This window comes from Canis aureus, chromosome 9 (assembly GCF_053574225.1).
Source record: "Canis aureus isolate CA01 chromosome 9, VMU_Caureus_v.1.0, whole genome shotgun sequence".
Taxonomy (NCBI): Eukaryota; Metazoa; Chordata; class Mammalia; order Carnivora; family Canidae; genus Canis; species Canis aureus.
In genome coordinates this window covers 16,129,518-16,190,465 of record NC_135619.1, presented here as the reverse complement: position 1 = coordinate 16,190,465, position 60,948 = coordinate 16,129,518, and the positions used below count along the sequence as shown (strand labels likewise).

Below are 60,948 nucleotides of genomic sequence, written 5' to 3'. Positions count from 1 at the left end.
GGGGGATGGTAAGGAGAGAAAAACACCATAATTTTGATATGTTCCAGTCTTAGTGCAGCCTTGCTGATGTGGCCTTCTTAGGGGAAGATTTCTCTGACCAGTAACTTGAGGACGCCCCTCCACTGCATATCACATTCTGCTGTTGTATTTTCCCAGAGCACTTAATCACCAGGTGAAATTATCGTGCTTTACTTATGGGCTTCCTTGTTGACTGTCTGTCTCCTTTTGCATGTAGGCCTCCAAAACCCAGGAATCCTGTCTTTCTTGTTTACCTCTGTAGCCTGCCCCTAGTGCAGTGTGTGGCACAGGGAAAGCATGCAAGAAAATATTTGTTGACTGACTAACTGATTCAATGAATGAATGTCTGGCTGAAGGATGTAAGAGCTAAAAGTATTTGAAGAATGAGATGTGATCCTAAGTGAAATTCTCTGCTTGACCTTCATGTAGCCTTAAAAGAGACTCAGAAGTCAGGCTGGATAACTGAGCTTAAATCAGTTTAGGCAAAACTATATTTGTCAACAGAAGAATTTGGACCAAATCAGATTTGGTTGAATGTTTTGAAACTACATTATGGGAAAGTTGTTTAGCTCCTTATTATCTTCTGTCAGTTTGGTCTACTTTCCAAAATGTTTACTTGTTTTCTTTCTGCTTTTTAGATTTGTATTAACTTTTGGCTTATTCTCTACAGAAAGATAATGTAAACACCCAACAATGAAAAAATTATTGAGAAAATCAGATTTCCTTGAGTTCCACTCATGAATTTAGAAACACACTTAAATATGCAGCACGCTCATTCAGTGGATCGCAAACATCTGATCTGTGTCAGATAGCATGGTGAACATGTCCCTGCCTTCAGACTTCTGGGAGAAATAGAGGTAAAACACACCAAAAAAAAAAAAGAAAAGTCAAGTTTTGATAGGCACTATTAAAGGAAATACACAAGGAACCGAGATGGGCAAAGCCCACATCTGTTAAGGGTGATAAAGAAGGCCTTTTTGAAGAAATAAAATATAGGAAATGATAAGAAGAAGCTACCTTATGTAGGGTAGGGAAGAATGTATCCCAAGGGGAAGATACCACATATGCAGTATCACGAGGTAGGAAAGAGCTTCACTTGTTTCAAGAACTGAAAGAAAAGTGTGACTGGATCACAGTAAGTGGAGAAGACAAGGCACAATGATGACTTAGTCACTGGGGCTTTGTAGGCCATGGTCATGAATTTGGACTTTTAAAGGCAGGGGTTTCACAAAGGGGAATGACGCCATCTTGCTTATGTCTAAGGAAGATTTCTCTAGCTTCTATGTAGAGAATGGATGGTTGTAGGGCAAAGTGTAAAAGAAGGAAGACATGAGAGAAGGCTGTAGAGACATGATGGTGGTCTGGACTGGTTATGGCAATGGAGACAGGGAGCAGAGGAGAGTTGGAGTTACAGATTGGCAGTAAAGGAGTTGTCGGTGAATCTGATGCAGGAACTGAGAGTACACAGTCATATCGATCCATGTCCAATTGGGAAAACAGAAATCTTTCTAGGTATTTCAAACAGAAGGAATTCAACTTGAGCAGTCAGTTACAAATGCTGGATTAGAGGAACAAAAAAGGGAAGGTGTGGTAACCTGGAGGTAAGCATCTGCAGGAAGTCAGGACCAGTCCTAATGCTGGAGGGGAAAAGGGAGGTGGTGATGGTGTGTGACTCTGGGAAGCTGCTGATGCTGTTGGAACTGGCCACTGCCCCAACCACGGATGCTGTTGCTGGAACTGCTGAAGGCTACCGGAGCCCTTAGCTGCTGGTCACTGCCACAGCCACTGCCAGAAGCTTTTAACAAAGGGGAGGGTGTCTCTCCATCATTTCATCCAGTTTCCCACCAATGCTTCCCACTGGCAGCGTCTCACTTGGCCAGCTGGCAAGGGAGTCTGGGAAATGCAATTCACAGGATTCCAGCCACCTCCAACAGAGCACTGCACAGAATGACAGGATTGGTACTTGGCACTGACAAGCCAATGACCAGCACATGGAAGAATTAGAATGTAGGAAAAACAATCCCATATCCTTTATACAGATATATTTCTTTGTTTTTACAAAACCGATATGTGCCCATTAGAGAAAAATTAGAAACTGCAGACAAACAATAGGACATAAAAAAACTTTCATATTCCCACTTATAAATAATTATTAATAACATCTTGGTCTCAGTCTCTCTCTTCTTTTCTCTCTCCAAAAGGGATTCTTACTCTACATTCAGTTTTGTAACCTACGGTACTAAATTTATGCAATAGACATTTGTTGGACATTTACTTTGTTCCAACTAGCTCCCAGTGTTGAATATTTATGTTTTACTAACATTTTCTTATTATAAATATAAAAAAAGGATCATTGCCTGAAAACAAATTTGCAATTTAAGAAAACAGTTCATGAAGCATACAATTGTAACCTCCAATTTGACTATTGTGAGATTATTTGCTTAGGTAGATAGATAAAACTAATTATTTTTACAGAAGGTAAGATGTCAGGTCTTTCCTCATCCTGTTCATTTCCTCTGTCGGGGAGAAGAAAACACAATTTCAGAGCTGGAAACGTGCAGTCTGGAAAGGGAGAGGTGCTTAGCCACAGACTATACCAGAACTGTACTGCTGCCCCATCTGTCTAGTCTTCGTGAGTCAGATTTTTGACAAGAAAGCAGGTCCTTTGGAGTGTACAGAAGGGGTGACACCGAGCCAGGGTGTCTTTAAGAGTAGAAGCTATTTGTTATGGCGACAGGACGACCATTTCTCTGGGGTCACCTGTTAGAATGTTTCTCAGCACTAGTAGCTGAAAACCGTGACTTGAATTGGTTTTTAAAATGAGGAAATGCGTTATCTCACATTCTCACATAACTAGAAGTCCAGAGGTAGGACAGATTCCCAGAACAGTAAGATAAGCCACTCAGTGATGTCACCAAGGTCCCAAGTTCTTTCAAAACTGTGTTCTGCCTTCCTCCGTGTTGGATTCATCCTGACACTGGCTCCCTTCATGGTGACTAGATGGCTGCCAGGGGCCACAGAGCTGCATGTTGCTTTTCTCAACATTCAGCATAAAGAAAAATAGAGAGACCTCTCCCTCCACTAGAAATTCTTTTCAGTTTAAGCAGACCAGGGGTTCTCAATACTGCTACACATTAAAATCATGAGTGCTTTATTAATTATTTATTTATTGCTATTTCATTTTAATTGATTTTTAAATTAATTTATTGCTTATTAATTTGTGATGGTCATGATGATGTATTATTTATTTACTTGCTATTTTGACCTTTAAACTGCTGGATAACTAGGCCTTATCGCTGGAAATACTAATTTATTAGTCTGGGGTGGGCCCTGGCTGGAGGTAGTTTTTAGGAACTCCCAAGTGAGTCTAATATACAGCCAGGAAGGAGAACCACTGGATTTGGCTGGTTAAGGTCACCTGTTCACCCACTGGCCTAATGGTTACCAGGGTAATGTCAGGAACCGATTGGCTTAGAAAAGTGGATCTCAAAGTGTGACCCCGACCTGCAGAAGCAGTTACTGGGAACCTGTCAGAGATACAAATTATTGGACCCCATCCAGAGCTACTGAATCAAAAATTCTGGGGGTGGGCCCGGTAATCTGTGCTTTAGCAAGATTGACAGGTGATTCTGATGGATGCTAAAGTTTGAGACTTAGACCAATTGGTCTCCTTCTCTGGAGCTAGGCAGGAGGTAAATATGTGAACAAAATCGAGGTCTGTTAGAACAGTGAGCCCCAGGTCGCTGGAGTCTTTGGCGCCTCCTCCTTTCATAGTCAGGCTGGAAGAGGGAGGAGGGAGGAGGGATTAGTGACATGAATCCTAGAGACCCCTGGTTGTACAGTGTCTCTCAATGGTGCCACCAAGGCTCAGCCACCACAATGGGTTGTTAGGATGGGAAGAAGACATGTTCTGTAGGTATCCGTTCCTTCTTATCCTGGGGAATTACTGGAAGTTTCTGCAGGAGCCCAAGGGATGAAAAGACTGTCTTGGTCTACACTTTCCTGAAAAGACTGTGAACTCATTTCAACCACCGTACAGAATAAATACTGTCCTCAACAAAATGGGAAAATCACTTAGGAAGATTGGGTTTGATAAAAATACAAGATGTTTGTTTCTTTCCTCCCTGTCATGCATTCGTTATTCATTCTTACCCACCCTTTAAATATCACAGTGTAGTCCACAAGATCCCGGAAAAGAAAAAGGCCATTCAGTAAAAACACAGGAAATCTGAATACAATAAGGACTTTTGTTAAAAATAAAGTATCGATATTGGTTCATAAATTGTGACAATATGCTATATCTGTATTAAATCAGATATAGAGGAAACTGGGCATGGGGCATATTGGAACCCTGTATAAATCTCCACAACTTTCCTGTAAATCTAAAACTACTCTAAAATAAAAAGATCTTTAAAAATATAATACATTAAGATGTGAAATTCTGACGAATGAAAACACTTTTGGAAAAGGATCTATGAAATTAAGCATAAAAATTCTTTAAAATACTCCATATTAATATAAACCTGATCCTGCTGTATTTTTAAGATCAGTATCATGTTTTTAGCAAGAGCAAATACTTTTAAAATATTTTCAGCTTTCGCAGGAGTTGAATTGGAAAATATTAATGAAGATTCCTGATATTTCACACCCCAGAATCTGCACATGGCCTGAATTATCAAAGAGCAAATGAGAGAGGTTTAAGCTTGTCCATATGTTAGAACAATTAAGAACCCATATAGAGCGCCTGGGTGGCTCAGTTGGTTAACGCTCCATCTTGATTTCAGCTCAGGTCATGATCTCAGGGTTGTGAGATTAAGCCTGTGTCTGGCTCTGTGCTGGGTGTGGAGCCTGCTTAAGATTCTCCCTCAGCTTCTATCCCCCTCTATTAAAAAAAAAAGAAAGAAAGAAAGAAAGAAAAAGAAAGAAAGAAAGAAAGAAAGAAAGAAAGAAAGAAAGAAAGAAAGAAAGAAGAAAGAAAGAAAGAAGAAAGAAAAAAAGAGTCCATATAGAAAGTCACTTTCTTTGCCATCCCCCTAGACCTGGAAAGGAGTAGGATGGGATGACTCATAGGGAATGGCACATAATCATATGCATCTTTCTCTAAACCCAATTCGTTGCAGTGAGCTGTAGCATAAATTCCCTTCAGGAACTCTCCTCTTGTTTCACCAGCTCTATTTAAATTAAATGCACTTCCTGTATCCTGAGGGGTAAACCATGCAACCCAGTAGACTGAGGTGTGGTTTATTACGAAGGACTACTTGACTACTGTTAACAGACTGTATATCACTGGATTTATGTGGGATTCCTGGAAACACTGGGCCATAATTGGTGTAATGGAGCAACGAGCAAATCCTAATTTGTAGTTTGGACGTTTGGAAGATTACTCTTATTATACTTGACTAATTTATGCACCAAATATCAGTACGGGAACCAATCATTAAAATTGTCATTGCAGGTGAGAGTGTTATAATTAAGAGTTATAATGAAAAAGAGTATTTAAGGGAAAAATATTGCTATGCCAAGCAAATGGTTCAAAATGATTTTTTCCCCTAATATTACCACATTGGAATCTCTCTGATTTTGTCCAGTGTTGTTATACTCTGTTACTGTGTGACTGGGACAAGTTCCTTAGCTTACATCTCCTTTTCATCATCTTCACAGTGTGGAATAATAATAATAATAGTACCTTGGTGGTGTCATCAGAATTAATGGAAGTAGGGTTTGTTAATACTTTAGCACAGTGCCTGGAATGTGGTAAATGTTACACATAAGATAGCCCTTGGCCACATTAAAATTATTCAATGTAGTGATTGACCTCAATGTGGCATGGCAAAAACACAGGAGATGAGTATTCGGGTAGCAGCTAGGAGAGGGGGAACCTCAGGCACAGCCTAACGCTGAGAAGGCAGAAGAAATGTAGACAGTGTTCATCAGAAATAAAAAAGGAGGGCACCTGGGTGGCTTAGTCAGTTAAGTGTCTGACACTTGATCAGGACATGATCTCAGGGTTGTGAGATCAAGTGTCTAAGATTCTCTCTCTTCCTCTGCCCCTGCCTCTGCTTCTCTCTCCTTCTCTTAAAAAAAGAAAGAAAGAGAGAGAGAAAGAAAGAAAAAGAAAAGAAACAAAAAGAGATATAAAAGGACTCTTCCACTTTCCCCTATTATTGGTGGGAATGTAAAATGTGCAGCTACTGTGGATCATAATTTGGTGGTTCCTCAGAAAGTTAAACACAGGATTACTGTATGACCTAGCAAATCCGCTCCTGGATATATATCCCCAAAGAATAGAAAGCAGGTACTCAAATACTTGCATATGGATACTTGTAACAGCATTACTCAAAATAACCCAAAGCTGGATACAACCCAAACGTCTGCTGGCTTATGAATGGATAAACACAAGTGGTATATCCATACAATGGAGTATTATTCAGCCGGAAAAAGGAAATAATACTGATACATGGTGCAACATGGATGAACGTGGAAAACATGCCAAGTGAAAGAAGTCAGTCACAAAAGATCACATATCTTATGCTTCTACTTATGGGGACTATCCAGATTGAAAGCAGATGGGTGGTTGTCAGGGGCTGGGGGGAGGTGGGAATTGGGAAATAACTGTTTAGTGGGTACAGGGCTTTCGTTTGGAGTGGGAAAAAGGTTTTGGCACCGGAGAAAGGTGGTAGTTGTACTCATATGAAAGTACAAAATGCCAATGAATTGTTCACTCTAAATGAGCTAATTTTATGTTTTGTCAGTTTTACCTCATTTAAAAATGAGCAGGGTGAGAGTGAATGTTCTCTTTGTTCTAGTTGAGAAGACAAAGGCATTCCAGGCTTCCTCTCCCACTTACCAGAGACTCCTTACTTCAGAGCTGATGTCCAACCCCTCTGGGCCTTGGTTTTCTCATCTGTAGGGAAAGGAAGTTGGACAAAGTGGCCACTAGGATCCCTTTCAGTTCACACTCTAAGGCAAAGAAATTCAACATTCTTCTTTCTTCCTGACTCAACCACATGCTTGAAAATGACTGCATCTGTCCTGCAGATGTACACTAGAAGACGATATTATTGTAATTAAATGACATGGAAATTAATTTGTTTTGATTATTAATATGAAGAATATTTTAATATTATTATAATGCCACCAATTAATGGACAAATAACAAAAACAAATGTACTTTAACACTCGGCTTGGGGTTTGCCACTCTGAGGTTCAGCCTCCGAGCTTGCACACTAGGCTCCAGCCTGTCCGTGCCCCTCTGTGTAACCGCACGCTGTGCTTTCTGCCAGCCACAGCGTCTCAGGCTCCTTTGCCAAGTGCATGGTTGGCAGCTCCAAGTGGATCGGGGTGGGGAGTGGGGGGAGTGGGGGGGTGGGGTGGAGGGGGGGCCCTTGACTGATTAATCAGTGCCTTTGCTGAGCAGGAAGGGTGGCAAGGGATTGAGTACCCTCCTAAACTGCCCATGTCTTGCAACCAAATAATCTAGAACGGTTTAAGGCTGTCAGTCACTAGAACTTGTTTACAGACTATTGCTCTAGTTACTAGACCAGTAGCAACTCTCCTCTAAAACTATTGAAACATTACTTGCCTAGTAAGCCTAATTTGCCCAGTCCTGGGATTTAAAGTCCTGGGTCAATATGTTCATTCTGGGAGATGGACACACAATTTTCTGTATTTTGCTGACTGCCACTTTCCCCACCTGCTACTGCAGATTTCCAGCCCTCTATAAATTCCCTCCGAATTATTCCTACGAGTGGCAGGTGTATCTACAGAGAATTTTCAGTTAGAAAAATTTCAGCCAGCTACTGAGGATTATCTGTCATTTCCTCCTTTTTTCATTCGGGGATATCTATTTCTAAGGTTTACAACAGACCCCAAAGCTGCAAATACTGCAAGTCATGGCCTAGCAAGTCTGCTATTCAGGCCATTTCAGACCACATCTCTCCTGGTTACCCCACTATCTGTAATGTCCCCAAGGGGAGATCACTGAATGGGCCAGAGCAGTTCCTGGCTATGTGGGGGGACAAGCAGAAGTGGCATAAGGGCTTTCTCCCCTTTTGGTATGGCATCTCCATTTCCCTCCTTGCCATAAACGAAGTCAGTCCTTCAGCTTTCGCTTTAGGTCTCCTGCTCCCCATGGCTGGATGGGGAGACAAAGTCAAGAGACAAATAACCCTGCAGAATGCCTAACTGCTTCCTTCACTGGCCTCTGCAGTTTTGTTCTGGACCAGGCTGGTCTGCCAGACTCTCTTCCAGCGCTTCTCTTTGGGGAGGTTCCTCAGATCCTCAAGCAAATAGACCCTTCTGGTAGCCTCTCAGAGAAGTCCAGACATGTCCAAAACCATCACGGAGATAACCATAGCTCAGGTTTGCACATCAGCTTCGAAGTAACTATTTATTAGGCACATATTAGGTGCCAGGGGCTGGGGGCGGGGGGGCGGTGTCCCAGGATGATGGGCTCCTGTCATCACAAAGCTGCTGTAGAAATTCGGACAAGAGCTCCTTGAGGCTGGCCAAGTCTTTACTCCAGTTGGTGCAGCTCCTCTTGAAAAGTCATGCTAACAGTGCCAGCTAATCACCATCCTGGCAGAGAACCTCCTCTCAGTAAAACAGAAGTTTCACCACAGGTTTCTTACTGACTGCTCCCTCTTGAACATCCCCCAGGTTCTTTCTCCACCAAGGGTCCCTGAGTGCTTCTTTCCATCATGTAGCAGCAGCGCCTTTCCTATTCTACTCTTTATTCTTGGCTTGGATTTCATTCGTCTCTTCCTTTCATATCTCTCCCTTAGCATGCAGAGCGGAGAGGGCTTTTGGAAGGAGAATAAAAGTGAAAAAGCTGTGGAGGGTTGTGTACAAAATACATGATACCTGTAAAACTTGTTCATTCCTTTGTTCAACTGAAATGAAGAACCTGAACGCAATGTAATGTAAAATTTAAAATATGGAAATGACTTTGCATGCAATTTAGGAATCTTTTCCCCCTGATTCTAATCTCTGGTGTTTGGTAGGAAAGGGAATGAAAAACCCATAAAGCAATCAGCTTACCTTTGAATAACTAAAAAAGTCTTTTAGGTGGTGTCCATCCCTCCTGAGTAAAGTGTAGTTTCTTGGAGAAAAGGTGAGATTGGAGACTAGAATTTAGTGTGTCTTTTGGGGGGTATACTTATATGGCTGTTACATGAGCATGTGATTAATTCTGAAGGCAGAGGTTCAGAACATCCTATTTTAATAAGAAGCTTGAAAGAGAAGTGGATGAAAACATGCAGCGAAGCAAAATACAGCATTTTCAGGGTTCAATCAGATAATATCCAGCATTTCTTCATTGTACACATCTCCTCCTCCTCTCTCCCTTCCCCCCTCCCCCCCCCCCAGGGAGAGGACACAGGGCTTTGGGGGGTGGGGGTGGGGACACGAGGGTTAGGGGAATGTTTAATTTTCGTTTAAACTGGATTTATCCCACTCTCTGAGTGGCTTGAGTCTCCTGACCTGGGTCAAACAGCAGATGAAAGAGGAATAAGGCAAGGCACCAGGTAAAGCTAGACCTGGATCACTGTTCAACACACGTATCTGTTTCTGAGTTTGTTATTCTGTTCAAGAGGTGACCAGCCCAGACCGTGGCAGTAAACTGTGCTAATTTCCTTTACATTTTCAGAGTTGGGATCCTTCAAGTTTGTTATGGGCTTTTATGCAAAACATATGCAAATCGGTAGCATTCTAAAAATTCCGTATGTTTTCCAGTCCTTTAGTCACAAACAACCGAGGCTGGCGCCGGGCAGCGGTAGTCGGGGAGTGGGCGCCGGGCCGGGGGCGGGGCGGGGGCCGGGGGCGGGGCCGGGGGGCGGGGCGGAGCCGCGGCCTGGGGCGGGGCGGGGCCGGGGCGGGGCCGGGGGCGGGGCCGGGGGCGGGGCCCGTGACGCGCCGAGTCGGCCGGCTCGGGGGCTGGACCTCCGCCTCTCCCCGCCTGGGGCCGCCGCGGCACCAGTGGCGGCTCCGCATCTCCAAAAGGGGCCCGCCGACTCCTCGCTGGGCCAGTCCGGCGCTAGGTCGTGGATCCCCGCGCAGCTCCCACCGGTCTCGGAAGGGGAAGGGATCCCGCCTCCCAGAGTTTCGAACAACTTTCCCCTCTCCCTGGCGCGGCGGTGGCTCGGGGACCGTGGCCGCCGCAGGTAGCTGAACCCCGGGCCGCGCTCCCCGCGCCTCGGCTGCGCGCGCGCAGGTCGCTCCGGGTCTCGGTGCACGCTGGGGATCCCCGAGCTTGGCTCTGAGGGCGAGATGCCCCTGGGACACATCATGAGGCTGGATCTGGAGAAAATCGCCCTGGAGTACATCGTGCCCTGTCTGCACGAGGTCGGCTTCTGCTACCTGGACAACTTCCTCGGCGAGGTGGTGGGCGACTGCGTCCTGGAGCGCGTCAAGCAGCTGCACTGCAACGGGGCCCTGCGGGACGGCCAGTTGGCGGGGCCGCGCGCCGGCGTCTCTAAGCGGCACCTGCGGGGCGACCAGATCACGTGGATCGGGGGCAACGAGGAGGGCTGCGAGGCCATCAGCTTCCTCCTGTCGCTCATCGACAGGCTCGTCCTGTACTGCGGGAGCCGGCTGGGCAAATACTACGTCAAGGAAAGGTCCAAGGTAGGACGCGCGGGCTCCCCGCCGCCGCCGCCGCCGCCGCCGTAGCGCCCGGGGACTGGGGACCTTCGGAGCCCGTGTCTGTTGCCTTCGCTGGGCTGCGAGTGAACTTTAGCTTTTAACCGACGAGCAAGAAGTCAGTCCGGGTCCCCCTCCCCCACCCCGCCTCCCAGCGAAAATCCGTGCTGAGGGACTCAGGTGTATGATTACCATGACCTTCTGTTAACTGAAACAGTGGGTCTCGTGGGTGGTACACACCGGGCAAGCTGCGGTTTTCTGGGCTGGTTTTAATCCGTGGAGGTTCCCAAAGGTCCAGATGAGGGACAGGTTATTGGAAACATTGCGTATGATGGGAGACACGTGCGAAGTCATGATATTAGATGTGTCCACTTTAAAAGTCCCCGAATACTGTACCTCATCTGTGTTCAGAGGGTATTCCTCTTAAAGAATTCTGGAGACAGTTGTGATGTTTTTCAGGGTGACATTTGGTGTGTGGAGTTTGGCAGATGTGACAAAGTTTGACCTGAGAGAGAGTAAAGCTGGTCTGCACTTTTGAGTGCTGCCCTTGGCTTGGTGCTGCCCTTGGCTTGTTGCACACTACTAGACGGGCTCCCTGGCTGAGCAAAATCTGTCCTGCTGCTGAGCCCTACGCCACCACCTTCCCTTTCCGAACTATCCATTGGTGGAGAAATCTACCCAAAACAACCAGTTAAGTGATGGGGAGAGTGTAGTCAGGTACCTCTGGAAAGAAACCCTGTTTGTGTTCACCACAGCCAGAAGTGACTCCCTGGGTGGTAATTTATCTTGGAAACGTTTCCAGGTAGATTGGCAGAAATATGGGAGCCGTGGTACCACGATGTTGGTCTGTGCATGTTACTTTGGGATAGTCCAGCTACTCAGCCTTTTCTACAAATGCTAACCCGGCCATTCTCCAGTGGCAGTTCCGAGTGATTTGCACTTTTATTGCAGACTGGTCAAGGTGCACCCAGAGCCGTAGAAAACTTTAGCACAGGAGGAGGCAGGGCATGCTAGCATGAGAAGAAAGGTGCACCAATCTTTAACAATATCTATACCATTTCTCAGTTTAGATCGACCCTTTGATAAAACATACCTTTATTGTCTCATTTGTCTCATAGACCGAGGGGATACTTTTAGTAAAGGGCAAGTGAAAGACTGAAAATGGGTAGAAAGGACCCATTGGAGTGGGGGAACAGAGTAGAGGAGAAACACACGACTATATGCCTTTCAAAGCCAGGAGGACATGAATAGAATGTCTGAAAGCACTTGTTAATCAGACGCAAATAAAGTAAATCTTGGGAGAAAATGCTGCTTTCTAAGTTTTATTTTGATTTGGGGAAAACTCAGCTGCCTGGACTCTGTACAAGATTGACATGGAAGTGTTTTACTCTTTTATCATTTTAGTGATTAGAAAGCCATTTGTCTTGGTTAGTTTTGTTTTTGCACTGAATGACCTTGCCTCCTGGGGCTGGAATGGGGGGCGGGGGGGGGGGAGGGCTAGCCTCAGTGTTACAGAAGTGCTTGTTGCCTCAGTCTGGAAGAGCAGATGGCTTCTTATCAGTTTTGCAAGTTTCATTGCAACTCAGGTGCTAAGAATTTTACCCCCAACGTTCTAGGAATGTAATTTGCTCAGAGGGAGGTCAGGATTAATTGGTAGAAAGTCGTCACTAACAAATTTGAAAGTTAAGTATTTGTATTTAGCTTTGACTAGAAATTGACTCCACAGACTGGAGGAGAAACACTGTATGTCTGGGTAAGGAAAAAGATCTCTAGATAAGATTCTTCAGTTATAGATTATCTTCTGGGTAGAACAAATAGCTTCTCAATTAACCCTTTCAGAAGGTGACTGAATTGAAAGGAGAAAAGTCATCTCTTGTCCATACCTAAATTTCTGGCTTTTCTTGAGCTGTTTTGGCACAAAGCTTTTCATTCCTGTCCTTTAGAAAAATCACCTCTAGGTTGGGCTATTCCGTGGCCAACTGGAACCAGCTGTAAACCAGACTTGAGCCAACAATTATTAAGAGTTGAAGATAAAAAGTTTGATTTGTTTGTATAAAGAATTCTCCCTCGCTTTGTGGCCTTGGGTCTTAATAAAGCATGGTAGAAATGCAGTGCATTTCTGTGTGATTTATATTAGTTTCACGTTAATTTAACTTTCTTCTTCTCTTCCCTCATCTGAGTGCCTTACCCTATCCTCTTCCCAGAGTAGTGATATAAACCCAGTTTCCTGCTGCATTCACTGAGCAGGCTTTCAGTAGAAACTAAATTTTTAAAAGGCACAATTTGTGCATTTATTTCCAAAGTTTATTTGCAACGTCTTAGCATGGAAAATTTCAAACACGTATATAATGTACAGAGGTGAGTGGAATGAATTATGCTCCTATGACCCATTTTCAACAATCACCAATTTACACGTTTGGTTTAGACCAGCTGTTTTTTTAGGTATTTCTTAGGGTTATGGGTGTCAACCCGTTCATCCTAATTAAATACTTTTCCTTCTTGGACTTTTAAAGGTCACTGAATAATGCAAGAATGTCCTTTATCTCAAATGAAGCAAAAGCAAAGGCATTGCCACTTGATGGGATGAGCACTGGGTGTTATACTATATATTGGCACATCGAACTTAAATAAAAACAAGTTTTGTTTTTTGTTTTTTTTTTCTTTTAAAAAGCAAAGGCATTGGGAATAAAATAGAAATCTCTATGTCGGACCTAAAGTTGAAATTGTGGAAGAGTGTGGGAAGAAATATTAAAGGCTTCCCCCTTCCTGCCAAAAAAGTTGTCACCAGTTAGAATTTATCTGCCTGCCATTTGTTGGCTAAAACTCCAAGGGTGCTGGGGACCCTCTGGGGAAGTGGTTTCCTAAAATGTACAGCAGCATGGCGCCCCCTAACTTCCAGCATGGTCATCGCTTTCAGGCTATCAAGAGATTTCTTATCTATTATACTCCCTTTCGGAGAATTTAGACCATATCCAAGATAAATATTGGTCATAATTTGCTCCTTTTGCTTTGGCTGCCTACATCTTGGAAATGGCTCTTTTCCAGAGAACGTGTAATTTATGGAACTAAATGTTCTCTTGCTTGAAGCATCTCACTGTAGGCTCACTATTTAGTAACTTTAAGAATAATAACTTTTTATTGAGCAGTCTGCCCCCTCTGGCACTGTGCTAAGCACTTTATAAACACTAGATAGTTTATAAACACTATCTCTCTGACTTAGTCTTCAGAACTACAATCTTCAGCAAATTGAGTGATGAAATCATTTCCCCAAGGTCAGAGTGAGTGGTATGCAGCAGTTTCCTAGGTGTTAGGGGCTTAGGCTCAGGAACTCTGTGGCCTTAGGTAAGTCCCTTACTTTTCATCAAGTGTAAAACAAGGGGTAATAATACCTTAAAGCTTTTGGGGGGAAGGAGCATTAAATAAGATAACATACATAAAATTCTTAGTGCAATTCTGTGCACCCGAGAATGTTACAAGGCTCTAGGTGGACGATTAGAATTCTAACCCAGATCTGACTCCAGAGTTTGTGTTCTTGACTATTCTACTTTTCGTCCTTTGATTTGCTCAGTGGTGTTCACTCTGTGTGGGGTACTGGGCAGGGGCTGGGGATACAGAGGTAAACAGGCACAACCCCTGCCTCAGAGAGCTTCCATTCCCTTCTGCTTTCAAATTGTAAGATCCTGTAGTTCACACTGATTAATTCTCGAGCTTAAAACAGCAAAAAGACAAAACCCAAACATTGAGGAAGAAAGGGAGCGACTATGTTAATGTTCTCCTACTGTTACTTCCAGGAAAAGTATTTGCCAACAAAACTGGTTGTTAGGATCCCTGACTGGAGAAGTTCCGGACTGTGGGGTCACAGGAGTTGTGTTGTGAACAGAGACATCAGTCCTCCTGAAGCAGTACAGACAAAAGATGACAGGGATAAGTTATGAATAAAAGAAAATGTGTTGCAAGGTGGTGGGCTTGTTCCCCTGCTGCTGAGCAGTAACAGTTGTGGCCCACCCTCCTCATGTGATATCAGGAATATCTTTTACTCAAGGGAGCTGATCATGGTTACAAGCTACTTTAAGCAAAAATGGCATCTTCAAAGATCAGGGTATGTCTCAGGACGCAAGTGCAGGAAATGCGATCAGGGTTCACAGAAGACTGGGGCCATGAACTAGGAACCAGAAAGTCCTAAGGACAGCTGGTGTGGTAATTGTTTTCTCCAGAGTTTTATGGCCCTCATCTTTGCTTCTCTTCTTGTTCTCTTCATTTCTGCTCCACAGTCTACTCACCATCTAGCTTTGGCTGCCTCTCCATGCATATGGCTCAAGAGGGCTGCCCCACGATGGCCACCTCAGCCTCAGTTGAGGTCAACAGAGACTTGACTGACATTCTAGAATCCCTTCATTCCGTCTTCATTCTGTGGAGTAAGTCTGATGGCTTCTTCACCTTGCCCCAGGGGACCTGTCAACCTGGGCTGAGGGTGGGAGTGGGGCATGTAGAATCCTATGAAACAACAGCTGCCAGAGCCCACGGAGGGTCCAGGCCTTAGAGCACGGTGTTGGAGGCCTAGACATCATGCATGGTGGCTCTGTAATTAAGATCTTAAAAGTCTGTGAATAAGGTATTTTAGGCGGAAGATTCGCTGAGTTTGAAGCACCGGAATATCTTGTGAGGATGTGAGGAATTTCTATAAAAGGTTTTGAGTTTAAAAATAACTTAGCTCCTGGAGGAAGGATATTAATTCAAGGAAATAATTTATAGGGTACGGCCTTAGTGACAGGGAAGCAGGTTTCCCCATTGGGTGAAATTTCATAATGTTCTTGGTTGATTTTGTAGAATGACACTTAGGAGCAAAGAAAGAGCAGTAGGGAGAGGTGTGTTTATGTTTACCTTGCAATTTCTTTTGTTCAGTTTTGGGCCCCTTGCCATTCTACCACACTTTATCTGCTTGCTGTAAAGTGGCAAATCAGTGATTATCGGTTTAATTTATTCACAAATCATTAAATGCCTTGCACTGCAGTGGACATGGACAGCAAAAGGAGGTGGAAAGCGATTATGAAACTACCTAAAGAACACTGAAAATAGGGTGGAGTGAGATAGTTGTCACCAACTTTGCTTTCTCTTTTTCTGTTTTTTTTTTTTTTGTTTTAAGATTTTATTTATTTATTCATGAGAGACAGCATGGAGAGGCAGAGACATAGGCGGAGGGAGAAGCGGGCTCCCTGCGAGGAACCCCATGCGGGTCGGGACTCATCCCAGGACCCTGGGATCACGACCTGAGCCAAAGGTAGACGCTCAACCCAGGTGCCCCTCTTTTTTTGGTTAAACGGTCCATTCGTGGACTGATTTGTCATTTTTGTTTCTCTTCTTTGGGCTTTCGACAATTTTTCTGTTTACTTAAAATAAGATGTGACCAAAATATACTTAAAATAAGTGACCAAAAATACACAGATCTTTAATGATACAGGTTTTTAGAGCTAGAGACGTATGAGAAATCACACCTATCCAGTCCATCAGTCACGCAGCAGGTAAGGTGTTTTTATATTTGGAGAGATGAGGTCTTCCGCAAGCCCTGGGGAAGGGATCAGGGTGTGTCTTGGGCCTGAGCAAAGGGGCTCTAGACAGGGGCTCTCCTGGCTCGGCTTGCTTTGTGAGTGAGTGGACTAGAAGGCAGGGTCGTTAGGTTAATTCAGCCACATCAGCATGTGATCTGGGAATTTTAAATACACCTGTGACTTAAAATTGATGAACACCTTCAGGTGGAATTATGTGCCTTTGACCTTTGGGTGTCCTGAATTATTTCGCTTTCTGACCTTACTCAGCTCAAGCAGAATTTGTAAATTCCTTCCTGTATCCTGACTCTGGCTAGACAAATTTCAAATGTGTAAATAACAAGCCGCCTTGCAAGTTACAGCTCCATTCTGAAAACACCCCATGTATGGAAGATTTCTCTGCCGAAGCTTAAAGGTGGGGTGGAGTTTAACTCGTAATGAGCAGAGCACATCGGAGAAGCATCTCTGAGCACCCCAGCATCATCATGCACTTGAGGATAAAACTTGCAGGACCTTGCCTGCTGGCCAGGTTTGCTCACTTTGGCAAGGACTCTGCCTCTGACACACCTTTGTGGCCTTGGGTACATTAAGTGACATTGTGACCCAAGTCTATTGAGCACCAAGGAGCAGCTTGCAGGTTAGCGCTATGGAGAAGGTTATTAGTTCTTTGTTAATTATTACAGGAACAGATTTGGTAATTCCTTGGTAGTATCCCTTTGTAGTTGGTAACTAATATTGCTCTAAGAAACGGGTGTCGTATTTTTCTAGTGTTTGTCAAATGCTGACGTTCTGACAGTAATGATAGTTCAGATGCATTCTGCTGGGCAACTGCCAGGGGTGCCCAGCGGGTAGTGGAATCCAGAGGCCCTGGAATTGTAAATGCGACAGACAAATCATTTTATGATGCCAGACTAAGGAATTCGGTTTGGCGGATTGCCAGGAGCCGTTGATTTGGCTCCGATTCAGAGCCGTGTGTCTCTTTGCCAAGCGAGATTAGTTAGCTTGGTTCATTATACATAGAATTTATACCCTGTTTCCCTCGATTATTTCAATCTTAAACCAATATGGCACTTACTTTAATTTTGTGTCTTCTTTTGACCATGATTTGTGGGTTACATTTCTGTTCCTGTTTCGGTTTGCTGGTCCTGACTGAGGGTTATAAGTTTCACCCCCTCCCCCAACTTGGTCCCAGCCTTACAGACGTGGGTTCATAAGCCTGTAATGCAGGCTTTCGGGTCTTGTACCGGATTCATCCAGCAGTACCTCCTTACTGAGGGTCCCTCATGTTCTGTGCCCTGTTAATACCTCCTTATTAGGCCAAACCAGCTTTTTTTTTACTTTAGGAGATGCAGTGATCAATGTTTCTCACGTTCTGGAATAAATGTGCCTATTGCACACGAAGTATTATTTTTCCTTCCAAAAATGAGGCCAAAATGCTATTACCGTATTTTTAAAAGCCCTAAGATACAAAGGATCAAAGACTGTGATCATAGTCTTGTTTTCTTTTTTTTCACTGGGAAGAAAACAAAATGAAAAACTCCATTCCAGGTGTCCGTGACATCTATTTCTGGTTCTGCTGGGGGAATGTGAAGTCGTTTTGAAGCATTGAGGATAATACTCTTTTGAGCTTTGCTTGCAAGTGGTAAGGACATACTGTTTTAAACAGTCTGAACATCTTTGGGTGCTCGCTCTGTGTTGTCCGGACACAACATGTAGAACCAAGTTTCTGCCTGTTTTTTTTTTTGACGATTTTTTTTACTCATGAGAGACATACAGAGAGGTGGAGACACAGGCAGAGGGAGAAGCAGGCTCCATGCAGGGAGCCCGATGTGGGACTCGATCCTGGGACTCCGGAATCATGCCCTGGGCCAAAAGGCAGGCGCTAAACTGCTGAGCCACCCAGGCGTCCCGAGATTTTGTTTATTAAGGAGTCTCTACACTCAAGGTGGGGCTCAGACCCAAAACCCCAAGATCAAGAGTCCCATGCTCTACCGACTGAGCCAGCCAGACGCCCCTACACAAAACCTTTTTAAAACACAAAATAGCGAATACTCGGGCCAGAGCATGCAGTATTATTGGTCCAAATTTGGCCTATTTTGTACTGTTTTGGATTTTTGTTTTTGTTTTGTTTTACATTCACCATGGAGCCTCAAGTTTTGTCTTTTTTTTTCCTTCTTTCCTTTAACTAAATTTTGTCTTGCTTTCATAGTGGGAATCCCTGAGGAGGGAATTATTTTAAAGAGACTTATTTTAACCATAAATCCCCTGCCTTTGTTTCTTGTTCTCCCTGTCATCCATTTTAATGTGATTCTCCCAGAATGTAAGTAGGCTAAAACCCAACAAGAATCCTGTCGTCTCCATGCTTTCAACAGACCCAACTGTGCTCTAACACCATTGTCTACTGTACGTGCTGCGAACGCACTTCTTACCAGGTCATTTAAGGCCCTCCCCGTCTGACCCCCCTTGACCCCATCTGACCCTTCTACACTCACTCTCCTGCTGACTGACTTCCTTCCCTCCCACTCCCTGAAATGCTAGAAGCTAATTTGCCAGACACACTGAGCTCTGGGCTATTTGTCTCCTACTCTTCAGCATCCATCTTTGTGCCTTCTCCATGAGGCCTTGCCTTCTGCTCCCTGGAGAATAAGTGCCTGTATTTACCTCCTTCCTTTCCCTGCCCTCCGTTTACTTACGAATTCTTGAAGGCAGAGACTGTTAAGCAGATACTTTCAGGGCCTGGAGCAGGTCTCTCCCAATTCACAGGTGCCTGATTTAATTTCATCTTCAAACAGAACTTTGATTTCAAAGGATGGCAGGGTGACAGAAAAGCTATAAATATTTTGTTAGGTGAAAAAAAAAAAAGAGCTTTTGCAGTATGGCCCCTAATTTGATATCAAAGTGTTTCTATATTTTATTATGTTAAACATGCTATGAAGGAGCATCCGAGAGACAAGACTTTGGCTTTCTAAAGGTTTCTTTTCTCGGTTCTGAAATTTTATTCTCGGTCCCAGAAAGTCCCCAGGTCACACCTGGATCCTGGCAGCTCATACAAACGGGCCTGCTGCAGAGAGCCCCCAAAAAACCCAGGGCCATGAACTTAGAACCCTGGCCTCTGATCCTGGCTCCCTGGCCAGTGGTGTCTCAGGACCTCAATCTCCACTTCTTCTTCATGAATGAGATGGATTCTTATTTTTATATTTTAGTTTAATTTAGTTGGTACTCACTACTAGGCCCAAGGTTGGGCATTTTACATTTCATGCCATCTCGTTTTCCAAGCCTTGCTTTCCTCATCTAGAACATGGATACGATCCTATTTATCGACCTCCAGGGTTAGAGGGAATTAAATGAAAATTGAGACTGAATTTCCATCTGAGAGGGCAAATCCGGGCTCTCAGTGCTTCTTATTTGATTCCCGAAGAGCCTCCTACCAGCAGTCACACTCCACCGCTGACATGACCGTAATCCTCAGCAGTGCTGCAGGAGTTACAATTGGAATGTTTCCTGCCAGCTTTAGGCAGCCCCCCGCCAAGCCTGTGCCAGAAACTGCCTGAGGGGTTCCTCTCCCCTCCTGCTGTGCCCACCACCTCCTCCATCTACCCACCACCCTCCCCTAATTAGCCAGTGCACTTGACTCATCACTCCGTACCTTTTATCATCTAGGGTGAGGCACGGCACAAAACCCCTTGATTTTGCCACAGGATAGACCATGGTTCTCAGTGTGGTTGTCAGACCAGCTGTATCAGCATTGTCTGGAAACTTGATGTAAATGTAAGTTCTTGGGCCTCTCCCCAAACCTAGTGAATCAGACACGCAGGAGTCCTGCAGGTGATTCTCACACATGCTCAAGTCTGAGAAACACTGAGTGAAATTAGTACGAGGAGGCTGAACACCGAGTGGGTGTCAGATCTTCCTACACTTTGTTAGTATGAAAATCAGAGTTTAATCGTTCGATCCGATCTGAGTTTATTCATTGCTAAAACGAAAACACACAAGGGTGTGCAGTTTATTTGGAAGATGGTTGAGAAAAACCCACCACCTGTAAACATGTTAAGACATTTTTTTCCTGAGGCGCCTGGGTGGCTCAGTCGATTAAGCATCTGCTTTAGACTCAGGTCATGATCCCAGGGTCCTGGGATCGAGCCCTCCCTGGGGCTCCCTACTCAGCGGGGAGCCTGCTGCTCGCTCCCTCTTCCCTCTTCCTACCACTCCCCTACTTATGCTTGTGCTCTGCTGGATAAAGAAATAAAATCTTTTTAAAAACTGCATGTTTTCCTATTATATTGTGTCAGTAAACTTAAATTTGCTAAGAGCTCGAATTGGAGCGAAATTTGGAACTGATTTCCTTCCGTTGACGTTCAGTGCGGGGGGGGGGGGGGGGGGTGAGGAAGAGTCTTTGTTAATGTCTGCAGGATATTGCCTCCCTCCGTGTGTCCAACAGTCTTGCAGAAAGTGTGAGCTGAAGGCACCAGGAGAAAGGGGAAAGGATCCTCCGGATTTGGGAAGCACTCAGTGCGGTGGTTCCATGCTGACTATTAAGCGCTCCCTGTGAGGACCGTAGGGAAGCCCTGGCCTCTGGGGAGCCTCTGGCCTCTGGGGTCGGATGGCTACCCCCTGGGACACCGGAGAAGGCCGAGATGAGCAGCTCTCCGGGGGTGCGGAGGAGAGTGACCGCAGATCCAGCTTGACGGGAATCAGCGATAAGACCTGGTGGAGGTCAGAGAGTAGCTGCTGCTTGGCCTTTTCTTACTTCTTCGGCCTGGAGGCCTTTGCTTCCTAGTTAAAGGTTTGGGTCTGTATCTGGTAAGTCGTAAGAGTCATTGGAGAGTCATCCTTGTCGCTCTACCTTGGAGTTAAAGCGGTCACTCTGGACATTAGAGCACCTGTTTTCACTTAACAGATGCTTCCTGATATTTCAGAAGCAGTGTTCAGTGGTGGAAAGACCACGCTTAGTTCTATAATGTTCCATGAGTTTTGGTTTCTGCTTGTATATATCATGGAAAGAACATGGGACAGTTAAATTAATGATCCCTGTCCCCTCAGTTCAGAGCCAGGCACTCCTTTCTGGTCCCCTCGCAGTTCCCCAAAATAGTCAATACTCTGCTCTCAGAGGAGCATTTTACTTTCTACCCCTTCAAGTTATCCCTTTGGATCTCGCCCCTCCTCTAGGGCCTAGGGGGTCTGTACCCAGCATATTCTAATTACCATGATCTTAGAAAGTTCTGTATTCAGTGAATTCCAGTTAACACGGTAGTGCTGGAGTTGTCTCCTAAACAAGCTTTGTGCGTGAGCAAGGAAAATTTATCTCATCCCTGGGATTCCTTTGAGTTGACCAGGTGCCGCTCCTGTTACGAAAACACTTGTATTTCCTTTATGATTTTTTTCTTAATTGGTCGTTTATCTTCTGACTTTGAAACAAGTCCAAAAACCTTGGCTGGTGTTGACCTGAGCTGACAAGGAAAGGTCCAGAGACGCTGACTTCCTCCTATAGAACCTGAGCAGAGCAGCCTGGGGATGACTTGGGCTAATTGTTGAGCAATTGCATGCAGAGCAGATTAGGGGCTCTGCTGGGGCTGCAGAGAGTTTAGGGCGGGAGTGAGTTTGTCTTGCAGCGGGAGGAACTGAAGCCAAGACCAAGTGGACAGCTGGTACTCTGCGCCAGGATTCAAAGTCACTTTGCTTTGCTCTGTGCTTTTGTTAACCCCTCCCCCCCTACTTTGGAGTTTTCCTTCACAGACTCAATACCAAGCACGCTTCTCTTTCACATTTTTTTTTTTTTTTGCACTTTGCAATTTCCTTGATTATGGAAGGGTGAGAGGGATTCAGATACTTCAAGTACAAATGAAGATCTCTGTTCCCCCGAAAAGGAGTGACTTGGTTAATGCCAGACATTAGGTGAGCGTGACTTGATGAGGACAGCCCCACACTCCGTAGCCAGACTCACTGGGTTCAGAAAGCAAGGGACCTAACCTCCTCATGCCTCGGTTTCCCCATGTGTCAAATGGATATAATGATGGCTCCTGCCTTATGAGGTTATGAATATTGAATGAGGGAATATTCATGAAGCATATAGGATGGTGTCAGGCAGGTAGTAACCATTATACAAATGTTTGTTCAGTTAATAAACGTCTACTGAATGTCACGAATGCTAATTCCAGCTAATTTGCTGTGTGTCATTTCTTTCATTGAGCAGATACATTTTTCCAGGTACCAAAAGGCACATGTAAATAGGAGATCTGGCTTCCTAGAAAATTCTCCGACTTTATTTTATCCGGCATAGTTGCAGTGTCCCCTAATTAATACTCTGAAAATTCATTGGGAATGGTAGGTAAAGCGCTTGCCTGGTTTTTCTTAGCTTAAGGATATTGTTTCAAGACGTTTTTCCTGATGTGTTTTGACCGGTAATTTTTTTTTTTTAATTTCCCATTTATAAAATCTTGTCTTACCAACTACATGTGAGTTATCATGGATTCCCTTATTTTAGAATTCATGGCAGATGAGAAGTTAAGGACGGCCACACTTAATTCTGTGACAATCCTGCAAACCACAAACATTCCTGTTTTCTGTTATTCCCAGAGCCTTTGGAGGGCTGCAGGTAAAGTTTTGTTTTTCTGAGAAGTCTGCTTCACACATCAGAAGTTAAGTGTTGGGAACCCTGGGTGGCGCAGCGGTTGAGCGCCTGCCTTTGGCCCAGGGCGCGATCCTGGAGACCCGGGATCAAATCCCACGTCGGGCTCCCGGTGCATGGAGCCTGCTTCTCCCTCTGCCTATGTCTCTGCCTCTCTCTCTCTCTCTCTGTGACTATCATAAATAAATGAATAAATAAATAAAAAGAAAAGAAGAAGTTAAGTGTTGTGAGTCCCTACCCCCTGTTGCCTTACTCATGAATTTGCTTTTCTATGCAAAGAAGATAACTAACAGGGTGGGGCAGGGGGTGTAATGACTTCTGCTGAGAACCCGTGAGCAGCGTGACTCCAGGCTGCTGGCTGCAGGACATTAAACGGGAGGGCGTGTGCAAAGTGCCACCTGGCTGCACAGGTCCTCAGGACACGGCTGCTCTTAGCGTGTGGAGCAAGGCGTCGGGAGGGATCCAGTTGGACGCCCCTCTTAATGTCCTTCACCCTGAGTCTGGCTGACTTTTGCGGATCTCCTAAGTGCAGGGAAGCCCTTCTTCAGAACACTTCTCGGTGACTCGGGCGGTGGGGGGGGAGGGCTGTCCTGTGCCGGTTCCCTCCGCAGTCTGCCCTGCGGTGCGCTCGGGTGTGGGCTGGCTGCCACCCTCACGCAGCGCACGTAGCCCTGTCACTCAGCCGTCACCCTGCTGGCCCGGAGCCAGGCCTCGGGGGAAGGGCCGCCTCTCCAAACCCAAACAGCCTGTATTGATATGTCGGTGCTCCTCCGCCTGTTTACTGTGCCTAATTGCAAAGCTCTGGCTGAGCCCTCTCCGAGGAGAGGAATTAACCACAATTCAGAAAGGAATGACAATAGTTTCTTAAATTCTTGGCCTCAGCAGAGTTTCAATGGCTTCTCCCGGGAGAATGATTCACTCAAGTTCATGCACGAAATGCAGGATTCCCTGGAGTAGGATCTAGATCTGGTACAGAGTTTACAGGCCTGTGACTCTTACGGAGACGTGTGTGTGCGCGCGTGCGCGTGTTTCTGGGGTGGGGGCGGGAGCCTAACTCTTGAATGTAAGAACCCCAAGGGGCGCTGGCATCTGGTAAAACTGCCCTCCCTGAGCTAGGAGAATTAAATCGAAGGTTCTAGAGTCTGGGTAGTTGTTGATCGTTTGGATGATCCCAAAGCGAGGACCAAACTCATAGTAGAGCAGCAGATCGAGGGTGCGGATGGAAGTCTACCTGGGGACAGGTTTTCAAGTGAAGCTGGTAAATTCCTGCCTTTACAGGCACGATGCTCTCACCTGACCTGAAAAGGGGTGAACTCACGTCACCAGAGCCACTGAGAGTTGGTTATGCCTCTTTACTTTTCATTTTCAGAATTACCTAAGCTCTTGCATTTCAACGAAATTCATGCAAGGCGGGTGGGGGGGGAGGGGGGTGGTTGATGATTATTGCTCTAAACCGAAGGTGAGGTTTTGTGTAGCAACGTTCTGGGTTCAGGAGGAGGCTTCTAAAACAAATTTTTTTTATTATTATTTTTTAAGAAAGCCCCATGTACAGTGTGGAGCCCAAGACAGGGCTTGAACTCAGGACCCTGAGATCAAGGACTGAGCCACCGAGGCACCTCAGAAAGAGGCGTTTTTAGTGTGGATTTAGAACAAGGGAGGAAGACAGAAGTGGTTCTCCGTGTAGAAATCAAATAGCAGAAAACATTTTAATGAATAACGTGAGGTTTGTTAAAAGGATTACTTACCTTACAGTTAGTTGTATTTGACTGGTGTTCTGACTCCTGTGAATTGTCTGGTCAGATACTGAAACTTTAGGAAGGGGAACATGCTCGTTGGCCAAGGCTCACGTTCCCCACCAAGAGCATATTTCCTATTTTTTTCCTTATTTTGCTACATCAATCTTTAACTAGAAGCAGAAAAAGGAAGGAAATAGCTAGGTTTGCTCTTAACCAACAAGATAGATAACAAGCAAGATGCCAAGATAACTAGTGACAGTTTGCAGAGTTTCCTACTTTTTTTCGAAAGTACCTACATTTAACTGAATAATTCCTTTACGCCGATCTAGATGAAGTTAGAATGAATGTAAAAGGTTCTAAAGCCCTTTTCTTGTTCATGAGCAGTTCATCATCACCTTGAGAGCTTGCTTTTTGTTGTTGTTTTTGTTCAACTTCAGATAAAGGATGGGACTGGCAGCAGTGGTGAACTTTGCAGGGTGACGTTTTCTGGAAATCCGTGGAGAAAGCTCTGCATAGTTGCCTTTATCTTGTAAAGATGTCTTACCGAGTATTGGACAGTAGGAATTTAAGTGACGGTCGTGGGTCCCACAAGGTATCCTTGAAGATTATGTACCCCTGAACCAGGAAGAACCAACATGGGGGAAAAGGCTAAAGCAGTCATCTCAGTTTGCCTTCCTTGTCCTCTGGATTTAAGTTCCTTGCCCTTGCAAAGGGTTTTTATAGTTCTTTCCTCTGGGTCCCTGTCAGAGCCAAATGGAAAATCATGGAAAGTGAAATCTTGGCTTAATTTATATTTTATCTTTACTTTTTTTTTTTTTTTCAAAGAACAAAACTTGGAAAGATCCTGCTTCTTCCAGTCTTTCTATCTAGCCTTTCTCATGGTTTACCTGCACAGAGCAGCTTGAGTACTTGGTTTTTAATTTTTGTTTTTCTTTTTAAAGAGGAGATCTTCAATTTTAGAGCTAGTGCCTTTGTTGCAGTGGCTAACAACCACCCCACCCCTCACATTACCAAACTGGGTCCCTTCCTTAGTGGGTGCTTCTGTGAATATGGAACATAAAGTATGCAGCCAGGGGGCTGCCCTGCTCACTCTCCCCATTAAATGTATGTGTGAAAATATGTGCTGAACTCAGAGCACCCAGAAAAATGACCCTGGGAGTATATAGCCTTCAGCTCCTCGAACCCACAGCCAGCTAGAAAAATCGGCAAGTTTATTGCCTTGGCGGTTGTCATCCAACTATCAGTTGGACCCATTTCTAGCCAGAAAATTTAACCCATTACGTTTTCTACTATGATGAGCCACCTGGCTATTTTTCCAAGCTGAAGAATATACGTAGTCTCATGTATTACTTCTCAAGTCTTTACACATCAAGTTCTCCGTGTGGTTAACTGTTTCATGGTGGAGAGGGGAAGGACCCTGTCCAGAGCTAGCACAGGGGAAGGACTGGAGGAGGCATGTGGAATGTGGATGGCGCTGAGGGATGGGGGCTCTGCCTGGGGACAGGATGCATCTGAGCCAGGGGAAAAGAGATGGAGCGCCCACCTGAGCTCTGGAGCTGTCACAGAGCTGCTTGACTTGGGAGACCACAGGCAGTGACCTCAGAGTACAGCCTGAGGTATCTTTTGTGACCATGATTAAAAACTTGGGATAAAAGCTATTCAAGAGAGTTTACGTGCAACTCTGGTTCAGTTGCCTGTATTTCTCCTAAAATCTGAAGATTTGGGACATTGGGCCTTCATGGCAAAGGACGGCAGATTCCCTGGTTGTAGACAGCAGAGCACACACGCCAGAGTTCAGGCACATATATTTCTGATTGGCTTCAATCATTTATGTTACTCGGAAGTGCCAAAAGCTATTTGAGTTTGCCAGGCCTGGATTTGAAGCTACTGAGCACTTAAGTAGAATATCAGATCCCTGATGGGAGACATTCAGAAGCCCTGGGTGAGGGGAAGACAGCTGTGCACATCAGGAACTTTAAACAACCCTGAGAAGCAGCGTTTAGTGTATGCCAGGCCTTGGCTAAAGCATTTTACATGGATTAACTCCTTCAACCTTCATAAACCCATTTTACAAACGAGAAAACTGAAGCAACCAAGAGGTTAAGTACAGGTTATCCTGTACTTAGGTTGCATTTTATTTAAAATATGCTGCACCCAAGACCATTCATAATTCAAAATAAATCCTTACAAAGACTGGTATTTCTGCCCAGCAGTTAAAAGGGTCTAGCATTTGGCATTGGACCAAAATACTGGTTTTAAAGGTCACTCTACCAGGTAGCTTTGAAGTCATGCTATTCTTGACAAATTTTTAAAAACGGATTCACATCTATTGCAGATTTTACAAGGAAAATGAGTTGATTAATATTTTAATTTGTTAAGTTAAAATTTACGTCAAAGGCCACTTTACAGCTTGTTTAAGATCAAGTCATACTAGTGAATCTGACTCCAAAGTCATGAGCAATGTGAAATACATTTCTATAAAAGTCTAGGCCATTGATTGTTAGGGAAGTGGTGAGTCTCACTGGAGGCTGAACAGGGCACATGCACCCTCTTCCGACCTGTGGGTCTAAAATGATCATCGTGGCTGAGTGGACAGTGGGGGTTGCTGATGGCACTTTTTGGAAATGGTTTATATGTGTGACCAAGCTAGGGCTGGTGTCAGTCAAGAGCATTCTGTGTAGGCATTGGAATGGAAATCTTTGACTTTTCATTTTTCAACCTTATGTTTGGGATTGATGAGATACACTTTTTTTATGAAGGCAGCTCAGTGATATCTCCAGCAGAACCACTGTTTTCATTTCTACCTGTGGCATTCAGGGAACAGGTTTTGCTACCTGGATTTGGCTATTAAAATTCTATGTATCCGGGATGCCTGGGTGGCTCAGTGGTTGAGTGTCTGCCTGTGGCTCAGGATGTAGTCCCAGAGTCTGGGGATCGAGTCCTGCATGGCGCTCCCCACAGGGAGCCTGCTTCTCCCTTTCCCTGTGTCTCTGCCTCTCTCTGTGTGTCTCTCATGAATAAATAAAGCCTTAAAAATTTTTTCTATGTATTTGTGTGCATCTTCAAAGAATTCATATACAGTTCCTGCCTGAACGTGGCCACCGAGATGTCTAGAGCACATATGTCTGGTCTGGAGCCAGCCTGGGAGGGGTTCAGTCAGTGCATTTCCCTTAGCTGCAGAGCTCTGGAAATGCCTCCTTCAGCGGTGGTGGGGAGTGTTGCGGGGGCAGGGTGGGGTCGGAGGAAGAAATGGTGAACACATAGGGGGACACGTGGATTTATTTGCACACCCAAGAATATAGGGCTATATTGTATGTCCTGTTGTGGGCCACACGAATATGTTATTAAACCTCTATAAATTTCAAATATGAATCCAGTCAGGAGGTTTTGGCAAATAGAAAGTCTACAATGAGTCATCCTCCTGGTCAATGTCAGTGTTATTGCTTGACATGTTGGTCACATGGTCATGGAAGTACCCTGGGCCTCTTCTTACTGTTTTGAAGCATTCTCTGCCTTTATACATTATAAATCCCTTCCCAGGCTTGATGAGGTTTAGATAGCAATGTAGTTTGAACCTACTGGTTTCCGGGGTTTGTTTCTGTCCCGTGCAGAGATTGGCACAGAAGTGTGTGACTGGTCGTTGACATGAGCCCTGCTTCTCAGCACATCCTTATTAGCCTCTTGGTTCTAGACTCTGTCGGAGACCAACAAATAGTTGGGAATGTGCCCAAGCCAAGACCTATCTCCTATGGCTTTTGTCCAGAAAACACTGATAAAATTGGCCTATGTAGTTTTGACAGGCCCACTGAGGCCCACAATAATTTCCTTCCATTGTTTCGAACTTGATGCTGTGGCTTCAGAAACCAGGAGAGAGGGTGAAGATTCACTCGGGCCAGAAACGTTCTCTCTGTTCCCCTTCCTTAAGCAATCAGACACTTTGCTGACACTTAGAAGTTGTGTCAAAATCAGTCCCTGGGATGTGCTAGCTCTTTTTCTGTATGTGTGCTTTATAGAAGCAGCAGATCAGGGATCCCTGGGTGGCGCAGCGGTTTGGCGCCTGCCTTTGGCCCAGGGCGCGATCCTGGAGACCCGGGATCAAATCCCACGTCGGGCTCCCGGTGCATGGAGCCTGCTTCTCCCTCTGCCTGTGTCTCTGCCTCTCTCTCTCTCTCTCTCTCTGTGTGACTATCATAAATAAATAAAAATTTAAAAAAAAAAAAAAAGCAGCAGATCATAAAAGAGGTACTATTGTGAGTTTGTATCTGCTTTTTCTGTATTTATTATAAACTGAATTCTGAGGCAGATAAGTGCTTTCATAATGCCCTGAAGAACCCTGTTGCTCCTACTGGGGTTGCTGCTTAGCTAGAGTCTTAGACCTTCGGAGGCCCTCCAACCTAAGCTCCTCCTTCTAGAAAAGAAACTAAGCCTGGGATCACACAATTAGTTGCTGAGTGAACCACATGGCAGACATCCAGACCACTGACCTTTTCTGTAAAGTAGGGCTGTTTAAGAATATAAGATTATATAGCATTGATGGAGTGCTGCTTCTTTTCAGGGCTTCACAGTGGGGAGAGGCTGAGATGGTAGGGAATCTAGCCTATAGTTGTTTGTGGCTTAAGTGACTTTCATTATTGGCTCAGTGGTGGCTCTTATAATCCTAAGAGCTGCTTCCAGGGATGAGTAATTCCCTAGTCATTATAGGTGACTTCATTTATCTCTTCTTCCCAGCCAAGCCCATCATTTCTGCCTGCTACCAATCAGCTTTCTCCGAACCATCTTTTGCTTGGTGGTACCATCATTTGTTAAATCTTGATTGCAGTGGCCTCAAAATTCCACTTTCTGAACGAGGTTAAGGCTAACAGGCTAACTTCGGCTCCAAGATATGACCTTGCATTGACATTTTAGATGTTCGAAGGCAGGATATGGGGATTGATAGCAGCATGAGGGATATGGTGATTTAAGCATTAAGATAATTGTAAAGCCAAGTTACTCTTCAGCCTTATTGTTCTAGTATGCAGTGTGTGTGTGAAGCCTTTAAAGCTACATGCTTTGTTCATGTCTTCATGCTACTGCCGAGAGTGATTTGGCACCCACAGCATTGAAGCTGATTCATTGAGCCTCTAGCGTATTAGCTTGGGCCTCTACCTGACAGATCGTTTTACCAGTGGAATGTTACTGCCTGTTTGTGAGGGAAAATACCAACTACATACATGTTTAAAGATAGGTTTTTTTAAATGATGGAAATCTTGGGGCAGCTGGGTGGCTCAGTCAGTTAAGCATCTGACTCTTGCTTTTGGCTCAGGTCATCATCTCAGGGTTCTGGGATCAAGCCCCCTGGTCGGGCTCTGTGCTCAGCAGGGGAGTCTGCTTGAGATTTTCTCTCTCTGCTCCTTCCCCCACATATGCTCTCTCTTTCTCTAAAATAAATAAATCCTTAAAATAAAATGATAGAAATCTTTATTGATCTAGGTAGAATGTAAACTTACTCTTTAGAGGACAGAGCCATTTGCTAATTTGTTCACTTGTCAAATTTTAAACAGGCACCTTTCCATGTGTCAGGCACTGTTCTAGTCACTAAGAATGCAGTAGCCAACAAATAGGAAAAATATCCCTTTCCTCATCTTATGTTGACAATTCCAGTATCTTCCCTGCATATGTCTCATCCCTGTGAAAATATTTTAGGAACAAGGCAGTGTCCTGTGAAGAGAACTAGCTTTTGTACTTTGCCCATTGTTTTCTACACCTTGCTGTCATTTTCCCATGGAACATTTAGAGGTTGGTATCCACTTAATAGTAATTCTCTAATAGTAATTTTCAGTAGGATGTGTTTGTTTGGCTTTCTACTTTGTTCCTCCACCTGGCTGATATAAGTAGTGTTTGGGCAAAGGAAGAGAACTTCAGGTTACCACCTGATGTGATAGGTGCCAGTAGGAAAGAAGATGAGCATAGAGAAACATACTAAGATGTGTCTGTGGCTTCTTCTATGAATTGGACCTGATTGTGCTGCTGGTGCCAACAAATTGGGGCACAGCTTCCTTCCGAAGGGGCACAGACCCTTCCCTCTTCTTTCAATCCCTAAGCATTGTATTGAGCAAGCCTGATCTTTTCCTCATTTGTGATTGGTTCCTGTCTCTTTGTCAATGCAAGGGTCTTTAGTCATTGTTCTGAGACAGTGGGTGATTTGGCGCTTTGAGAACACATATTATACCAGGCATAAGCCCAAAAAGCCATTACCTAGTGATTCTGATTTTGTGGGTCCAGGGTGGGAACCCAGAACCTGATTTTTCAAAGAGGAGGTTTGGAGATAAGCAGGGCATCCTCATGATGAGGTAGCTGGGTTACTGTCTACAATGTTCTAGAACTGTGGGAATATTGCTGAACCACTTTCTATTTGGGCTGAACCATAAGGTATGACTTTGCTGTTAATCTTCTATGACGAAGCATCTTGATTTATGTACTGTCCATGCAATTAAGAAGCCTGCGGCCGCCTGTAAATGTCACACAACACCCAAAAGACTGTGTTACTCAGCTGTTCCCCAGTGGGAGAAGATGGTCTCAGCTTTGTTAACCAGCTTTCTTGGCATTTCTCCATAGGCAATGGTGGCTTGCTACCCAGGAAATGGGACAGGTTATGTTCGACACGTGGACAACCCCAACGGCGATGGCCGCTGCATCACCTGCATCTACTATCTGAACAAGAATTGGGATGCCAAGGTACTCTAGAATAAAGGGAGTAGAGCGTGGGTCTAGAAACTCTAGGGAAAGAATTCAGATGATTTAGAGGAGCGTTTGGGATTCATAATTCCCATGGATGAATCTTTTCTACGTCACCATTTCCTTTTTGTCTCCTGCTGTGATGTTAATACTTAAGTTGACCAGATGAAAATAATGAATGCGAAATTAATCTGGTATGTGTGTGGGGGGAAATGGTGGTAGGGAGTATCATTACTCGGTTTGGGAAAAGTGGTTGATAAAGAGAAGGTAATTTATTATTTTAGGAATAGGGATCAGTTTTTTTGGGGGGGTCTAATCCAGAGCTGATATGACTTTCAGTGCACAGTAAGATATATACTTCACCCTTCCAGCAGCAACGTTGAGACAATTCCACAAAAATAGAACTAACTGTAAGATATAAAACCAGCCCAAGCGAGGTTTCCCACACAGTCCTCTCGGGGTGATATGTCTCATTGGTGGCCGCTTGCCATGGCTCACCATGGTTTGTGAATGTCAAAGGCTCTCTGGCTTATTTTTGTATTTTTGAACATATAGATAGATAGAGATATGAAGTCTGGTTCCATGCTGACAGACATTTTGTCTGGAATTTATATGCTCTCTGAAACTTAAGGATGATTTAGGAGTCTGAGAAGTCAGAGAATTTTTCAAGCTCATGTGGCTTTTGAACCTTCTGCATCTCCATTTCCTGTTCATTAGGGGTGGGGGGAGATACTGGTCGTCTTAAAAACACAAGGATATTTTATCTGGTGTCCGAAAAACAAAACCTGGGAAACCAGTGAGTCAAATGTCTCTTCTCCCTATTTGGTAACGTGACTGGAATATGTCCCTTAGTTATCTCTTAAAATCTTGAAAGGTAGTGTTACAAGCTAGAGAGTAAAGTTATCGGGTCAGTGATAATAAATCATGAAGTATGAAATCATTCAACAAATATTTGAGTGCCTGTTAATGGTAGGCATTATGCTGTATGGAAACACTGGTGCGTGAGGCCCAAATTCTACCTTGATATGGCTATCTCAGCAGGAGATTTGGGTGTACAAATTTTTAAAAAGTAATCCAAGGAATAGAGTGATGCATGTAATGAAAAGTGTGGGTAAGGTGGTCTGAGTTCAGAAAAAAGAGCATGTGTAACTTCCAGTGATGAGATCACATAGGAGCTGGAGGAGTTCAAAAGAAAGCTGTAAATTCTGATTGAAGGGGATGTTATATGTGATGACTATCCTAGGATGTTCTTAATATTAGATGGAGCCATATGAAATTGCTGGTGGGTTTTTGTAGGTTAAAAACAGTCAAGTCTTGACGCTTTTGTGTGATTGGATCTAATAGCACTGCATTTTGTATCCGCGAGTTTTATGACTTGGGGTAAAGTGGATGAGGAGAGATGACCAGCTAAGTTTGAAATAAAATGTAGTACAATAGTACAAGGTATAAGCTTAAAGAGAATTTTAGGAGTGATACATATCGGGACTGGAGTTTGGAAGATGGCATTATTTATAGACGAGGCTGAAATAGCATTGTTAGTTAATTATGTGTGAGGCTAGTAAATAATCCATCTTCTTTGTGGCCCTCAGCTACACGGTGGGGTCCTGCGGATATTTCCAGAAGGGAAGTCTTTCATAGCAGATGTGGAACCCATTTTTGACAGACTCTTGTTCTTCTGGTCAGACCGTAGGAATCCACACGAAGTCCAGCCTTCCTATGCAACCAGGTAATAATAGCCAGGGCCATGACTCTTCCTGAGAAGCTTTTTGTACAAAACCCAGCTCCTGGAGAAGTCCCTAAGCTCATGTCCTGTGCATATGAGGGACCAGCCACACCCCAAAGCTGATAGCAAACCGGTTTGGAGGCAGTAACACTTTAAAGGGGCAACTAAGCAACTAGATTCTTTAGTCAATTGGAACTATTGCCACTAACATCAATTGGGACTATTAACAAATTGTTTACCATTAGGTTAACACAGTGGATTCCTGATTTCTTTTTTTTTTTTAAGACTTTATTCATTTATGAGACACACACACACACACACACACACACACAGAGGGAGAAGCAGGCTCCCTGGCTCCCGGGTCTCCAGGATCAAGGCCCTGGGCTGAAGGCGGCACTAAACCGCTGCGCCACCGGGGCTGCCTGGATTCCAGATTTCCCACAGAGTTTTCCCCTCCTTCCTTTGCCACTCCTCCCTGAAACAAATCTAAGGTTGAAGTATCCCTAGAGAATGTTGGCTATCACATATCAGGAATTCTGATGGTTAACTCTGGATGAATTTTTACAAGAGGCCTATTGCAAACAGAGAAAGAACCTTGAGAAAAGAAAAAGGAATTTGTTCTGACTTCTTTTCCTTTTTACCCTTTCCTTCTCTTAAAGTTGGTTTGGGCCCTCTGTACCCATCATGTCCCAGTAATGGGGTTTTTAAAAGCCCCTTCTTGAGATCAAGCATGAGATTTTTCAGAGGAACTGAATATTGAACTTGTATTGTTTAGTGTTAGTCTGAAAACTCTGGATATAATATTAGTTTTGGGATATGCCTCTCACTACCTTTGTTTTATGGCCGGAGCTGTAAACCAGGTGGTGGCCAAGTGCTGTGGGGGTGCAGCTTGAACTGCAAGTGAATTGCATTTGGGGGCTGGGGGAGAGAACTTCAGTGGGATAATGACTGAACCTTAACAAGCCTAATTAAATTAGAATCACATGTGTAAAGTATTTAAGCTTTCTAGGCGTTCCCCTCCAGAAATCACAGATCTGAGCCCCACACGGAGTTGCATATTGAATGTCAAATGGGAATGTGCCCTAGGTGAGCAGCAGGTAACTAATTCTACTACCAAAGCCTGGTGGTGGCTTGTTTAATAGGGTACGATAATTGACCCCTGTCAATTGTTGCAGAATTCCCTCGGTCTTCCCCAATCTCTTGATGACCCAAGTCACAGGAGAAACATTAGCAGATGTTGAAGGGCAGCTCTTGAAAAAAAATCAAGTGCTGTAGAAATTCCAGTAGCTAATAATAATTATAAAATGAAACTTTTTGAAAACTCACACATGAAATGATTCCTATTACAGTCTATCCCATAGATGGTATAAAGCAAATTAGTGGAAACACAGTAGAAAGCTTGAGGGCATCATTATTCTGTTGCATCGTTGTGTTAGTATCCAAAACTAAAGAAGCAAGCCAAGAGCTTAAAGTGTCCTGTTCTTTAAATAAGTCATTCTTTAGAACTTTACTCGTGTCACCTCCTCTTCTCTCTGTTCTCCCCAACAGCTTGGGTCTCTCAGTCGTTAGCAGAATGGCTCCCTTCTCGTCCTTCCTCTGTAGATCATGTCGACCTGTTACATTATTTGTTAAATTGCCTGTCTCCCCTGTCAGAGCCTGAGCTCCTTGAGAAAGAGGCAGATTTATTCACAAGATCATTTGAATTCCCATTGCTCAGGATAATGCCTGGTGCATACTTGGAATTCCTTACATGTTTCATTACATTTAAATAGAATTGCAACCAGAGAAGTTTATTTTAAATTAAAATTGGGACAGACTTCTAATAATAGGGAAAACTTTCAATGTTGGCTTTACAAATGACTCTGATGTGAGACTTAAATATTTTTTGTTTCTTGGTGGTATTTTTAAATCTCTTGTCTTATATCTGCTTATCTTTCACAGATACGCCATGACTGTTTGGTACTTTGATGCTGAAGAGAGAGCAGAAGCCAAAAAGAAATTCAGGAATTTAACTAGTATGTGTTTGAGAATTTTCTGTGACTTTTAATCTAGTCAGCCTGTGACTTTTATGTAACATTTGTGTATGTATTCTAATACATACTTGACCCTTGAACAACAACAGTGGGGGGTGGGGTTTGGGGTGCTGACCCCAGACACTCCCTCCCCGGCACCCCGCTGCAGAGATCTGCATATACATGTTGACTCTCCAAAACTTAACTACTAATTGCTTACTGTTGACAGGAAGCCTTAAATATAAACCGTTAACACATATTTTGTATGGTCTATGTATTATATACTGTACTACAATAAAGTCAGCTAGAGAAAAGAGAATGCTCTTAAGAAAATCATTAGGGAGAGAAAATACATTGACAGTACTGCTCTGTATTTATGGAAAAAAACTCGAGCGGAAGTAGACCCGTGCAACTCAAACCCATATTGTTCAAGGGTCGGCTGTACTCTGCGCAGTCTCAGCTGTGGCTTACCTTCATTTGTAATGACATCTTGAGGGGCTGAATCCTGAAACCCTGGCCTTATCTCTGCTGGAAAAATCAGAAAAAAAAATGCAAAGGACCTCCTTTGTGAATGTCCACGTATTTTGTGACCATACATAGTTAACTTTTTGTCATTAATGTTCACTCATCAAACGTAACAAAAGGTTTGGCCCATGATTTTGGCACATTTCATAGGGGATACATTGGAGCCCAGTTATAACGGTTAATTAATTATATTGATGTGGCAGTATGACTCTCTCTACAAACACTGGGCTCACATAATACAAACCGAATATGACTTTGCACGGTTCCTGTCCCCTCCAGCCTTAATACCATTCCTGTCCTGCCTCCAGCTGTAAGGCAGCATTTCCCAAAATATGTTGTATTGAAACACTCATCCTGCTTGTTTGTGGTCTTGCTAGGGGGGGTTGTGAAAGGTAAGCTTCTGGCCCACTGAATATGGGAAATGTTACTTATTGTATCCTTCTCTTGAACAGTCACAGTGGCCATTGGCATAGTAATCAAGAAAAGTTCATCCAAGATTGAAATAAAGATGTACGTAATGTTACCTAACCTGTGACCCGTTTGGACCATACTCCCATCAAAACCCAAAGAAAACACATTGTGCTAAGTCCTGTCAAGGGGCACCATGCTCACCTTTATGTTATAAGATAGGAAGTATTCACTGGGGGCTTTTTTGATGCCATTTGTGGCATTAAACTCATCAGACCTGGCTCCTTACCCTCTTTCTTTTCTGCCCCCAACCCAGGGAAAACGGAATCTGCCCTCACCGAGGATTGACCGTGCTCTGAAATCCGCTGACCTCGTTCGTTTTAGTCATGGCTCCTGAGATCTCTTTAAGAGTTGAGATCCAAAGAAGGCCTCTTCAGTGACTCGGTGACAAGAAGCCCCCTCCGACTGCTTGCATCATTCACATCCCTGTCTTGCGTATGGTACTTTGTGTTTTCTTGCCAAGACTGCATCCACCTTCAGACACTCTCTTTGCCAGATGAACTCATTTTGCTAACTCCAGAAATACCTGCAGATGACCCAGCGGGCCAGCGGTTTAACTGATAGATTTGATAATACTGGCTACCAAAACAAGATCCTGGAAGCATGGGCAAGGGAATGAATCTTACTTGCACTTTATGTACACTTCCTGATTTGAAAGGAGGAGGTTTGCAAAGAAAAACAAAATGGTGACAGATGCCACAGAGAGGCATCCGTGAAACCTTAACTGCAGGAAACAGAAATTTGTGTCATCTGCACAATTTCCAGATGTTCTTAATCCAGGGCTTTTGGGGTTTCTGGAGAATCATCACAACCTAATGACATTATTACTCTAGAAAGGGCTGCTGTCATAGTCATCAGTTTATAAGTATCCTGTGGGTGGACACTCTTTTTTTTTTTTTTCCCCCTGGTCCTGAAACCTAGACTTTCTGCCTCTCCTCCATTTTACTGAAAATAGGACTTTCTGGTCAGAGATGATACACCATCTATTTTTTACTTTCACTTCTAACTTAGAGAACCTAATTCCCCAGAGGCAAAAACTAGACCTTAATTGTTTGGATTACTTTGTTGAAATGGAATTTGAATTTCAGTCAAAGGGGGGAAAAGAACCTACCTGGTTGGTAGTTCAGAAGCAACCACGTCTGGTAATGGTATCAAAAGGCCAATACCCGACAAGCCTGTGTGCATCTTGGACAGTCTGCGAATGGCAGTGGGGTTGGAAATGTAGGCATTCCCATGTTTCAGTGTTCCTTTTTTAATGTGCTCACCCTTCTTTAACAGAATGAGAAAATAACAAAAAATGAGGTGTTGTATTTTAAAAAGGAAATGGAGATGAATCAAGAGAATCCCGTGAGACTATTTGAGTATGTCTACACGTTTCTGTTCCTAGGAGCCTTTCCTCAACGGAATTGACTCTCGGACCCACTGTGTCTGGCAGAATGTCCAGAATCCTGGAATTCACTAGGAATGTGGGAGGTCCTGCTAATGCAGCAAACTCAAGAACTCCGGATTGTACACCTGTTTTAGGAGAGTTAGTCTTTCTGGTTTTCAGTTCCATTTTCATATCTTTAAATCCCTTTAGTTTCTTGCATACAAATGCCATAAACAGTAAAGAGCCAGAAATATATTCTTTCGTCATTTATAGATAATATACACTTTCCAAGAAAGAAACTTATTTTTTTTTCCCATTTCTGGTTTTGGAAAATTTCCAGATAAGACTTGTCTTCATTCTCACAACTGCTCTATTTTTTTTTTCATAGTAATTATCACCTTCTAACCTCCTATGTAATTTACTTATTTATTACGTATCTTGTCTTGTATCCTTCCTCTAGAGTGTAAGCACAATGAAGACAGGGATTTTTGTATGTTTTTCATCAATGGAATGTATTCGCAGCACCTAAAATAGTGCCTGGCACATTAAGGGCTCAGTAAATACTTGTTGAATAAACTTGCTCTCCTACCTCGGCGCTTTCATGGTTTGATTCATTTCCTGCATCTTTAGCAAAAAGGGCAAGCTAGAATTTTTTTATACACGTCTTTCTCTCATCAACTTACAGATTGAGGCTAAGAGTTTTAGAATGCTTTGGTCACCGTGTCATTCCATATCTGTTTACCTATTGGAATAGGTCTCTGACCACTATGAATCTGAAAGCTGAACAAAGAAAAAAATTCTGCCCATGAGTAGCTTGGGACTACAGGAGTAACAAAAGAATAACTGCAGACAGGACAGGGTACATTCCTCCTTTGGAACAGTTTTGAAAAACTTTCAGCAAGAGAGAAGGAAAGAATGTTGTTCACTAGGACTTCTGTATTCCATAAAATTATAGCTTTTTCCCATGATTGCTAATGTCATGAGGATGCGAGTGACAAGATTCTGAAGGAATATCATGTCATTCCAGTCCTGTGTCTTACTTCTTTCACTTGAGTCAATATTTGGACTTGCCAGAAGATCTGACCTCTTAGGCCTTGCTTCTTCCTTTTTAGACAAAGGTCCTATAAACTAATAAACTAAATACCAAATCAATTTTTTAATGCACTGATGTTTCTCATGGTTGAATCTGAGCCCTAGAAGATTGAACCTGGAAAATAAAACTGTAGCAGTGTCCGCTTTTTGGTCGTCTCTTTGACAGCCCACTTAGGGGAGGACTTAGCCCTGCTAAAGAAACATTATTTGGCAAATAATCTGATCAATTTCCTTTATATTCCTGGCAATGAAATGTTAAGAGCCCACCTCAGTGTTACGTCACCTTTATAGTGCAGAGTCCTCGGCAGGAGATTCAATTTTGAACCAGAGATCCAATTTCATGGAAATAAAAAGTCTTACCTAAGTGCATTAAGAAGATCTTCAGTAGAGTAGTTAATACCAATTAAATGGTGGGCTGTCTGAATCATGAACTATCCATTCAGACATGATTTTGGTTTTTTTCTTTAAATCGGGTTCTTTCGAGGCTGGGTCATCCTAATTTCTTTTGGCCATTCAGTCCCAAAATTTCCTGTGTTTTAGAAAGCAATGATGGGAAATGCCATGCTGGGTCAGCAGTTTGTATAAAATAGGATTTTGGACATGTCAGGTACTTTTATATTTGATTAACTATAAGGACTAGCCCAAAGGATGTTCTTGGTAAAGTTAGTTTTAAATAAACATAAGACAAGATTGACCTGGCTCCAGTCTTGAACCCTCTGACGTGAAACGAATACCACTAGTTAGCCAGGTGGTTAGAGACTTGTCAAAACAGAGTAGAGAGAAATAGTTTTTCTCAAAATGAGGCTGGTTATAGTTGAACTCTGTTGGGTCATACATGCTAGTTTATATTAAAGAACCAATCTACTCAGACCCACTCGGCTCCCATCTGAATGTGATTTTTTAATATGTTGCTGTTTCTCCCATGTTGCTAGGTTAGGCCCTTGGAGAGGCTGCGCTGACCAGCGCCTGTGTCCTTTACATTTGCAAGGCTGGGGTGAGAGGTTAAAGAGACTTAACGTAGAACAATGGGTAAAATGACTCCCTGGACTCCAAGAATACCTATGTGCCAGGCCTGCGCTACGTGCTCTCACTTGTTTATTCTTTCCAGCCACTGTGACACGGCTCTTCTCCGCACAGGAGGAAGTGTTCTCGGAACAGTCAGGTGGCTTGTCTGAGGTGACAGGGTAATGGAGTAGCACCCAGGATTTGACTTGGGACTTGCCGCTCCTCAGGATTTGTGGTCTTTGGTGGTCATCTCCTCCCTGCAGAGGAGATGGCACACAGAAAAGCAGGAATGAGTGGAGTCGGGAGAAGGGAGAAGGGGAGCAAGGGGAGCGTGCTGCTTGCATTTTACATAATGTTTTGGTTCTCAACAGGGGTGTCCTGCCCAGCCTTCTAAAGGAATGTCAGTTATTCAGTGTCAACCACATGAACAGAAATCACCAAATTCCTAGTTGGCGTCCTCCCTTGACTTGGTAATGGGATCTTGCCCGCATGCCTCTCGGGCTCCCAGGGGACCTTTGGCTGTCTCAGGCCCGACTTTGGCCTCCTGGGCTAACGCCAGACACGAGCAGGATGGGGCCACTGGAAGGGAAACGGATTGGATTTCCTGGGTGCCATGAGGAGGCCTCCCGGCAGCCCACGGCGCCTGATGGGGCCATCTGGGCAGCATGCCAACGGCTGCTCTCCTGTCCCTGTTTTGACGCGCTCTTGGGGAGGAAAGCAGATTTTTCTCTTTGATACAGCTACCTTCCCAATTTGGGGTTGAGGTCGAGCTGGGGTGTCAGTGTAGCTCTGTTAGGGACAGTTCTCCATCGGATAAGTAGAAAGCGACGGAGAAGACAGCAAGGCCCCGGCGGCGTCTTAGCAATACTTTCATCGCCTCCGAGTGACGTGGAGTGGAGGTTTATAAACATTTTGAGTTCTCCAAGGCACTTGAGCAGTCTCCGCCTAATCTTTTTAAGGTGGCTTGTAGAAGGATGTCGTTTTCATTTCTTCAGCACAGCTCTTTTGCTTACATAGATACTATGAGTGTCAAAAAGGCACCAGATTTCTTTCTCAAATCCTGTTTGTTTGACCTTTGATAAACTTAGCACTTAGAATAGTCAGCTTTTTTGGAAGTGGTTGCTGCTCACACTCCTGAGTGCTGAGATTTTTCAGAAAATTTATAAAGACCACTCTGTGATTCTTTTCCGAAAGCCAGAGAGGGAGCTTGGAGGGTGGCTGTCGTGTTTTATGGTCACAATTTTGCATTGCAGATTTAAGAGCAGTCGTGGAATGAAATTCATAATTTTAGGAGCAGATAAACACAGGGTCATTAAAAATTAATTTAACAAGTAGTCTTTGTTCTGTGCCTGTTTTTGAGGGAGAAGAGCGTATCCCTTACGACAGATGCCTGGCGGGCGGGCGTACAGGCAGAAGGTGACTTCGGGCTGAGGAATGGAGGGACTGTTTTATTTATCATTCGTGAGCTTCCAGGGAATTAAAAGAGAACAGGGTCCGGGTGTGGTCGGCTTGTTGTGAAGGGAGTTTTGGGAGGAGCCCAAATTCCTGCCAGATCTCCCCGAGCTGTAGGTGGGCGGGGGTGGGGAGGCGGGCGGCTGTTCGCCCAGGGCCTGGGTGAGCAGCTGGAGCGGGGCTTAAGCACTTGCCAGCTTCTAGATTTTGAAAAATTCCCTGGGGGTGAGGTTACCTGCCATAAAAAGGCTGGTAAGCAGGAGTTCCCCAAGAACCTTTATTTTTTCTGAAAAGGTAGTAAAGGTACATGGGGCCTGGGGTGGGGCAGAGAGCAGGCAACCGATTGGAAAAAGGTACCGGGGGAAAAATGCATCAGCACAGGAAACCGTGGCTTGGCCAGTGTCTTGTGTACACTTGAGGGTTACCGGCCTGTCCTGGAGAGTCAGCACCTCAAGAAAGGCCCTCCTCCTGCAGAGTTGGCACGTTTGCTTGGTCATTTCCTCCTATTTTTATGCTTATTCATCCTGTGGCCCGTGTTCTCCTTGACATGCCTATTTTTTTTTCCATCCTCCTGTGGGGAGAGATAACATTCTCCGGACTTAGGACTTAATTCTCATCTGATAAGTTTTATTTTTAACTAACCTCTACATCCTTTCTTTGCTTCTTATTTTCCTGAGCCCAGGCGCTCCTTAGCCTTCCCTGGCTTTCTCAGAAGGTGTGAGCCCTGAGGTCTGGTTACCATATTACCGTGTGTTGCGTGGGGGTCGGGGGCTGGGGAAGGGGTGGTGCAGGGGCTCCCAATCCTGGAGCAGCTGCTCAGGGTGCTGGCAACCTGGCTTAGTTTCCACCGGGAGGGAAACTTTCTCCTCTGCACATGTTCCTGTTTTTAACTGGGCAATTCACTCTTACCTCCTGCTTCCCCTCTGGGCTGTCTGTAAGTTTCCTTTTGTCAGTAAATTTCTGTTATCTTGATGAAGGAAACTCGGCTTAAGAAAAAAAAAAAAAAAAAAAAGACAGCTGTGATTTGCAGTGATTAGCATGGACTGTCTTCCTGCAGCCCGGGCCTGGCAGCCACTTAACTGAGGCTCCCAACCGTGTGACAAAGCCATGACTTGACATGATGTTTCTTGGATTGAGATGAATGAAAGCAGCCAGTGTCCACTCAATTGAAGGGAGAGGTTTGGGTTCTGGTTGGTTTTGTTAGCTGTGTGACCTCTGACTGGGGCTTTCCCAGACAAGTATGCTAGGAGTAAGCTGATCTCAACTATGGAAGTGTGTATACACACACACACACACACACACACACGCACGCACATATATATTCTTTATTTTTCTTTTTTAGCTTTTGACTTACCACTCCCCCCCCCACCCCAAATATGACTAAATATGGTTATGGCTGAAAAGCTTTCCAAATAACACCAGGGTGAAGAGGAAGTTTTAACCTGGAGAGGGGAATGGGCTCTGCAGTTACTGGGACGGCATTCCCCAGAGAGGGGTGTGCATGGGAATGCCGCTCAAGACGTGAACTTCATGGCCTCCGCCTGCATTTTGTTCTCAATGGACCAGTTGTCTCTCAAGTACCACGTAGTTCTGTCATGCATCATGTATATAGTCATTGCATTTCCTGTAACACCATAAAAACCCTGGAAATGAAAGCTAAAATAAAAAAGATCTGTGATACAGTATTATAATTTCTGCAGATGCAACACGGTTACCAAAGGATCTAAGAATACTGCTAACAAAATGTAAGCACTTTATCCTGGTGTATGACGCAGGGTCCCAGGAGGAAACAGATGACCCACGCCAATTGGGGTAATTGGAGAAGAATTCAATGAAGAGGCTTTTGACCAATGCGGGGAGGGTGGAGGGAAACCACAAGACAGTGAAGTACCCAAGGCTATCTCAGCAGGTGGGATCACAGGTGGGAGTGAAGGGGTGTGGACAGTGGGAAGGCAGGGAAAGAAAATGGTAACCAGAAAGAGAGGCTCCCTGACAGGAGCTGGGATCTTCGCTGGAGGAATCCAGCTGGCTCATGGGACCCTGCAAAAAGGGAGCGGGGGGATGAAACACCCCATCCTCCTGCTTTTTGCCTCTTTAGCCCTGCTGGGGCCCACCCTTGGCTAAGCACATCTAGAAGTCACTTGTCACCCAAACCCATTGACAGAGACACAGGTCAGGCTCCTGGGGCCCAGGGCAGGGGTATAGGGGTGGAGAGTGGGAGGGGCAAAAAGAAATCCACACAAATGGCCTCCAGAGTTCTACACGATCCAGTCCTTGCCTATCCCTCTCTCTCTTAGAGCCTCTTTCTTACTATTCTTTTCTTTGTCTGCTATGTTTCTGCAACACCAACAGTCTCCTGTTCTTCAAAAAGTTGGGCTTGTTCCTGCCTCAGGGACTTTGCACTTGTTCCCTCCACGTAGAGAATTCTTGCCCTAACACCTTGCCTGGATACTGATCATCTCAGCTTCTTAAAGAGGATTTGTCAGCCCCTCATCTCAACCTCTGGTCATATTCTATCTCACTATCCATTTCTGTTTTTACATTTAAGAGAATAGAACAGTTTTATCTTAAAATGTCAATATTTATACTGTGAGTGACATTGTCTGCAACTGCTTAAACTCAAAAATGAAACATTTAGATAGTAGCTTAAAAATATGCAAGGGCTACCTATTTTGTTTTTCACGACTTTAATTTGGGTCTGTGCAAAAATGGACATCACTGCTGGAGCTCAACAGGGGTTATGTGAAGGCGTGAATGGTCCTCCTCCATGGGGAGTCAGTATGCCTGTGCTTTTTACCAGGGCCACCAACACTGTATATCTTTATCCACAATCTCCCCCGAGAACCTCACAGAGATATTTTTCTCCCTGCTCTGATGGTCACACTCTGCCTCATTCTGACTCATGTGAATACAGGACAACCAATGTTTGAAGTGACTTTTTTTTTTAAGGTTTTTATTTATTTATTTGAGAGAGACAGTGCAAGCTCGGGAAGAGGAAGAGAGAGAAACAGACTCACGCTGAGTGGGGAGCCCTAAGTGGGGCTCCATCCCAGGACCCTGGGATCATGACCTGAGCTGCAGGCTGCCACTTGACCAACTGAGTCACCCAGGCACCCCTGAAGTGACTACTTTAGTTCCACCTAAGGATCTGGCCTGTGCGCCAGGCCAGGGTGATTTCCCCTGTGTTTCAGAAGGGTCTCACTTCAGGCACCATGGGAAGTGGGGTGACGCTAGAAATGCCAAGTCTGGGTAGGAGAAATGTGAAGACTGTATCATACTTGATAATTTATGGTAAGCTCTTGCTGCATTATCTCATTTAGGGAGATGTGAAGCCATTTTTGATGGTCTTCTTCCGAGCACCATGACCTGCCATCCTGACTTAAGCTGGCGGCCGGTATATACCTGCTGGCACCTGACTGGGCAGACCTCCATTCTGATGAGTGGGGGCCTCTGCCGGACAACTGTTGGGTATTTTCTTGATCACTCCTACTTTTGAGGGCAGATATATCAGTTTTGCTTTGGAGGCCAGGATGTGGCACTAAATTCTGCTGCTAACTGATGGACCACTTGTTCACCATCTAAGTTGTGCTCTCATAGCACTGGAATTCAAGAGGAAATGTCATGGACATCCAAGAACAGGCCAAGAGGAGTGGCAGTCTCATTGGACCAGCTCTGGAAGCCTAGAAAGCGGCCAAGGACTAAGGAAACTCTCAAGACAGCGATCCCCTCACTTTCTCTCTTCTGTCCTCCTTCTCTTGGCTGGAGAGTCTCCTCTGGACCTCGATACCCTCACTATGTGCCATTCCAGCTGCTTTCAGTTTTCCAATCCTCTAGGAAAACAAAACAAAACAAAACAAAAAACACACAACGATTTGCAAAGTTCATCTTTTGGGGCCAGATCGGAAGTCTGCCCATGCTGGGAGTGGAGGCAATGGGGATCCCTAGTGAGGCTGTTTCTTCAGAAAGGGGATGTGGGCAGCGCTAGCCCTTCCAGATCACATAGGGTCACATTCACTCTTTGGTTTTTTTGAAAGCAGACATGAAGTAATTGCAATCACTTGTCACTTAAGAGGTGAAAGCTAGATTTCATTACTCATCTACTTCAGTGATGGTACCTCGCCCCTTGTCTCCTGGCACGTGCACTGGTTTGGGAACAGATTCCCCACTTGACATCAGAGGTCTGAGAGCTCTGGACGCAGGAAATAGGTTTCCGATAATGGAGAGCAGCCCTGAAGGAGGCCCAGCTCCAGGAACTTGGGAGGAAGAATGCAGGGGGTGGGTGGCCGGGCTCAGGGCGCATTTCCCCCCTTCACCCCATTTCCCAAGGTGGGCCCTGCCTCACTGCTCGCTCAGCTCAGTGGTAAAATGGAATAAGTGGATGAGCCATGCCTGACCTGGATGGAGCTACACAAATGAGATGGTATTTCTAACCCCACATCGGAGCCTGGTCCAGGGGGAGACCTTCTAGGCGTGGAAATTTTATTACTATGGGTTTCATCGTCAAGGAGAATAACTACATCACATTCATTCCTTTCCCTACTAGATGATGGCTTCTAAAAAAAAAAAAGACTGCATTAGACTCGGGATGAACTGGAGCTTCTAGGTAACATATTCCCCACACCTGGGCCACGTGTCTTCTCCTGCAACCGTTAGGGGGTCCCAGAGTTGGAGATCATCATAACACCGAGATCTGGGGCCTGAGCAGTCAGGCGCCGTGTCCAGGGAGGGCACCAGTGGTGGCGCTTGCCTTGCCGACCTGGGAGCGCTCCCTGCTGCGGGGCCTGTCCTCCGAGCACCACTGGCTTGGAGGGGCTCCTGAGGGTCAGAGGTCCCTCCCCCCTCGGCCGCTTCCAGCTTCCCCGCTCCCCACCCCCCCCCACCCCCCCCACCCCCCCCCCCCCCCCGCAGAGTCCGTAGCGCCGCGCACTTGGGCCCGCGTGTCCGATGCCCGAGGCGGGGGGGGGGGGGGGGGGTACTGGGGGGCTGGGGGCTGCTGGGGCTGGCCCCACAGCCAGGGCTGCCGCGGTGTGTGCAAGGCAAGGAGGCCCTGGGAGGCGGGAGGAGAGCAGCGCTGCAAGGTGGGTCGCTGGGTTTCAATGTTCTTGGGTGAAGGCTGCAGTTTGGGTGCCCAGAGGCACCAACAGGGACTAGCACGTCTGTGATAAAGGTGCCCCCCGCCCCTCCAGGCAGCGCTCCCCAGGACTAACCCCACTAGGAATGCGGGTTCCGGGTACTGAGCCAGGTCAAGAGCCTGGATACTTACATAGCTGGGTGAAGGAAAAGGGGGTGCAATGGAGAGTGAACAGCGTAGTTACCAATTTACTGTCTCCCCACTCCAGACGTGCCCTTCTCTGCCTTGACCCTGGAACCAGACTCTAAACAGTTCTCCTTTGCCATCCGGCTGGATGCCCACCTTTGTCAGTAGGGGGTGCTGGAGGGACATTGAGGGGGCAGGGGCACCCTGCTGTTCTAAGTGTCCTGTTCTGCTTGCCTCCTGGCTGTCCTGGAACCTGTAAGACACCGAGGGGGGCTTCCCCGCCAGCAAGCTGTATGGCCAGTCCCGGGCCCAGCTGCTCTGCTCGTGGGCACCCTGCAGGAGGCTCGCTGACCCTGGCCTGGGCTCTCCCACTGCGGACCAGGTCTGGCCCTAGGTGTCTGCAGTGCTCCTCCGCCACCCAGTGGGCTGCAGCCTTGTCCTCTAGAAAGAGATCTGAATCCCACTCTGGGGAAGGGGCCACCCTTCCAAACTTGTTCCTTCCTTGGTTGCTCTTCCATAGCCCCGTTCTCTATTAGAACACATTCCCCACAGAGGGGATCCCTGGGTGGCTCCGCGGTTTGGTGCCTGCCTTTGGCCCGGAGCGCAATCCTGGAGCCCCGGATCAAGTCCCACGTCGGGCTCCCTGCATGGAGCCTGCTTCTCCCTCTGCCTGTGTCCTCTGCCTCTCTCTCTCTCTCTCTCTCTCTCTCTCTCTCTCTGTCTATCATGAATGAATGAATAAATAAATCTTAAAAAAAAAAAAAGAATGTATTCCCCACAGATAGTTCCTCATATTAATCTTCCCTGATCAAATTCTTTGGTAGTTTCTGTCTCTTGCCTGGACTCACAGTGATAGAAATGGCACTGGGAGTGGTCCCAGAAGATAAATATCACACACACACACACACAAATGGTATTTGGGGATTTGGCTAGGCTTAAGTGCAGTGCTCTGCTCCTTGCTAATGGGAAATGGGACTCTGGTGATCCTCATGCATGCCTCATGCCCTGGAATCACAAGGAATCAAGCTATCACCTGTGGTTAATTGTGATCCAATGTCACTGGAAGCAAATGCCTTGAGATCTCAAGCAACTGCTGCACTGGACTCAGTAACAAGGACTAAAGAACAGAGTTGTGGGGCAGATTGGCCTGAGACTGCTAGAGTGTTTTACAAAGAGGAAAGGACAAGTTCAGGTCCATTAGTTCTCAGCTCAGAGCCTGGTCTAATTATAGGATAGCAGAGCCCTCCAAGAATTAGTGCTTCTTTTAGTCACAGAGCTGATATTGCTAAAAGGCAGGTACAAACTTTAATTGTGTGGATTGTAGCGTTAGGAGGACTAAATTCACAATGAATAAATTCTAAATTCACAAAGAACATAAATTCTTATGTTCAAGTTTAGGGCATCAGCTGGAAAAGATGGGGTTCCAAAACTTGGAAGGGAAATGTCTGGTTAGACTTCGATAAAACGACCAATCTTGAAGCCCCAGATCACCCCAAGCTTGCCTTGCCCGTGTAAGTGTCTTGTCCTGCCAATATCTCAAGACCCTTGCCCTCCTTTGCCTGAAACCTACCGGATCACCTCCACTAGGGGCGGATGTCTTGAAGGGGGATGCTCATTCTCCTCCAGACCCCCCACGGCCATACTTACTCCCATTAGCTCGATCAAAAGGGTCCCTTCTTAGCAGGTTCTTGGGACAGAAAGACACTGACATCTTGGCAAAAAAATAACTTTACACATTAAAGACTTTTAAGACTTTGCTAATAAATCAGGAGAAATCTGGAGGGGATATATAGGAGTGGACTCCAAGAATATTAGACCTACTGCACTTACGGATTTTCCTTTCATATATTTTTATGAAGATTTTTTACTTTTTGTACTTTGACATTCTGGGGATAGTGCACAACTGGGTGTGACTGCTAGGATTTTCGTGGATTGCGATTTTTTAAGATTTATTTATTCATGAGAGACACACAGAGAAAGGCAGAGACACAGGCAGAGGGATGCGGGATTCGATCCGAGGACTCTGGGATCACAGCCTGAACCCAAGGCAGACGCTCAACCACTGAGCCACCCAGGTGCCCCTTTGGATTGTGATTTTTTAAAAAATATATACCTCTGTTTTCTGTGGGTGACTATAGACTCCAACTCTGTATTATCTGAGACTATCGTACTCTTCTTGTGGCATTTTTCTGGTATGTGGATTTTTTTCCCATCTCTTTATTTTTAACTTTGTGGTGCTATTTTATTTTAGGGGTATCTCTTGTAAATAGCTCCTAGCTTTGTTTCTCCTCATATGAGCCATCCGTTGGAGTCCCTGATGTGTTTGGATTGACATACTGTGTTTTACCATGCTTAGTTTCTTGTTTTGTTACTTTCCTATCTTTGATCAAGTTCTTGTTTGTTTACTTTTGTTCTCGTAGCTGTTTTTTACTCAAGTCATTCAGAAGCAACGCACTACATTTTTCAAGTAGTTAACCTTGAATTTTTGATGTGCATCTAAATATTTTTCTATCCTCTGGAGTTAATCAGAATCTGTAGCGTCCTCTTGTACAAAATAACCGTATCTGCCTGCTTTCAGTTCCTTCAAGATTCCAGCCACCTCTCACGTTCAGATAATCTCAGATACTAATTCTAGGGTTGTTTTTTTTCTTAATGATGAATTTTTAGAGGTTTTTGTTTGTTTTTAAATTGCTTTCTCTCTTGCCCTTGGTTTCTGTAGGTCTGTGTCTTCCTTTTGGACTTATTTTTTTCTTTAGCCAGGGAGTATCCCATAGTATTTCAGAAGGCGTTTATGGATGCTAACCTTCAGGTTCTTGCATATCTGGATTTTTCCTCTCATTTGAGTTCTGCTTTGGCTAGTTGGTCTGTCAACAACTGAGATTTAGGTTAAAATCTCTCACTATGGATGTGGGTTTTTCTACTTCTCTTTGTATTTCTGTTGCTTTGGGTTTAGATATTGAAGCCATTTTATTAGACATACACAGTTTTAGAATTTTTAAATTGTGAATTGAACTTTTTGAAAAATCACTGAGATTACTTTTTCCAGGAATACTTTTTGCTTAAAATTTATCTTGTCTGGTATTTAGAGAGCCACCCGCGCTACCGTTTTAAAATCTTCATTTTCAATTTTTTTAGTATCCTGGGGTTTGAATATGGCTCTCTTATCTACTGCATATAGTTGGATCTTTTTTCTTTTTTCTTTTTTCAATTGAGTATAATCATTTGTCCTTTAAATGAATATTTCAGTTAAATTTCCCCCAACTTTTGGTGTTGAAAAATTACAAATCTACAGAAAATTTGCAAGCAAAAACACCAATTAGATTCACCAATCATTGGCACTCTGCTACATTCTCTCTCTATATGAAGATGTGAAGTTGCAGATGCTTATGTGTGTGTGTATATATATGAAAAATTCATAAACACATGCAAAGGCATTTTTTGAACTGGGTGAGAGCTGAGCCTTTATTTCCTAAGAACATAGACCTTCTCTGACCACAACATAATCATTCAATTTCCATTTCACTTTTAACATCGATACGATGTTTTATCATCCAATAGTCCACATTCAGATATCCCCAGTTGTCCCAGTAAAGGTCTTGTACACATTTTCCTCCACCCAGGATTCAACCAAGAGCCTTGGATACTAACATTTAGTTTTCACTAATGAAGAACAGAGATCCAGACTCTTTTTTCGTTTGATTTTTCATTCTCTGTGTCCTCTATCTCTTTCAAGATCCCACCTCAGTAGTTGTGCCAGGTATCTCTCTTTGTATTTGTCTGACTCCTTCTATGTTTCAGTGTAGGCCTACACAAATAATACTGACCAGAGGATGGCCACGACGATGCCGTGTTTTCATTGGTGGGTGTGTTAGAGGCGCACGGGACAATTTGTCCCATTGTGATAAGCTTGCTTCCCTGGTTAAGGTAGGTCTCCTTTGGGTTTCTCTACACTCTGCTCCCCAGCAATCTCTTACTCCATATTTTATCCTCCATTGGTGATTTTCACTGTTGAGAAAAAAAAAAAAAAGATTTTTGATTTCTATCTTTCCTTCTACACTTACTGGTTGGCATTCTACTCTATAGACCAGCTTCCCTTTTCTCTCCTCTCTTGCCCATTCCTTTTAAAGTAAAGTTTTGGGATCAGAGTGGACTCGTGGATGATTTTGTTATATAGTGTTATAATCTGTTCCTGTCATTATTCATTTTGAAGTTTAAATTACCCCCAGTTTGGCCATCTCCAGCTCCTTCAAGCTCTGGTGTCAAGGAAACCTGTTCTTGTGGTAGTACCCACCAGGTTTGAGAGTACAACTTTTTTTTTTTTTTTTAAGATTTTATTTATTTATCCATGAGAGACACACAGAGAGAGGCAGAGATATAGGCAGAGGGAGAAGCAGGCTCCCTGTGGGGAGTGTGATGTGGGACTCGATCCCAGGACCCCAGAATCATGCCCTGAGCTGAAGGCAGATACTCAACCCCTGAGCCACCCAGGAGTCCCGAGAGCACTACTTTATTCTGGTACAAAGTCTTCCAGGCTTCTTCTTAACTTACCCCGTCTCAGCACTGAAAACCGTCCTTTCTCCAAGATGTCCTAATGTTCCTTTATAGCAGGGAACAGTATTCAAAACTAAGGTCTAGATGCCAGAGGTGCTCTTTGGTACAGAGCTGTAATTGCTTCCAGGTCCTTTCTGTGGAAAGCTAAGCAATCTCAAGTTTACACTAATGAGATCTCTAATTCTATTTTTAGATCACAAGGTTGTTTTTTTTTTCTCTTCAGTACACTTTCAATATTTGTACCTTTTATCTTCTACAATGAGAACCTGGGTTCCCAACAATATATTTGTCCAGTCCTGTGATAAATTCAAAATATTTCATAATGGCTTCATCAACAACAAGCTTACTCAGTCACTTAAACATTTTCTCGGTAGCTTTCTTTTTGTCCTTAGACTAAACTGTATTCCATTGAGGTATGTTGTCAGTACTGTGTTCAGAAATTATTTAGATTAATTTTTTTCCGTCTGTGTAATTATGTGTATAATTATGGATACAGTCAATGTGATATATGGTTGGGTTTTTTTGTTTCTATTTGTATTCAACTTTCATGTTTTCCCCATTCTTGTTTCAATTTATTTTTTGAATGCATAAAATATTAACATGGTTCAAAAGTCAAAACTATATGAAAAGGTATACTTAGAAGTCTTGTTCCCTTCTTTATCCCTTCTACTTCACAGATACCGATGCCCTGTTCCCCCATAGGCCCCTGATTTTATTTCTCATTTACCTTTTGTTTTATTTTGCAAAAAATAAGCACGTGTATTTCTATCTTTCCTTTCTTACACAAAAGATGACGGGTAATTTTTTGCCTCTTGCTTTTTCACTTTTGAGGTGATTTTTCAGGAAATATTTTTATCAGCTCGTAGAGATTTTTTCTCACTCTTTTGTATATGTTTCAATTAAGTGAAGTGTGATCACTTTTTTATTTGGCTTAAATCTAACCTTACTTTGTTCTCTGTACTTCTGTGTTGTTGGACTTTCTCCCTTCTTGCATCTTTTAAACTTTTTATAATTCTGTTTTTCCCCTACTAGTTTAGGCATTATACATTCCTTCTCTGTTCCTCTTATATGTTATCTTGAAAAATCGCAACATGTATCAAAGTCTAAAGTTAATTGGTAACTTTACCCTCCTTCCAAAAAGGCAATGACTTTTCTGTATTTAGAACACACAAGACCTACTTTATGCATTTGGGGTTTATTTACATGAACTCACAAGTCCTTTTCACGTGTCTGATCAACAATTTTGGATCATATTTGCTACTACCCAAAGAGCATGTTTTAGATTTTCCTTTGGGTGATAAACTTTTTTTTTTTCTGAAAATGTCTTGATTTCATCTTGGTTCTAGAAATATTTTCACTGGGAATGTTAGGTTGATAATGATCTTCAGCATACTAAAAGATTACTCTTTTTGGTATGGTTGCTGTCTGTCCAGCACTCCCTTTTTAACAAAATCTGTTGTTTTGGGATGTGCTTGGGTGGCTCAGTGGGTTAAGCATCTGCCTTCGGCTCAGGTCATGATCTGGGGTCTCAGGTCCCAGAATCCAGCCCCACACGGATCCCCTGCAGTGGCTTCCTGCTCAGGGGGAGCCTGCTTCTCCCTCTCCCTCTGCCTGCTGTTCCCCGTGCTTGTGCGCCCCCACGCTCACTCACTCTCTGTCAAATAAATAAATAAAACATATGTTTTTAGAAAATATTTTTTTTCTTGGACTTAGCTTAGGAGTACCCTCCTTGTCTTTGCTTTTAAGGAGTTTTACTGTGTTGTGTCTAGGTATGGACTTATTTTTACTTATTGTAATTGGAATTTATGGAACTTCTTGAATCTGGATTAGTTAGGGAAAATTCTCAGTTATTATCTCTTCAAATGTGGTCTCTGTCCTACTCTTCCCTGGGGACCCTGACTGAATCCCCTTGTTCTTCTATCTGTACCTCTTACTTCTTACCCATTTTCCTGTTTGTTTCTCTGGACTATGTTCTAGATAACTTGTTTTGATTTTTATCTCTGCTCATGATCTTCCGTTACCTTATCCACTGATTTCTTAACTTTGGTTATCACATTTTTTAATTGTAGAAGTTCTATTTGATTCTTTTTCTCATTTGCAAGATCACTTGATAAAAACTTTGCGTTCCCTGCAGAGGCATAGCGTACATATTCATTAAACATAATAAGTGGACTTCTTTTATAGTCAGGCCAGATCTTGTGTTTGTGTATGTGTGTGTGTACACGCACACACGCCCCTTTCTGCCTTTTTCCCTCGAGGTAACCTGTTTTTAGTGCGCATCCTCCTCATTGGTTCTGGATTATTGTACTTGGAGTATCTCTAAGAACCAGTGGGGAACTAAAACAAAGCTAGTGTTCCAGAGAGCATTCGAGTTGGCTTCTGCTTGGCACCTGAGGGCAACTCTAGTCCAGAATGACCCTACTCCTAGTTTGAGCCCTGAGTTCTGGGTCTCTCTCGAATGCAAGATCTCACAGAAGGCCTGGATTGTTCTGCTTCATCCTCACCTATGGGTCCTGGCTTATTGAGGGGAGAGTCTCCCATTAGACATCCTATCTCCTGTGAGTCTGAGCTTTGACATCTGTCCCTTCTGCAACAGGAAGCCTTTCACATGCAAGTTCAGGTCTAATGGGTGCAACAGTGGCTTCTGTGCTCTTTTATCTCCAGAGTCCCCTTTCTTCTGGTTATTTCTGTGTTGTTAGCTCCTCCTATTTTTAAGAAAGCTGTATCTGTTTTTTATTTTTTAACATTTTACTGAGAGATTTTAGGTTTGTTTTTGTTTTGTTATCAAGAAGCTTGTCCAAATACCCTAGCGTACTATTAAGATTCTGAAGTCTTATGGTTTCCTCTGACAATTTCTTTCTGTCTACTCTGACTTTTGGAGGGTGGAAAATCTTCAATTCTTGGTCTGCTGATAGCCATTTATTTTCCAGTGTTGTGTATGTGTAGAGCATGTATCAAGTGAGAGAATGAAGCTATTCTGTGCCAGGTACCTTATTAAGTGCTTTAGAGTTAGTTTTTACAACTTCAGGAGATGGTGTGGTGGGGGTAGATATTGTTTTTCCCATTTTGTATAAGAGGAAAGTAAGAATAAGTAACTTTACCAAGGTCTTAAAACGAGCAAGTGGCCAAGCCATAGCCTCAAGCCAAGATCTGATACAGTCTGGGCTCTTAACCACTTCATTCTGGAAGGTACCCATTTATAGCAATTTAGCAAGTGAGTAGTCAAAATCATTACAGATGTCATCACAGAACTCAATTTTGACTCCACATATGCAGAAATAATTCTGACTGCATATGGACAGATGGCTGTAATACTCATGGAATTGCTAGTCAAAGCCATGATTCTTATCAGTCCTTAGCTGGTGTCTATGTAATGTTCGAGGACACTCGAACATATAATGTTCGATGTAATACAACATCGTAACATATAATGTAATGTTCATGTCCACCTCCACACCATAACACAGACATTGATAAATCTTCAGCCAGGGAAAGATTTCCACTTTTTTCTTCCACTACCCATTTAGCGCAGAAGGAGGCAATAGGATCATTTACTAAGTCTGCCATCATATTGCAATCTTGTGTCACCTAATTTGTTTTTTAAAAATTAAAAAGCTACTAAGGGTATGAGTTTTATTCTTTATGACCTTGGCCATTCCTGTAGGGTTTTATGGAATTTTACAGTCTAGTAGTTAAAGATGTGAGCTTTAGAACTAGAATGTCTGGGTTCAAGTTCTGATACTGCTACTTACTACCCATATGACCTTGGGTAAGCTATTCGGCCTCTATGTGTTCCTGTTTCCTCACCTGAAAAATGGAGTAATAGCCTCTACCTCATGGTGTTTTGAGGATTAAGTATAAAGTAGTTTAAAGATAAGTGACATACAGGTAACAATTGAATGCTTATTCCTAGTAATAGTTTCATTATTTCTGGACAGTCGGTAACTTTAGAGTTTATTTTTTGTTCTGAACCAAGAATTAAAAAAAAAAATGTCTAGTGGCTTATATGTGCATATTTGTTTGTTATTTTGGAAATAAGTATTTGTTACTTATTCCCAGTTTTATTGCATACTCAGTCTTAAAAGGCTTTCAGTAACCTAATACCTAAACAAATTTTGTTCCGAAAGTATTTGAGAATGTCTATTTTTGGAAGAATACAAAGTTAGTAGTATACCTACAGGTCTCTATTAAATCTCCTTTGTTCATGTTAATTTTTTACACTGTTTAGTCTACTAGATCTGAAAATCTGAACTTCTCCGCCAAATCTCTAGATACATGTGGTTTGGGTTTAGATCTCTATTTCTCTGTCTCTCTTTTAAATGCTGCTCTGTAGTTGGTGGATTTTTCTCCTCTTTGCTCGGGGAAATATTTTCCTGTTCAGTTATTCTTTTTCTTCTCTTTCCTTACTGTTTGCTCAAAGTAACTGAAAGTCAAATTTTGGCTTAAGATTAGGAAGCTCTCTGTAGGAGCCAGAAGAACCCATGATGGAGTGAGCAAGCTGTCACTGGATTGGCATTAGCAGAAACGAGGATTGTCATGTTGAAATACTGAAGTGAGAAGGTTGTAGAAATTGATGCTGTTAAACTTCTTGCTCTTGCTTATTTTTTTTTTCTTTCTTGTTTTTAAACCCTAATAATGTACTTTGGTTTCAAATAATAAAGCAACTTTGCACTTCCTCCTTGCAGCCTGAGGAAGAAGCCTGGAAGAACCAATGGGAAATAAAACTCTACGTGAAGAGACAAGAAGAGGTAAGAAACACTTTCCCAAACCTTACTAGTCAAGGGCAGCTTACTCTCTCACGGGGCAGCTCTTTAGAGATTGTGTTACTAAACCTTGCAGAGGTTGTGTTCCCGAAGCTCATGAGAGAGGCACCTGCTTATTCTGGGCCATCCGTAAGAATTTTCCCTCTCCTCTACCTATGAAAGTAGCTAGGCAGCAAGGAGATAAAAGTGCTGGAGGATGTGACTGTTTTCTTGCAACTCTTTGTCTCTTTCTGCCTACACAGAGCAAAGCAGCCTTCCTGTGGGGATTTAGCTTCAAAAGCAAAGCATTCTTGTCTCTGCTTCTTGGTCTATGTTATTAGCAGTAATGGAATGGCCCTGTTTTCTAAGGCTACAAAATCAAGGGAGCACAGCCTCCGCATTTAACTACCTGTGTGGAGCCTGCTGCCTTGAATGCCTTCCCCTTGAATTGAAGGACTTTCAAGGTTGCTCAGTGCAGGGTTTGGTATGGCACCAGGAAAAGGAGTTGATTTTCCCTGGCAGACTTTCTCTTGTGCAGCTCTGAACTTGAATTCCCACATGGGCACTGTTTTTTGTATAACAATGACATCCTTGGTCCACCACCAGCTGGATTTATGTTTTTGAACTGTTGATCCTATAGTAGTGATAGGTTTGTTTTTACTTTGCAATTAGAATATATCTGAAAAACAATTAGCTAGTTTAGCAGGAAAAATCTTGACTCTCCTGTCCTTTTACCTGCCAAAATCTTATCTATTCAAGACAAAATTAAATACTATTCCAATTTTATCCTTGGTCTTAATTTCCCATTATGCTATGCTATGAATTTCAAGGAACTCATCACAAACTGCCTTTGTAGCTACTAATGAGCATGTTTTATTTTACTTGGTTCTGTTTATACCCTTGGGGAAACAAAGTACCTAGCTGAATTAGCTTTTATAAAGTAGCTGCTTAAAAATAGTGCATAACTGAGTGATTACAATTCTTGTTTTGATTCTACTTCTGATCACCGGCTATGATTCTGACACCAATTCTAATGTGTTTGTGTTTTCTTAACACACCACCAAGCAATTCTCTGACACCAGCTGGGTGTCTTACAATTTATCTCAATTCTGACACTACCTGGAGGTTGTGTCAGATCTACAGATTGAGGGCTCAGTCTACGAGAATTTCCCCCCTAATCCCCAACTTCAGTCACCAGTTATAGTCCAGGTTGCCGCTTGGGCTTCTGAAGAGCTGTAGATAGGGGGTTTCAACAGCCTCTTCCTTGGGTTCTATTGATTGGCTAGAACAGCTCCTAGAACTCAGAGAAGCATTTTACTTACTAGATCACCTGCTTACTATAAAAGGAATAACTCAGGAACAGCCAGATGGAAGAGAAGCAAAGGGCAAGGGAAAGGGTGGTGAGCTTCCACACTCTCCTGGCCTCTTCACATGTTCACCAACTGGGAAGCTCTTCAAACCTCCTCCTTTTGGGTTTTTATGGGGGCTTCCATTACACAGGCATAGTTGATTAAATCCTTGGCCATTGGTGATTGAACTCAGTCTTCAACCTCTCCCCTTCCAGGAGTTGGTGGGGGGAGGTGGTACAGTAGCGCTGAAAATTTGAAATGTCTAATTGCTTAGTTGGCTCCACTGGTGACCAGACTCCTTCTGTAGTACTTTCCTGGAGCCGCTTCATTAACCTAACAAAAGCTACCTTTATTGCGCTCATCACATGAAATTCCAAGGGTTTTATCTGTCAACAAAGTAGCTATAGATGGAACAGACCTCATCACCAACATCATCAAGGTCATCTATGAAAAGCCCACAGCTAATATCCTCAATGGGGGAAAACTGAGAGCTTGGATGGGTGTCCACTCTTACCTCTACTATTTAACATAATGCTGGAGATCTTAGCCTCAGTAATCAGAAATCACAAAAAGAAATAAAAGGCATCCAAATCAGCAAGGAAGAAGTTAAACGTTCACTATTTGTAGACAACATGGTAGTTTATGTAGAAAACCAAAAAAGCTCCACCTCAAAATTGCTAGAATTAATACATGAATTCAGCAAAGTTGCAAGATATAAGATCAATGTACAGAAGTCTGTTGCATTTCTATTCAACAACCAATAATGAAGCACCAGAAAAAGAAATAAATGAAGTGATCCCATTTATAATTGCATCAAAACCAATAAGATATCTAGGAATAAATCTAACCAAAGAGGTAAAAGATCTGTACTCTGAAACTATAGAACACTTATGAAAGAAATTGAAAAGGACACAAAGAAATGGAAAAATATTCCATGCTCGTGGACTGGAAGAACAAACATTGTTAAAATGTCTATAGAGTCAAAAGCAATCTATACATTTAATGCAATCCCTATCAAAATACCCCCAGCATTTTTCACAGAGCTAGAATAAATAATCCTAAAATTTGTATGGAACCACAGAAGATACCAAATAGCCAAAGCAACCCTGAAAAAGAAAACCAAAGCTAGAGGCATCACAATTCTGGACTTGAAGCTGTTTTACAAAGCTGTAGTCATGGTACTAGCACAAAACCAAAATTTAGGTCAATGGAACAGAATAGAAAGCCCAGAAAATGGACCAACAACTATATGATCAACTAATCTTCAACAAAGCAGGAAAGAATATCCAATGAAAAAGACAGTCTCTTCAAAAAGATAGTGTTGAGAAAACAGGACAGCCACAGGTAGAAAGATGAACTGAACCACTTCCTTACACCATACACAAAGATAAATTAAAAATGGATGAAAGACCTAAACATGAGGCAGGAAACCATCACAATCCTAGAGGAGAACACAGACAGCAATGTTTTTGACCTTGGCTGTAGTAACTTCTTACTCGACATGTCTCTGGAGACAAGGGAAACAAGAGGAAAAATGGAACTATTGGGATTTCATTGCGATAAAAAGCTTCTGCACAGTGAAGGAAACTACCAACAAAACTAAAAGACAGCCTGTGGAATGGGAGAAGAGATTTGCAAGTGACATATCTGAAATATCCAAAACCTATGAAGAACTTTTCGAACAACACACACACACACACACACACACACACACACACACCCCACAGTTAAGAAATGGGCAGAAGACATGAATAGACATTTTTCCAAAGAAGACATCCAGATGACCAATAGATATATGAAAAGATGCTCAGCTTAGCATCAGGGAAATAGAAATCAAAACCACAATGAGACACCACCTCACACCTGTCAGAATGGTTAAAATTAACAACACAAGGAACAACAGATATTGGTGAGGATGTGGAGAAAGGGGAATCTTCTTACACTGTTGGTGGGAATGCAAACTGATGCAACCACTCTTGAAAACAGTGTGGAGGTTCCTCAAAAATTAAAAATAGAACTACCCTATGATCCAGCAATTGCACTACTAGGTATTTACCCAAAGGATACAAAATAGTGATTTGAAGGGGCATATGCACCTGATGGCTATTGTTGATAATGCTGCTATAAACAAACTATGGAAAGAGTCCAAATATCCATTAACTGAGGAATGGATAAAGAAGATATATATATATATATATATATATATATATATATATATATATATATAATGCAATATATTATATATAAATATATTTATATATAAAATATATATTATATATCACATATATATAATGGAATATTACTCAGCCATCAAGAAAAATGAAATCTTGCCATTTGCAATGATGTGGATGGAGCTACAGTGTATTATGCTAAGCAAAATAAGTTAGAGAAAGACAAATACCATATGATTTCACTCATGTGGAATTTAAGAAACAAAACATATGAACATATGGGAAGGAAAAAAAAGAGGGAAGCAAACCAGAAGAGACTCTTAATTATAGAGAACAAACTGAGGGTTGCTGGAGGGGAGGTGGGTGGGGGATGGGCTAAATGGGTGATGGGCATTAAGGACGGCACTTGTAATGAGCACTGGGTGTTATATATATATGTAAGTGATGAATCACTAAATTTAAAAAACCCAGGAAATTCCAAGGGTTTGGGAAGCTCTGTGCCATGAACAGGAGGAAGAGCAAATATATATTTCTTACTGTAAAACACAGTATCACAGTGATCAGATCTGAAGTACTATTGATGCTGTTCCCACCTGAGCTAAGCAGCCACTGAGAAACCAATAACCAATGTGATGGTTTTATAAATTAGTATGTCCATTCTATTTACATACATAGGAGTTGCAGAAATGACCAGTAGGCAGCTCTATGGACCCAGTAGACCCATTGTGAGATGGGTAGGATTGGGTTTGAAATCCATTTATTACCTGATCCCAAATACCTCTGTTCTGACAGGAGGTCAGAATGGTGCTTTAGTTTTCTGGGTATCAAAGACTGTGCACAGCAGCTCTTTAAAGATCTGGGTCCACTACTCATTCCCAATATATGATTATCTGAGTACATGCCCAGAGGCCTCTTTTAGGAAGAGGCATTGAAGCATTGTTTGTTGTGGCATTGAAGCATCGTTTCCTCTCTCTATATATGATTTTTACATTATTTAAAACTTATGGAACAGTTGCAAGAGTACAAACAATTTCTGGATATCTTTTATCCAGATTCCCCATATGTTAGCTACATTTGCTATATCCTTTTCTCTGTATATAGATGGACATGTGTTGTGTGTGTGTGTGTAGATGGATGTGTGTATGTGTGTATGTGTATATATACATACATACATACACATACACACACCTTTTTTCTGAACTGTTTAAGACTAACTTGCAGCGTGATTCCCTTTTATTTCTAAACATTTTACTGTGCATTTTCTAAAAAAAAAGGAATTCTCATGACTAGCCATAGTATGATGATCAAAATCAGAAAATTAACATTGATATAATACTACTATCTAAGCCTCCTTGGGCTCTAGAATTCATCCTGCTAGAATTTTGGTGGCCTTACCATTGGTTCCTGAGCATGGGGGCAGAGGGACCACAAAAAAAATGTAAGGGCATTGGAAGGTAGGGTTGGGTTTTTGTAATAGTCTAATTTCGGAGGCTTCACGATTAAGTTTCTGGTCAGTGCATGGCTCTAAGATATTAATATCCACAGGAGCCTCACTTGAAATGTTGACCAAAAGGCCCAGAGCCTACAAACTCCCCAAAGTGAAATCTGGCTCTCCCTGTGGAATGTTAACCCTCAACTCAAGAGTCCCCCATCCAGGCTGAAATCCTCATAGTCTGGACAATTGCCATGTGCATTGCTGAGTCTTTCTTCTTTCATGCTATTCTTTCCAGAGTTGCTTGATTCCCCCCGCACCCCCCACCAGCCATCTGAAATCCAAATATGTTCTTAAGCCTGAAAACAAATGGATCTATCTGTGATTTTTCAAAGGCATCATTCCTAGCTGGGCTGCACATCTCTCCCATTGGGTTGTGAGCTTTGTGGTCAGTCATTTTACTTCAGACATAGAAGTTGAGTGGAATTGTCTTCCTTCCACTTAGCCAGATCCTAGCTTGCTCAGT

The 60,948-nt window shown here is 43.5% G+C and overlaps 1 protein-coding gene across 1 annotated transcript; it reads left to right on the top strand.

The window, feature by feature from the left end:
• The first annotated feature begins 9,950 nt into the window (after positions 1–9,950).
• On the top strand, positions 9,951–37,959 carry EGLN3 (egl-9 family hypoxia inducible factor 3). The gene is made up of 5 exons (XM_077908999.1): positions 9,951–10,641; positions 31,155–31,274; positions 32,864–33,000; positions 34,939–35,012; positions 36,259–37,959. The coding sequence occupies exons 1-5, from the start codon at positions 10,285–10,287 to the stop codon at positions 36,288–36,290; spliced, it is 720 nt and encodes a 239-aa protein (XP_077765125.1). The 5' UTR covers positions 9,951–10,284; the 3' UTR covers positions 36,291–37,959.
• Positions 37,960–60,948: the final 22,989 nt, after the last annotated feature.

What these genes read in the sequence shown, in the direction of transcription:
- EGLN3 (XM_077908999.1), top strand. Translation starts at nt 10,285, where the DNA reads ATGCCCCTGGGACACATCATGAGGCTGGATCTGGAGAAAATCGCCCTG. An exon ending in ACGTCAAGGAAAGGTCCAAG is followed by an intron (nt 10,642 to 31,154) that starts GTAGGACGCGCG and finishes ATTTCTCCATAG; the next exon opens with GCAATGGTGGCTTGCTACCC. An exon ending in CAGCCTTCCTATGCAACCAG is followed by an intron (nt 33,001 to 34,938) that starts GTAATAATAGCC and finishes TATCTTTCACAG; the next exon opens with ATACGCCATGACTGTTTGGT.